General features: G+C 40.6%; 1 protein-coding gene and 1 long non-coding RNA gene across 5 annotated transcripts in view; one reads left to right on the forward strand and one right to left on the reverse strand.

Moving 5' to 3' along the window:
* Positions 1-18,816: 18,816 nt before the first annotated feature.
* On the reverse strand, positions 18,817-25,826 carry LOC129347872 (uncharacterized). The gene is made up of 2 exons (XR_008600183.1): positions 24,939-25,826; positions 18,817-20,652 (listed from the first exon to the last, which is right to left on the reverse strand). It is a non-coding gene; the product is annotated as an uncharacterized LOC129347872 (long non-coding RNA).
* Positions 25,827-54,624: 28,798 nt separating this feature from the next.
* Positions 54,625-72,089, forward strand: part of pparab (peroxisome proliferator-activated receptor alpha b) — a 33,422-nt gene continuing 15,957 nt past the window's right edge. Inside the window, exons 1-2 of one of the 4 annotated variants that reach the window (XM_023284215.3) lie at positions 54,625-54,810; positions 68,699-68,947. In XM_023284215.3, the coding sequence (XP_023139983.1) occupies positions 68,740-68,947 (208 nt within the window). In that variant the 5' untranslated portion in view covers positions 54,625-54,810; positions 68,699-68,739. Of the gene's footprint in view, positions 54,816-64,382; positions 64,521-68,698; positions 68,948-72,089 lie in introns of those variants that run through there. The other 3 variants (XM_023284214.3, XM_035954599.2, XM_055009235.1) reach the window with 3 other exon arrangements.

The following is a 72,089-nucleotide window of genomic DNA, read 5'->3' on the forward strand; positions in this document are numbered from 1 at the left end:
GGTAGCGTATTTAAAATGGAACACATTTAGGATTTTAAGCGATGACTGTTGTTTGTCAGGTCTTTACTTTAAACTCTGTTTTATTCTATGGCTTTGACATTTTAGTTTGTGAGTGTGCTTATTAAGTCATTGAGAGGCATTTGGTTTAAGAGGTGCAATAGCATGAGTATCACTGGCCGTTGTGTATACCTGACTGATCTGAGTGGAAGAATTTGAATAAAACACTCAAAACAGTACTGTTGAGAAGGTTATATGATTGACATATTACAACTAATAATTTGGTGTTTAGATATCAGATGTGTGGTTCTATGCTGCATCTAAAGCATCCAAACAAATATCAGATGAAAAAACATGGTCCATGGTATGTCGTTTTGAGGGTACACACCCTTAAACTGACTGTGAAATACTAAAAGTGTCAATCAAATTAATGAGGTCAGTAGAGAGATTAATCTGGAGGACAACAAACATGAATATTAAAATCACCAAGTATTAAAACTATAATATTTAGTCATAAATTAAAGATAGCAGCTCTGGAAATTCTGAGTTAAAAATTGACTTGAGCCAGAGTGATATTTAATATGTAAACTAAGTCCATCTTTAATAGACTGATGTGGTGTTTATGAGGAAGCCGTGGGAAAGGTAGTGTCAGGTCCACCCGACATATCACCGTGAACTGAACTAATTGAAGATTATGGTGGGGAGTATGCCATGCCTCTGCCAGCAGATAATCCCTCATCAGCTGCTGTCTGGACTCAGAATGAGGAGTGCATTTCATGGAGGGACTCCCCCCATGGAGCTGCAGAAACTGAGAGGCAGCCTGTTTAATTACTAGCCCCACTCGCAGCACTCAGAACTGGTGGAGACCGGGGTGGGACGGCGTGGGTGAGGGAATGCCTAACCCCCCAACTGTGGAAAACATGAACAATGAGATTTTGTTTAGAGTGAAAGCTCTACAGCTTTGCCTCAGTTGCCATTGTCCCCCAGACTTTTTCTGAAACCCTCACAGGTTTCAAATCCAGACGTATATTGAGTCATTCATGAATCTGTCAATGCCAGGGTGAAGCCCACATAGAGAATCCTGCTGTGAATTTAATGAACATGTTTTCCTATGGATGTAGCTCTGAAAGTTAACAGACCAGCACAAGGGAGAATGGGAGGAAAGTTGCTGACAGCCAAGAGTGTGAGATCTGCTGCCAGTTTTGGTTTATAACCTTGTTGGATTTCATGCAGCTTTTAGGGGGAGGTATTGATTGTGAGTTTGGGGGTCCGGGCACCGAAAAACAACTGAGGCATTACCTTCAAGTCAGTGGTCAGTTTAGCAATTTAAGCATGCTTTGTGTGAAAATAGTCCCAACGTCTCTCAATCCAAATCAAACAAAGACCTCTGCTGCAAATATAATGTAGAAATGGGGTCAAAACATCAGTGAGAACGGTCTCTTTGTGCAAAAGTCTTATTCAGAAGCTGGGGAGTGAGCTTCAAGAGCTTCTGCAAAACACTCTGTTTACCAATAAGGAGGGCTTAGTGTGCGAAGAGCCTCCAGACAGGTCAAGGAGCATTCAAGCAAAACATCTCAGCAAAATCACAAGGAGCATCAGCCTTTTAGCCCATAGCTGGAACTCACACACTTATGGATAACTTATGGAAACACCACTGAATTTGAGGAAAAGCAGTGAGACAAGTAAGTCATAATCCTTAATTTAAATGACAAGTGGCTTTACATTTGCAAGTCTGAAGTGTCTGAACTTTTGATTAAGCAATGGAAAGGACTCATTATCAAAAGTAAAGTATAGAAAATGTAAGGATATATGTATATAAAATATAACCAAATGTAAAAATGTGCTATTATTTAAACAAAATATTTCATAAATAACTACACAATGAAATTAAGTGTATCTGTTAAGGAAAAAGTAAACTGTACTGTAAAAACTTACATTAGCTCTTTTTAAAAAAAAAAAAGAAATATTATTCTAAATGATAAATTAGGGAACACACAGTGAGGCACATTTTGCTAATTTATCATGCAGTGACTAAAAATTGGAACAGACCATAATCAAAAAAGGGGGGAAAAAAGGAGAGTGCATTCCTTGAGCACTCAGATGGATCACAACTTGTGCATGAAGTGTATCTCGTGCAAACACAAAACATCTCATTGCAATCACTGTGGTTTTTCTTCTCCTTACACTCCCCGAAGAAATGACCTTGTAAAGCGGCATGAACAAAACATGGAACTACTGTGCTGAGCCAGTGGACAGCCTGTAATGAGGGCGAGCAGAAGTCTCTCCTCAGCAGCTTAACATCAAGCCCACAGTAGTCATTTGATTTGACAAGCAGAATCATAGTTGTGTCTTTGTCCTTGCGTTCGTGTCTGGAACAGCCAGACGGGCTGCTGCTGAAGGCAAAACCTCGGTGTTTCCAGAGACTTTCGCTGCGCAGCCTGCATGCATGTCATCAGTCCAGCAACTAAAGACCAACATATGGCTTGACCAGACCTGATGTGATCGAGATTCAAACTGTTTTGAGAAATCATTCATAATTCCGCAACTGGCAGTTAAACCACAGATGGTCTTCTTCAGGTATTGTTCTGGTTTTTCTCTAGGCAACTGCTCAAAAACAGCAGGCCAGAGGTCAAACCGATATCTTCCTGAATTAAAAAATAAGAGTACATTTCTTGCCCTTTTATTTTGTATTGATACTTCTAAGCACACACTAACAAATATATCCTGCAATATATTAGGAATAATTAAAACCTCCAAAATGCATTGCACATGGCATTTTGAGTTAGTGTTAGACACCGAGAGCAACAAGTTATGTGGCTTTCCAAGAAATGTATAAAGTCCTAGAAATAGAAATTGATAAAGCAAACCTCAAAATAATGCAGTCGCTGCTTAAGATGACGTTTATCGCCCCAGAAAAGGAAAACTACGCAAACAGAAATCTCGAGAGATTAACACATGACCTTGAAGGTGAACCATTTGCCTCAGGGCATTGAATATAACTTACTTGGAATTTCTTTCTGGAAACAGTCAGAAATCCCTGGCGCTTTATGTCATTTCCTTTGGCACAAGCTCGTGGTGCCTGTGTTGCCCTGAGCCCACCGCTCTGTGAACCTGATCACCCCGTCCTGTAATCCTTGCTCTCTTAACTGCTGTGATTTTGTCACATGAACTGCAGAGGCTGAAAAGCTGTGCACGCACAATCAAATGTGGACACGTCACAAACAGTGGTCACACTCATGCACAGCTTATCTCATTACCCTTGTCTCTATGCAGCATGGGGGTCAACAGGGTTGTGTTGCTTGTGCCAGCACAGTGCACCGGGATCAAAATGATCATTAAAGTCACCTCAGTGTGAGAGGTGGGTGCTGGTTCACTGTCCAGAGGCAGAAGTGGCTTCGGAGCAAAACACTGTTGCTGGGCAAAACTTGTTTGTGTGCCCAGGGTGAAAAGTCAGTCCAGGCTGTGTTTACTGTCTGTCAGGTCTGGTATTTTAGAGCAGTTTGTGCAACAGGTGCAACTTAAGATACAGTGAGAGTGAGCTATTCTGAGTGTTAGCTCAAGTCACCATTCAAACACCCCTAAGGCCACTCTGTCTGTCTGAAGGATTGCAGAGTGAGTTACTTGACTGCTCAAGTGCACGCTGCATAGCAGACACTTGGTGCTTGACTGCTGACAAATGAGAAGTGTTTATTCCAACACAACTAAGAAAATATGATGAAAACAAGTAGATGTGTTAGCTGCACAAAACCATTGCCTGTATTATTAAAGTGTGCATGAGATTTGGTGCATCAAAAAACCCTAAAAACGATGTCAGTGGACTTTCTTCTAAATTGGAGAATTTGTACGTAGAGTGATTTAAAGATAATTACTATTCACAGTAATCATTCTTCCATTTCTTTATGCTCTGCATTAAGAGAAGTGCGAATTTTGCATTGCCCACGTGGCTGAATCACATCTGTAACAGCCTGTTATCAAAAGTGCATTAGTTCATCAGTTGGTTTGGCAATACCAGACGTATTTATTTGACAAATGCAGCTTTTCTGATGTTGTAATTCCTGCTACTCTGATCATTTGTCAGCTCAACTCTGTACACGAACACTTTACCAGCCAAGAGGAGTATTTTCCAATAACTTATCAGCTGATGTTTTACAAAAAAATACCCTATAGTTTGAGTAGTTTATGCTTGCTGAGTATGGTAATTATGATTTATTGCATTAATCCTAAATATCATATGACCTTCATGGTCACTTAGGGAGCCAATTCAACGAAGCTGCACCTACAGCTACACTGTAAGACTTTTTCAGGAGAGCGTGTGAGTGTGGCAGCAAATATTAACTCATTCATCCAGCAGCCAGAAGCAAACAATATAACTCTGTGTATCTGCATCATAATATAAACCTGGAACTCATTGCAGTCATCGTGCTCCAGCAGTGCAGGACCTGAAGCATCCGCGAGACACGAAATCAAGCAAAACGGAACCAAGCCAAATAAATATTTTTGCTTCCCACAAACTTTAGCAGTGGAAAAAAAAGCCTTGTCGGCTGTGATAATAACTTGCAGTCTCGCCTTTACGCACAGCGGAGTGAGTCAGATTCGCCGTGCAGCCGAGGGGAGATATTGGGGACAGACTGCGCAGCGGATAAAACAGATGAAAAGCTTTCTGTGGGATGTGTATAATCCTGTCCTCACGACAGCCGTCAGACCACCTCGTAGATTAGAACTCGGCGGATCAGCACGTTCTACGCTATTCGAATTAATTGAAGAGCAACAGGGGCACAGATATTCCTTAAATTTCCCTCTCGCAGTGAATTTCTTGAGCAGTGAAACAGCGGAAGCGGAGTGAATTTGTGCCCCCTTTTTGTCGCCTGTTGCGCACAAGACGCAGCCTTGCAGTTGACAAACACATGGCGCGTTGTTTTGGTGAGTCTCCTGCAACTTTTCCCTTGTCCTGCGACACAAATTCAACATGTTGTGAGTTGTTCTGATAATCTTAGCGAAAATATAATGGACACATGAATAATTTGTTTTTACACAGTGGGAGCTGCAACTGGAAAACTATGTCAGTATTCTTGGGATTTGATTTGGAACATGTAATGTGCTGTTTAAATTGACTTTGTTTTGTAGTCTTGCTCTAGTGTCAGAGTTCAAAATCCTCTGTGTAGCACTGATAAGGAGCTGGATCATCATATCTAATGGAATGTTTTTCGTATAATAATTATTATGTGAGATTTTTATACTAGCTTTACTAGATTTGAAGCTGATTCTATGCCATTAAGTTCACTTCTGAGGTTCTTCTCTATGCAATTCATTTGTATTTGTTCACACAGTTGGTAGGTGTCATGAGGCATCAGGTATAAAAACATAACGCTTCACTCAAACGCTGTCATTCTCCAGATTCAGTGCAAAATGTGCAGCTGGTGAGTGCAAACTCCAGCTCAGAGGAAGGAAATTCATGCAGCACAAGAGTTGTCTGCTTTCTTGTTTGAAATCTTGACGTAGAGGTGAAGTTTAGTACTAAAAAATAATATGATGAGGCATACAGATCTGTCAAAGGAGCAGAAAGTTATTATTTCAGCATTTTAGTTCAACAGTATTGAGGAATGTTCATACAACTTCCTGACGTGAGTCTGACACTGGCTGTAGCTGTAAAAGTTAAGGTCTGTCTTAGAGGGCTGGTTCAAAAGTACAGTTTATTGATTTTAAATGACAGATACAGCTGGACAGGACAATCACGATAAGAACTTCTTTAAATCATAAAAGTAGTAACTGCCACAAAAAAAAACTGTACTAATAAAAGTTACTTCAGAGTTTGTTTAGATGACACTTTAGAATCAGTGAAACATTTCGTGTCCACTCGGTACAATAATATTTGAGGCACATTATGTATATGTACTCGAGTTTGAAACATGGAAATCGCGACTTACTTGTTTTATTTTCTACTCGTGGTTGAATTTTTCTCATTGGATGTGGTGTTTGCAGTTTTTCGTTCCTTGTGACCTCTTTTTGGGATTAAAAAAAGTGATGCACCAACACTGAAATCAATCTGGTGTAACAACCTGCTGCTAACGGCTGTGCAGAACCAGACTGATGGGCTTTTTTCAGTGTCTGCGAAATGCAGAAACACCTGGAATGTAATACTAACTTCTTTTCTAATCTAAATAGGAAGTGCTGCTTTTTCTTTCTTTGCAGTTTTAGAAAGGTAGTATTTGAAACGGCAGTTAGAAAACCCTCCAGCTGAAGTTGTGCTTCCCTTATATTAAACTCTCATTGCCAAAAATAATTTCGGCAGCCACAGTCACCACAATGGTAATAGTTTTGTTAGCATTTGGAATTTTTCACTTATGTGGCCCAAGGGGGATTTGTCCTCACCTTTATGCATTTATCCACAATTAGTGTAAATCAGTGATAATGCAGCCTGTTCATTCTCACTTCTAATCTCTGTGTCATAGTCAGAACACATTCACGTCTCTGTCCAGATGTGTGTGTGTGTGTGTCCTGTAATGTTACCGCGCTGTGTTTTTTTTAGTTCTTTTTAGCATGTGGAGCTCTTCAGTTGGAAATGCTGTGGTGTTCACTGTGGGAACATTGAATCTTTAATTACATTACAGCTGCTTTTAAAGACTTCTTGCCATAAATTGGAGAGAAATGTCACAACAACAACAGTGCAAACATGATGATTTAGTCTGACAGTGACTGCAGCACTTTAGACTGTTGTGAAGGCATGTTTTTGGTTGTCAGTGTGCCTCCTTGATCACCTTCTTAGTTCTTTTATCTAAATCTGCTGTGTATCACTGATGTTCGACAAGACAGTTGCACAAATATCAACTGTCATTATCAGCAGCGTAGTTATGAGTGCATTAAAGCTCCTGGCAATATCATACAAAAGGCTTTTATCTTTTCTGTGTAACCTAATGCTTAATGTTAGCTTAGTGCAAGATCTAATTTGACTGCGGGACTTAATGAGTGGATATTTACAAAGGGAGCTGCACCCCTCCATCATTAGCTTCATATATCATGCTCTGCGGACATATAAAGGAAGGCTGCATTTTAAGAACAATTCCATTTTTGCTTTATTATTTTGTACCATTTATCCAAAAAAAAGGTCATTGTTGGTATTTAAACTACCACTCAACAGTTTGGGATCACGTTTAAATGTCCTTGTTTTTGAAAGAAGAGCAGTTTTTTTTCAAAGAAAACATTAAATGAATCAGAAATACAGTCTAGACATTGTTAATGTGGTAAATGACTATTCTAGCTGGAAACAGCTGATTTTTAATGGAATATCTCCATAGGGGTACAGAGGAACATTTCCAGCAACCATCACTCCTGTGTTCTAATGCTACATTGTGTTAGTTAATCGTGTTGAAAGGCTAATTGATGATTAGAAAACCGTTGTGCAATTATGTTAGCACATGAATAAAAGTGTGAGTTTTCATGGAAAACATAAAATTGTCTGGGCGACCCCAAACTTTTGATCAGTAGTGTATGTCAGCTTAATAATTTATAGCTCCTGTTTTTCAAAGGTAGTCTTTGTCTATGGGGAAAAAAAGACATAATTAGAAATAAGTCTGAGGGTCTGTTTCTTGCTGTGCTGCACTAGACTGTTGACTGCCATCCTGCAGTGGGAAGAAGGAACAGGTGAACACTGTCAGGCAGCTGAGCCAGACAAGCCAATAAACCAGCCTCAGGACACTGCTGACTGATGCAAAACTTGCCTTCAGTCCTCCCTCACTACTGCTGCTGCACTGAAGACTAAGTACACGCAAAAAAATGCTGTTTGTCCGGAGTTACGGTACAAGCTGTAAGTGTACAGTACAGAGTACAGGAGATGTAAAATGGCACTTACCCCTCTCCACGTGTCTTATTCGGGAACGCATGTCCCCAGTGACTTTAAAGATGTTTTTTAAAGTACAGCATGTTTGTATGTGTGTCTGTGTTTGGAGCTTTTATGTGCATTACCTAATTCCACAGTGAGCAAAGGATCCGCAGTGATGGTTGTGTGGTCATGTGTGTGTGTGTGTGTGTGTGTGTGTGTGCGCACACGTGTGTATGTGCGACTGAGTGTGCACACGCCCTCCCCTCCCCCATTGCTTCCTTGTAACGCCGACAGAGAGCACACTAAGTTCATCTAAGGACAGGGAAATGCTTTTCTTTCCAGTGTGAATCATTTTGGAAAAATGAGCCTCTGGACTGAATTGCCCCAGCAATTTGGCATGTTTCTCCATTCTGCTTTATTGTCTATTTTGGCTGAACTTGCAGTTCTTCATTTCACTGCCAAGAAAACTTCAGGTCCTATACAACAGGCGAAGCCAGTTTCTGAGTCAACTGCAGCCTGTAAGCAAATAAAATAAATCTCGTCAAAATACTGCCACAGCTTCCTGTTTAGCTGGGAATTCCGAAGAGAAACGAGTGAGTCCATACTGTAAGTCCTGTGTCCCCAACACCTTGCAGTAGCGTGGACAATACACCTCTGTGGGCTTTACACCTTCAAATAAAATTGCATTGGGGAAATGACACAAGCCCACATTTTACAGAAGCCATGTTTAGATGAAGACCCTCCTCTTTTTAAAAGCTGTTTTCACTGCGTAAAGTATCTGCTCTCATGCAGTTTGGAGAAAAAAAAACTCTGCAGTGCAGTGAAAAGAAAGTGGGGAGTGGGACTGGGGTGGTGGTGGTGGGGGCAATTTTGCAGTCAGCCAGCCAGCCCCCTTATAATTCTGCTGTTCCCCCCATCAGAGGGAGCAGCGATGGGAGAAGGGGAGAGGGAGTGGTCTGTGCTGAGGTTTGGGTGAGCCAGTGGTGGGCTGTGGCAGCCGGCAGCTGGGCTCCCACTACCTCTGTCCTCCAGCTCCAGCCTGAATTATGAAGGCTTGGGAATGGCAGCAAGCCTAATTACAATGACTGATTGCCCGTCTGTTGGCATTTCTCAGATGGTGATTGTCGTGCTTGTAGGATACGAGGGGAAGGAGGAGGGCCATTTCTCATTGGCCTTCCCCTTTCTTTCTTTGCATGAGAACAGCCACAGATTGGGATCTGATTGGTTGGAGGGAAAAGAGATGTTTCATGATTTGGCGAGGCAGAACTGGTGGGAAGCCAGAGACAGGTGATGTTGCACTGTTGGTGCGTTGTTGTAGGCTATTCTGCCATTGGCACAAAATCACCAAAACGCTGCATTTTACATGACAACAGACATGTAAAATATATTGTTGTTGCTGGACAGAAAAGCTGTCTGAAATCCTTTTAAAGTGTTTTTGATGCCGATGAGAATCGTGTCTTAACTGGTCTCTAAAAGTGCCAGATTTTTAACCTGTTGACTTCTTACTGTGTATCTTGAGCATTTTCTTTGTCTATACTCCTGGCATTGTCAAATAAATATAAAAAAAGGAAAAGGAGAGGTCTTGAATTGGCCATTTGTATGTCAGCAGAGCACTCAGAGGTGTGATGTGTGTGTTAAGTGGGAGCTGGTTTGAGTTGGTCTGCCCTGCTTTGTCCAATGCTTTGGCTTTTGTTCCTCCAGTAATGAATTGTGGAAGCCTTGGCTTCAGCTGGAGTGTCTCATAGCAACTGAAGAGAGAGAGGGAGAGCTGAAAAGGCAAGGGGAAATCATGTGTTTCTTTCAAAAGGGCAAGACAGACCAGACCATCATTTGGGCACTTCTGTGAAGAAGAAAAATCAAACTGGACAGTTGGTCCTGTCTGGGCGTGACATTATTTGGTTGCTGTATTTCAAAAATTAAAAAATTTTAGGGCTCGAATTTGCAGAATGTGTTCTCTGAAACATTTCTACTTTTTAGAAAGTGTATTTTATGACTGTCTTGACGGAACATGTGAGGTAATGCAGTAGTGGAGTGAAGTGATAAAACAACATGATTAAAGATTTAAAAGGAAAATGCACCGAGACAGGCAGCCTGGAGTTGTGGCAAAGACCATCCTGTGAATCCGGGCTTTATGATAAGTAGAGTTTCAACTTTTACAACGATATTTACCATTGATTAATTTGCTGCTAATTGTTTATTGACTGAATAAAATCTGTTGCTATAAAATAAAAAGATAGTTTGTAGTTTCTATGGAGTCAGCGGTAATGTCTTCAAATGTTGTGTTTTTTCCTGAACCCAAATGTTACAATCCTAATATCGGACTAGTTGCAGCCATTAAATCAGTTATCAAAACAGTTGCCAAATGATTCTTTAGCAAATTGCAGCTGCAATGATAAGTGTCCTCTTTGTCTAACTTTGATACCAAATGTGCGTTTGCTGTATCCTGACTGTGTGCTTTATTCTTTGTTGCCACACATGAGATACAAAGAGTTCCTTTTTACATGTCTTCGACCAAAGTAATGAAATAAACATAGTTTTTGAATAAATCAACCAAACTTTCGAGGCACTTTACCATTCACCTGGATTTGATTCATGGCGTTTCGTGATGGTTAACCGTCCTGAATATCCAGTGCCACCGTTGATTAACTGAAACCCAGTACCGCTCTGTAGTCCTATCAAGTCTCAGGTCAGCTGGCAACTTTCCCCTGAACCTGTGTGTGTGATGTGCCAAGTGTGTATGTGCTTTTCTGTGTGCATGTACAGTCATATTTGAGTGCACATGGATCAGAATACGGGTGCGTATTCACACCAGGTTAGTTTTTTATTAACCGGCAACCAGTGTTGAAGCCCGGCCATATTTGCCCTGTGACCCAGACACTACCTGTCTGCTGCCATGGTTACAGGGACAGAGCAGGTTTAGTGGCCTGCCTCCAGGGATTACTTTCCCTGGTCTTAACAACCAGGCCTGTGCCCCAGTGACTGTAAAATGGACCAGACTGCACCCTAACAGTTAAGGGAGCTCTGCAGTGTGCCCTGGTGGCCTTTAAAACTGTCTTAAGTGCTGTGCAAGGGATTAGACCTGTACGACGTAATTGTTCTGGTGTCAGTGACTGTCCCTTTGTGATCAGGTTCACTTGTAGTGATTAGCTCTCATAAATGAAAGAGCTCACGGCGCTCACTGGATACAGGGCTTGAGTTAAATACACATGTTGAATCAATTTTCTTTGTCTCGCAGAGATAAAGATTTTGTCAGCAGACACATATTTTAATTTTCCCACACATACTGACATTTTTATCTCTTTCTGTTCACCCAACAGACCAATAAATGGAGGGAAAAACTCAGACCCTGAAACAATCGTGAGTACTTTTTATACACCCGTGGTGAACACAATGACCTGAACATCTGTAAAATATAATGGTCAGATAATACATATTATTATTTTTATGATTTTTGTTCATATCTTTAGTAAGTTAGTGACATGTTGACTGATTTAATGATTGAATTACTCATTGTGCACATGGACAAAAGAACAAAAGCACTGAATTGTTTTTAGCATGCCATTGCAATATAATGCTGTTTAACGCAAAAACACACAAACCATGCACACAAAGATGCATAAATACAAATTGAAGAGTTACATTGCATTTAATTGTGCTCACTGTTTATATATAATCTACATTCCAAGCCTGCTGAGGGTGTGTGTGAACAGTGATTTAGTTGTGCACAGGTCTTCTGGATCGTCCTTTCTGTGTCGCTGACCTTGAAAACAATTGAAAATGTTGACAGGACTTAATTTGCTGCTGCCTCCAAGAACCTGGTCTTGTCTGGTTGACCAGATTGCTGTTGACGTTTTTATTGCTATTCACTGACTGCTCATTGTTATTTATGTTGCCTTTGATTTTGTGATCGAACGCTCAGGTTAAACACCCCACATGGCCGTAGAACCGGCCGGAGCACTGAAGTCAGTGTACTCTGGCCCAGATGTTTTGTAGTGACTTAGCAGAATCACAAAGGCTCCTCTTATTCTCTCCAGTGACTTGCAGTCTTACAGGTGTCCACCAGATGCTGCAGGCAGCCTGCAGTGTCCCTTGCATGTCATCTACTCGAACTATAACATCCACTTTGGAGCAAAGGGTTGGAACTGTTTCCATGGTATTAGAATTAAATGTAATTTAGTTGTGCATCACAGAAAATAGGTCCCATTTTCAGCTATTGAGTAGCTTTGATGATGCATCTGTTGCAGAAAGTATACTGAGGGCAGTGTGATTGAAGATGTGTCTTTAATTCCAGTGGTTTAATTCGCATTTTTTGGAGAGATGATGAAAGTAGACGCTTGATATAAAACACTATAATTTGTCAGTTGTAACCACTGTTTGGGAGTTAGCTGGGCTTTTTTTCAACCACAGCTTGCAAATTACAGTACTTCATCAAAAGTTATGAGAGATTCTTGAACGAATATTTAATATTGATATAATGAAAGACAGTGCAAAATCAAGGGCCGTAAATACAGCATGCAAGTGAAAACTTCATTCTTCTGGCAGCATAAAACGTATCTTATGTAAACCTGCTCGAATGAGAGCGAAGCAGGAAAGTTTCTCATGTTGAGCAGAGCAACTTCACAGTTAACTTTGCGAACAAAGCTAGCCCTGCCACAAGGCATGCTGGGAAATTTGGCTGCTGGTGAAAGTGCCTGCCAGTGTCCAGAGAGCGGCTCTGAAAATCTTTGCAAGGGCTGAAAATGAAGTTTGGAAGTAGACGTAAGAGGAGCAACAACGAAGAGAGCTCTCACAGCTGTAGGCTGAGCCTTCTCTTAAAGAGATATTCCCAAAACATTCCTCAGTCATGGACGTGGAAATGAAGCTCCACAGTCGAGTGAGGTTTAAATGTACTGTACGTGTGAAAAGTATTCTTCGGTGTGTCACTTTTGCAGTATCTATTTAGATTTACTTTTCAAAACAGTACTTGTGGTGGAATGTTCATATTCAGATATCAAAATAACATAATTTAAATTGCTCACCTGTAATTATCAAAATGTATTAAAGCCAATTTACTGTAACAATATTTTTGCACTAGAGAAATGTAATTTGTATTCATGGTCAAAGAATGGAATCAGTGTTTCTTAAATTGTGCTTGACTAAAATAACATTTGTTGCATTAGAATGTTCAGTTTTAATGGAATTTATTCAGAAATGAGTAAGCAGAAAGAAGCTCAAGTGTTTCGCTCAAGGACACATGACAGTTTGCATGGCTGGTGATTAACAATTGCTTTTGCAAGAATCGAGCTTTTTACCTCTTAGCTTTCAGGTCCGCTGTGTAACCACAAGAAAATGTGCAATAAGGAGGCCAGTTTAAAGACCAGCTTTATAATGTGAGGATCATTTACAAAGCAAGTCTTCGCACAGTTTATGCTGAGTAGTTCAGAAACAGTTTTTATTCTTAACTTGTCATAAAGATTGGCTAAGAACACTTTTCAGTGTTTCCCTGTTTGACAGTTAATCTCAAAAATACACACTGCATTTGCAGTTTTTACATTTTCAGAGTGTGCCTTCGCTTATTGCCACGTCCACATTTTTTCACAGTTTTTAATATTCTTGGTATTAGTAATTTATGATTTCAATTTCCATTTTTAATTCCGTTTTGACGTTGAGCACATAACTGCAGCATAGTGCAGCGTGAGCCTGGTGTTGCTGTGATTGTAGCGGTGGTGGTCAGCTTTGTGTTGTGGACGCAGCCTCAGCTCAGCTCAGCTCAGCTCAGCTCAGCGGAGTGGTCGGCAGCCTGGAGGATCCTGAGCCTTCATCGCTCCCTGTTTGGCTCTCACACATTGTGCCATTCAGAGCCCAGACCGTATATTCACCCTGCTCTGGGCACCCCACCATTGTGAGAGTGAGCTCATTTGAAAAGCCTTCAGGAGTTTCTGGTGCAAGCAAGTCAGCGCTATTTGCATTTGTTCCAGTCTCACAGATTTTACAGGTCAATTGAGACAGTCAGGATATCGAACATGCGAGTGAGTTTTAGTCCTCACTGTCAGCTTCATCATCCTCTTGGCTTCAGTTCAGAGTCTCTAATTCACACCTCCTGATTATTTTCTTCATGTCTCTTGATTTACTGAGGTGCTGTATATTAGGTCTATTGATCTGGTTTCTGCAAGAAATGGTCAAATCAAATGGGTCCAGAAGAAGATATCATCATGCATTGATTTCACACTAAATGCATTTAAATGATGAGCTAAAGATTAAATGGAGGAACTTTTAATAAAAATCTCTTAAAGCACTGGTTTGGCTCCAAAGGGTGGATTTTAATATTCACGTCCTAACACTTAGACTATTGTTAGTTCAAGTCCTTTTCCCTTATTTTCTGTTGCAGACAAGCAAGCCTCCATGTCTGTCTCCCCCCCTCCCTGCTGATTAGGGGCAGAAATACCTTTGTTGGCATCTAGGGTAGCAACAGGGGATCAGATAGAGGAGAAAGTGGTAAGTGCCAGCCTTTCATTCCTGGCCTCCTGGCAGGCAGGCTGCAGGCAGGCCAAGTGTGGGTTAGACCCAAGCCAGCAAACCAAGACAGTGCTCAGACAAAACACCTAATCACTTTAATTAGCCTAAGCCTCCCTCGTTGGGCTCATCATCAGGTTTGCTTGCTAGTGTGTTGTGTTTGTGTGTGTGAGTACATAAGAGAGAGAGAGAGAGCCGAGTGGAGACATTAGTGAGTCGTAAAAATCCAATCTCAAGTTTTTGAGTGAGGTCTCTGCTTTGCATGAAGGTTCAGATAACATTACCATTTACAACATGAACTACAGTATAGTCTATTAAGGAATTCATGAACGCAAGTATAGACCAAAATAATGATTTCTCTGGAAAAGAAGTCCGATTATTATAAGACTGTGTTATAGTCTATGGTTGTAGACAAAACACAGGTTTTAAGTTTGAACTAAGCCCTTAAAGCAGCATTAACTGAGTTTGACCCGTAGGGGGCAGACAGCCCTAAAATCAGATTCCTAGCAGTAACAATTAAATTTTCAGTCATGTTATTATGGCCAACATGTTGTGGCTAATACAGTATGTATGTGCAGTTAATTTATATAAAATAAACAAACGTGAATCCTTTTAGAAACTTGTGACCACATGTTGAATTACACTCAAATATTCAGTGGGCTGCGAAAAATAAAACAAAGGCAAAGAAACTTATCTTCTTGGATCGCAAAGCCCGACTCTGTCTTTTCATAACAAGTAATAAACACCACATGATCAGGAGGAACAAATTCTAAAATTTAGCCAGAGGTCAAACAATATCTTTTATTAGATTAGCTAGAAGGCTAACTAAGTTGTTGACTTGTTGATAGCTAATTTGACAATAGCACAGTGGCTGTAAAGCAGGCCCACTGTTTTCAAGATTTAGGACAGACTGAGATTAACAACAAGTTCACAAATGTACATTTGAAATAATTCTGCTTTACAGGGCTTATTAATTGCACATCTGAGCATTAGACAGTTATTTACTTTTGCCACTGCCAGATTTTCAGGTATTATTAAACAATGAGTTGAAAAAGGCTAATGGCAGCGAGAGATATACAATGGATGTATCATTCAAAATGTGATAATTCCAATATTCATATTTCTGAATATACATGCTGCTTAGGAAGTGTTTGTAGGATCAGTTTCCTTTATTATAAGTCTTGTAACTCCAAAAATGGCAATTAACCTGCAGTTCTACTTTCTTCCACAACATCAGTGCATTGCGCAATGTTGCATTTGTCTCAAAAATTCAATTGCATGAGGCATATCATGCTTTTGCGGTGGTTTGTACTCAAGTGTATGGCCAGGCTTGGATTGTGGACAATACTGCATCTCCGCAATCTAGCAGCCACTTTAGCTGTCAATACCAAAGAAGGTAATTTCACGATCCAAGTACATTTGCCTTCTGTTATTTTTCTATTCCTTATACCAAGTATACACAAACATTTGAAGACACGGAAATTGTATAATGGTGCTGATAGAACTGCTTATGCCAGGTCTCCTGCTAACAAGCTTGCTCTAGTGAAATAATGAGCTAACTAACGATCTAACATTAACCCATTAGCTATCGAGCATGTTGCTTAATTCATCCCTAGACAGAGCTCTCCAAAAGCAAACTCTGCACTTCTTCCTCACACTTTTTTTTGAAAACGTTTGAATATTAACAACTTTCAGCTAACTTTCAACTTTCAGTGCATCAGTTCATGTGAAGGGGTTCGTGACTGTCATTATAGGGGGTGCTGTCCATCTGTCCATATGACTTGGTGCTAGCAGGATAGGAATCTGTCTGGCTTAAACATTATGATGTCGTGGTCAGGGGAGGAGGCTGCTTAAGGGATGTGACATCTTCTTAGCAGACGGTATATCAGTGGGAGTCACCTCCCTTCTCAGTGGAAAGGTTGCACCAGGATAGAATGGACACGTTCAGCATTTAACGCTCTTATCCAGAGATTGATAGGTTACAGGCATAACAAACAAGGATTGAGGAAGGAGCAGTGAGATAATGGAGTAGGAGACATCATCAGAGGCCATGGAACAGGACTGAATTTGAAGCTGGACTTAGTGACGGATGTTCACAGTGTTGACTGTTCGTATGATAAGTTGGCTGGTCAAAAGTACAACTGTGGTGACGTGATGCTTCTGTCTGAATGTTTAACCTGTTACGAACATGTGATAATTGGCATTACGAAGTAGGTTAAGCTTTTCTAAGCCTGTAATCCTTAGTTAGTATCAGAGGAGTTTTACATGCTTTCCTGTTCTTGTCTAAACTATCTGGCACTATATTAGACAAACCATGTTTTACCAAACTGGTTGAAACAAACACTGTAGATTATTTGCAGATAGTGTTAGACCCTGATCCAAGTGTTAGCTCGTTTATGGATCTCTTGTGATTACACTATTGGGTTACCGGTCTCTGTATCCTCTCTGCAAGGCTTGTGCCCTCCTCCCTAGTGTATGAACCTGGCAGGACCAGGACTGCTTGGTTCTCCTTTTCCATGCCCCATCCCCCACCAGACACAGTGATGGCACTCAGTGCCAGAGACAGCCCTCCCTCTCCTCCCTTCCCTTCACCAACACTCTTCCCTCCTCTCCGCCCTCCCTTCCCTCTCCGCCGCAGGCAGACCCAGGCATGGGATCTCCATCTGTGCACAAAGGAGCCTCCTCTATCTGCATACGCTGCACATAAAAGGGCCTTTTGTCATGAGCTCTGCACACATGATCGTCCGCCTTTCACCCCGCTAGAAAAAAAGATCACTCTCTCCAGCAATCCAACCCCACCCCCAACACCAGACTCAACCCCGTCCCCCGACTCCCACCCCACCAGATTTTCATCTGCGGAGGGAGAGAGAGTGAGACAGATCTGCTCCGAACTTTGTCGAATAGAGACAACCATCAGATGGAGCAGCTTCCATCACTGCTACAAAATCCCTCGTTCTCTTTCTCATATCCTCCTTTTCGTGTCTGCGTTCTCTTTCTGTCTGTTCTGGGGTCCGTGTGTGCCCTCACTATGAGGCATCAACGCATTATAGCATCTGCCATGCTGAAATATGAATGTGCTCCCATTTTTGCTGCCTCCCTTCCTTTCTGCAGTCTCTGACATTTAAGGGGCATTAGTGGTTGGTTCTGTGCCAGGCTATCACCCCCCCCATTACAGAGGCACAGGCTCAATTGACAGCAGTCCGCGAGCTGAGGCTTTTCTCTCCCTCTCATTTCGGTGCGTCCTGCATTTTAACCCCTCGGCCCCACACTGCTCAGCAGAGCCAGAGGTATTTGTAATGTGTGGAGATAATGACAAAAAATTGTCTGTACACGTGAGAACCATATCAACAAGACAAGGTAGAATTCTCCGCCGTTGGGAAACAAGTGGGCTGCACGCCATTTTGGCTACTAAAGATGACAGATATTGGTGTTGGGGGATATTGAGTCGGGGTGGGGATGGAGCAAAGACACAGAGGCAGGCGAATACACATTGTCAAGTGCACGGGTGCTGCCACAAAAAACGCTTTCCTCAGCGTTTCCTTTGAAACGCACACGGCCCTGATGCCTTGCTCGCAGCCAAACGAGTGTGGATTTTGGAAAGCCCTCTAGCTCATCTTGCTGTCGCTGCACACAGGCCTGTGGCGGAACGGAAGGATAAGATTGACTTCTCCCTCCACCGCCATGTCCTCTACATGACCCTCTGCCTCTCTGAGCTGGTGTGAGAGGTCAGGGGCTGCAGTTTCCCGCATGCTGTCCACACCTTTAGCCTGATGATGATGATGATGGCAATGGGCAGGCCAGAGGATGTTACACACCATCAGTGTCTGCTCACTTTAGCATAAGGAGAGCATACACAGAGGAATCCTGAATCACAGAGTAGCATTGTAATAATTTACCATCAGTCAGCTGAAGTGTTTACCTTTTTAAGTGTGTGTGACCATAATCATGAGAAACATGGCTGCTTCTCCTGCAAAAATATTATAGTAATGACTATAATGGCAACGATAGCAATAATAATAATAAACTTTTTTTCTCCACACATTTACCATGAAATACAACTCAGATGTTATTTATATTAAAAATCACAACTTTTGGCATTTCCAGGAAAAACAGCAGGAGAACATGTGACATAAAATATTTATATAATTTAAAGTACACATTCACTTGCTGTATCCCAGTGCATCCAGGATACACACCAACCAGTTGTCAGCACACAGAATTACATAAAGAACATGTGCGTGCACACAAAGGTTCAGGCTTATGGAAGCATCCCCTGAATACAACGTGCTTGTTCTCAGATGCCCAAGCTCTTTACTGCCTGTGCACGCTCTTCTAATGGCCACAGAGATACCAGAGAGTAATAGAATAAGTCACTGTATCTGTACGAAGTAATTTGTCTACTTAAAGCCAATGCAGGAAACAATGCTTATGTACTGCAACATACAGAAATGTCTTTTCAATAAATTGTCATCACACTCAGTGTCTGCATACTGCAAAATATGGACATGAAGTAAGTACAAAAGAGAAGAAATGTTTTATTTAATAAAAGGTGCAATGTATAGTTCTAGACATATATGATGTTGGCATGAGGTTCGTTTTCTTTGAAAAGTGAAGCATGCCTGAAACACATATTATTTTGATATTATTAAAATAATATTTTGCAGGAATTGAAAGAGCTAATAAATTTGCAGAAATAACCCATGGAGTATAACCTCTGTTTATGCAGCTGTCCAGTGAAGTGCGTCTTTTCTCCCACATAAATAAATATCCATCTGCTAATAACATTACACATATGAATTATAGGGTGTGGAATCTATGTAATCGCTGGTTTCATTTGTGACACTTTCAAAATCGATATCAGGGCTGTGTCCCTTGTGAAGGGTTGCCACATATTTTTAGCTCTGCAAAGAAACAGATAGGAAGTTTATTAAATGGCATTGCTGAATAGGGAATCGGATGAGTATATGGAATATTTCCTTCCTTACTTCTTGTTTTCCAGTGAAGCTATCATACACCTAAGCTAATATCACAGTTGTAATCAGAAGTTAGAAAGTGCTGTGAAGTCACTCGGGGGCTGCAGGCTCAGGGGGAAGGAAGAGAGCATGTTTATGAATTGGATAAAGTGTATTAGGTGCGTGTTTTGCTGTCCTCAGTAGAGCAAGGATGCTAGACGGAGTGTGTGAGATAGCGGAACAGAACGCATGAAGTGTTGGTCGAAGCAGCGAACCGCTGAGTGCGTATGGCTCGGCTGCTGGACTCCTTGCAGCCCTGCGGCGCAGACACAGGTGTTGTGACGTGGCCCCTAAAATGCCAGGGCTGCACACTCTTGGCTTAGTGATGAGGAAGGATAAAAACGAAATGGCCAAAGCTGTTTAAAGTAGGTACTAGCAGCCCCCAGGGGGAAACTGCACTGGGAGAGTTCAAGTATGTAGAAGTCTGATGCAGCTAGTCGAGTGGACAGAGAAGGAGAATGTACTTTATATTATTATCATTACGTGTCATTGACTTTTGAGAATTTGTCCCAGCACCTCAGTTAACTTAGTGCCGTAGATCAGTATTCTCACAGTGCAGTTTCTCTGACACTAGATTACACTCAGTGCTATGACTCTAAAATGATACCCAGTTTTTCTCTTATGATTTCCATAATACTATTAGTATTACAATTAATACACAGTCACTAAAAAGAGTTTTCAATCAGAATATATTCATCATTTGGAAGTTCACATTTCTTATAAATTAATTGAAACCATGTGCTGTGCTTCTGCTGTGATGTAGTTTTGACAACTTCAGACTTATACAATGAAATTAAAGCAGCACAGCAAAAAACCAGGTGGAAACATTCAATAATTAATAGTAATATTTTAAAAAAATAAAGATATGTGCAGGATCCACTGTGTAATCTGAAAATTCTAATTTATTTATTTTCTCTTGTTCATGTCAGCTTAACATGCTTAAGGTTTGATAAGCAACATCTTGAAGGGATCACAGTTTACAGTTCAAGCTATATCTTTTTTTAAAAAAAGTGCTTCAATTTACTTTTAATGCATTGTTATCAAAAGTTTTATTCTTAATATAATTGATGCTGTAGGTGGATTTCCTGCCTGAGCTGCCCTCGTTCGGTGCTGCCATACAAGAGCGGCCCTGATCCAGGACAATATGTCTGGTTGTTGAGGGGTTGCCAGAAGTAGCTGTTAGTTACAGTTAGGGCGCGTCCCTCCTAGGATAGGTTGTCCACTCTGAGGTCTGATATCGAATAGGTCCATAATTTCCAGCTTATTCCCAGGATAAACTCTCCTTTGCTCTTTTTCTCTCTGTGTCTCTCTTCCTCCTTTTCTTCCTTCCGAATCCTGCGAGAAACAGTGGGGTGAGTTAATTCATGCTTTTAAGAGAAGTCTTTATTCCTTTTTTCTTGTTAAGATGAATTGAACTTGTGTGCATGATGTATCCACAAATTTTCTTTCTTTCAAATATGTCTTTTAAATGATCTAAAACGCACCTCAAGAATTCTTCTGATGTATTTGATTTGTTTAACACGAAGGCACCAGATCAAAAGCTAAGTGAGAGGTGTTTGGCACATGTAAAAATCAGTGTTCTGCTTTGCTTTTTAACCTAAGACAACATTTCAAATGAAGTCGATTTAACAATATTTCAATAGACATAAATACAAATAAATTAAATGATAACTGCGTTTATAAGTAATGAAGTGATTCAAAATATACCTTGTTTTAAAATGATCCACCTTACGATAGAGGGGAAAAAATAGATTTTTATAACTACATAAGGTGTATTATTTAAAATCTGAATCGGAAAGCTAAAGTTCTGTTTTCAATTTTATCAGAGGTTTATATTCAAAAATATAACTTGTGTCTATAGTTTGCTGTGATTGAAATCTCTTAACTTTAGAAAGTTCATAATAAACTCTTTTGTTAAGTATAGTTTTCCACAAGTCTTAATAAAAAGAGTAATGTGTGTTTTTTAACAGGCAAAGGATTTTTAACAAAGCTCTATATGTGCTACGGTGTAATTATAATTTTTTGCAGAAGCAAAAATGAATATAATAGAAACATAGTGAAAATTAGGTTTGTTTTATAGCATGAAACCTATATATTTAATACATTATTAAATATTTGTCAGAACTAAATCTGTATCATTGGCATTTTTGTTTTTTAACAATAAGTTACTCTTGCACCTAATAAGTAAGCTAAAGAGGAGGAAAATCGAGCTATGTATTTTACAACAATGAATTAAATTAAAGTTAAATATTCCACATTTTTGCTAAAATAATTGTTTAGAATTTTTTGTTTGTTTCTTTTGTATATTTGTTATTTTATATAATAAATTAGCTCCGTGTTTAATAAGAAAGCAGCCAGAAGCTTTTTAACCCAAAATCAGAATATATTTTACTAAACAGGATAAATCTAATACATGGCTGTCTCGTCTTCAAATGCCAGAATGAATTCTACTACTGTTTTAATTATGTATCATCAAATATGGGCTTAGTTGTAATATCTAGAGGTGTTATATGTGAACATAGCCTGTGGAAAAACTTGAACATGACCTTGATCTTGGAAACACACACCAGTCCTAAAACTCTTCTGTGTTCTGTGTTCACTGAACTGATATTGCATTTCATTTCAGAGAGAGCTGTAAATGATCTAATTACAAGCAGAAATTTAAAAAATTGTGAGTGCGAATGATGTTTCATAATAACTTTTTTCTGACTTGCTCTTCCTGGACACGCAGGGTTAAGTAAGCTCAGCACGGCAGTTTGCTCTCACCTCTCTGCTGAGGCAAACGCAATGTTCGAGTAGCACAGAGTTTGTGAAGAAACCGTTCCTTTCCTCCTCCTTTTATTATCCAGGACATCACTATTATCATCATTTCATATATATAGAACATCACTACTGCGCATGTCTTGTGTCCACCATTTTGTAGTGAGAACTTTATTGCACATGCATCCATTTTATGAACTTGAATCAAACACGTTCTTTTAAGTCGGAGGCCTTCAAAAAAATGCATTTAAATTAATCATGTTTAGTTAGGAAGTTATGCTCACTTCAAATGTACGTACACAGATGATGCCCAGCCTGCTGATGCAAGTCAGACGTCTTTCATTTTTGAACCTGAGTGCATTGCAGCTGCTAATACTGTGCAGTTATAAAACGGAATCATTTATTTATGTTTGTTCAGACAGCAATAATTTTGTTCAAGCTGTGCTGCACCTTGCAGTGATACTCTTCATTCCTCGTCTGTGTGCGCAAGTGTGGATGTGTCAAACAGAGGAGAAAGTGGCGGTCACAGTCGGCTGCCTAAGGTGACTAGCGGGTCAGAGGTCAGGCTGTGTTAATAAGATGTGATGTGCTGCCCTGGGACCTCAGTCCCGTGAGGGATAACCCCCTAATCGGCATTAGTTAATGTGTTAGTAATCTTTACCTTCTTAAAGCAAACAGCAGTGGAACATTCAATGGGCTCGCTTGACCTCCCGTGTAACACTTTTGACCTCGGGGTCATGGCCTTTGTTCCCTGCTCGATGGGGAGTGCCCTCAAAGGTCTCGGGTGTAATAGAGAAGTTGTTTAGACACGTGCAGGGCTTGAGCAAGACCACCTCATAGACTCTGCTCCTGCTCCTGGAGAGTATAAAGTCTTCCCTGATATTGAAGGGATACTTTGTGGTTAGCTTTTATCCCCATGACTAAGTCCATTAGAATATCTATGTGTTTTTATGTGCCACATATCATGTCTCGATGTTGATGTAGCAGTGGTTGCTGACCAAGCACTGAGAAATCCCTCTCTCACTCCCCTCGCAAACTTCCTAATGCCTTCTTGATGTTTGCAAATGCCTAAGTGCAAATATTGTTTGTCTTTGTGGATCCCCTGCCCACTTCAGTCCCATATTACTGCTACTGTTTCCTTCAGTATCGGGAAAGAGAACTCCAGAAAAACTGTCTTTTTTAATATGTCCTCATCCTGTCCACATATCTGAACTCATATCTGATACATAATGTTTCCCCACGACAGACGAATGACTTTTAAAACATCCAAACATGTGTTCAGTGTGTTTTCCTCACTGCAAAAGACCACAGCATGGTCATTATTATAATCAACATGAGACTGACAGTTTATTCAAGGCACTGATATGCAGAAAATTGTTTTGGGACAATAAATCTAATTATTTTTTCATATACATATACATATGCACTGCATTTATATAGATATTTTTTTCAGTTTATATATTTTAACCTTATAAAAAAAAAACATGTTTAATCCTGTGTGTATGATTCTCAATATGCTTTTTGCATTTTTTGAAGATATAAAAGATTAGATTTTTTTAATATTACAGATTTCATTAGTTATCTAATGCTTTTTAACTAAATCCAAAAACTGTTTTGCAGCTTACAATGTTTTTGTTTGTAAAAATCATAGTCAAATGGTCTGGAGCAGAGTCTATAACATGGCGCCATCTGCCATTTTGTTTCACATCGCATTATCAATTGGCCTGATTGACTGATTTTTGTAGCACCCAGATGTAGCAGGCACGTGCTACAGAGGAAGAGCTGTGTAGCTTTCCTTCACCTACTTCTTTTAATTATGTAAATTTAAGAGCAGCTACATTTTTGTGTGGCTGTGAGGATTCATCAAATGTTCGTCTTTTTTGATCATTTAATCAGACGAAAAATATAAGGAGTAGGAAGACAAAGCAAAACCGGTGAAGGTGCTAACGCTGCTTCAACTTAATGTCCTTCAGCTGTTGATTTAGTCACTTTAAAAAAGTCTGTTATTGTTTTTTGTTTTTTTTTAAATCATGATGATTAAAAAAACTGCAAAATTAAGAGACGATAAGCAATTGCTAAACAAAACAGTGGAACAGTGTCGAGGTGCACAGAGGTAAGAGTTACCACCAAACCCAAAAACCAAAACTGTTCCCTCAAATCAACTTTAAGATTAGTCTGCACACTAAGCATACGTTCACAAAGTATGCCTCTCTAAAACATCTAGATTTAATCCTTAGAATCCTCACGTCTTGTTTCATGATCCAAGTTATTCCCAAAATTAGGTTTCTTAATGTATAGACATGGCAGCTTTATACATTGAAACCATAATGAAGTCATGGGTTTCTCAATTGGCTAAAACACATGGTGAGATGTGACGTATAACTGCACTCCTTCTAATAGGATTCTATAGCTCGAGCCAATGTAGACGCCTCGACTGAGCTCATATCTCATTTAGGGCAAGAGAACTACGAGAACAAATAAATCGCAGCCCCGCCGTTTTCTGTACTTTGTTAGTGTAAATAAAACTCGAATTTTCCCCTCACTGTCTGCACGGCGTCTTTGGCCACCTGTGTTTTTTTTTTTTTTTACTGAAACCTGCCGAGCAAAGAGGAGTGCAGAGGGGAGAATAGTTTTTGTGGAGTCCAGTCTGTGTGCTGCTGTAGTGAGGAAGAAAGCCGGAGAGGAACGGGGTGGTGGCCGAGCTGTGAAAGCAGCCCTCACAAACTGTGAAGCAGCCTGAAGCAGTTGTAGCCATGTTAGACAAATCTGAGTGAGCATGAGCCCCACTAATAATGCAGCGCACTCCAAAAAACCAACAGAAAGTTTTCACAGAGTAAAAGTAAGAAAAGTTTAACCCCCACCTTTTTTCTCTCATTGTCTCTGCTTAGGCATGTAGTCCCCTCTTGCCCTCTTTAATTCTCAGCAGTTTATAAAGCAGAAATGAAATCAAAATAGTTCCTCAGTAACAGATACACTTTACATATCCCCTTCCTCCTTTTCTTCCCTCATAGAGCTCCTGTAGTTCAAGGCCGAGGGGGAAAAAGTTAAAGCCACGAGCTCTGCCTTTGCAGTTTTTTAGAACCAGAGCCAAAAGAGGCAGGAAGTTGTTGTACAATAGCGTTACAGTAATCTGCCACAAATGGAAAAAGCCAAATGCTGATCGCCGAGTAGAGAAGGTGGCAGAACAGACAGAAAGAGGGAGGGAGGGACAGAAGGGGAGAGAAAGAGAGCTAGCGTGTGTGAGAATAATCAATACAATCTAAGATGGTGGAAACAGCCCTGCTGTTTAGGTCTCCCCCTCCACTTCCCTCGCTGGCTCACTTCATGTAAATCACTGCCTGGATTTGGTTTGAACAAATCATCTAGATCATCATGTTCTGTCGTTTTCTTCTTCCTCTTCTCTATTTTAAAAAAGGGGCAAATCAGCATCTCTGGGGGGTTTCACTAAATTTTTCTCTGAACTGTTGAATGTCGAATACCGGGCAAGTGGCAACTGTTTTTCCTCGAGGAAAAGCAGCCGAGTCTCACCCAGAAATGCTTATCAGCCTTTTGACTTTGTGCCAAAATAGCTGCAAGGGTTCAGCTTCAGCGTTCGGTTCTGCTTTGTGACAGAGCCGGGGCGAGGAGGAGGGTCCTAGCTCGTCGTTCTTTGCCACATGTTACAGAAATTAACACTCTCCGCACTTTTCTTTTCCCCTATGTGTTACGGTGTGTGTGTGTGTGTGTGTGTGTGTGTGTGTGTGTGTGTGTGTCCGATCTATTCTATGCGTTCATGCTCGTCACCGTGGCATGCCAAAGAGTTAATGCACTCCGAGAGTGTGTGTGCTCCCAAGTCTGCTGGAGTGACAGGAGCTCCACTACAGTAAGAGATAAGCTTAATAATTCAACAGTGCTCTCAGAAGTGTTGCATATTTCAAGGATCCTTCAGCAGTGCAGTCCACTCTGAATGACTGTGTATTTGCCCCTTTTCCCCTGCTTTTCTTTTCACTAGTTGATATAGTTGCTGAGGTACTGTATAGTGTATCCCAGTATGGCGTGAGTGTGAGCACTGCGTCTGCGCACTGTTGGAGGAGTGGATTTCTGTGTCATTCTTCTTCCTCCACCCCTCCCACATTTAGTGCTTTCCTCCCTCCCACTCTCCTTCTCTCTCTCTCTCTCTCTCTCTCTCTCTCTCTCTCTCTCTCTCTTCTGTGTCTCCGTCTCCCACCCATCTTTTGCTCCCTCCCTTCCTCCCTCCTCTTTCCTCGTCCCCAGTGCAAATACAGTTCCTTGCCGTGTTGGACATGTGATGAAAAAGTGAGTGGTTCGCGCGCTCCGCTGCACCTCCTATTTCATCATCAGCGGAGCTTTTCTCTCCTTCACTGTGCGCTCGCTGTCTCCTCCTCTCGTCCTCTCTCTCTCTCTCCCTCTTCTTTTTCTCTCTCTGTTTCGGTTGCTCCCCTCTTTCTGCTCCAGCCACACGCAAGGGGGAGACTTAAGCTCTGCGAGGGGAAAAAAAAAGAATGAAAAAAAAGTCTGCTGCTATTTCTACAGTCAGGGCCTCCCCACAGCCCGCCCTTCCATAGACGGAGCTTTTTTTCACTCACTACTGGCTGGATTTTAACCCTCTGCCTCCAACTAGCTGCACAGCAGCTCTGGAAAACCTGGCAACAAGTTGCTTTTTAGGGGCCTTTTCTTACTTTTGCCGCATTGATTTTTGCACCCCTTTGGATTTTGGCACTGTTTCATCTATTTTCCTGTAATTTATTTTCTAAAAATGTACCGCATCTTCCTATTTTTTTCTCCGCTGGCGGGTTTCTAGTAGTATTTATTTGGTTTCTCTCTTTTTGGATGGAAATTTGTCAAGGTGGCGTTTCTCAGTGTGATGGGCCTTGATCCACCTGGAGTGCCAGGGCGCCATTTCTGACGGGTAACCTGCTTGTGGTGGTCTCGTGGTCTGGATGACCACTGTGGATGACAGTCAGAGATGTGACCAGCGTCTAAGCGTGGTGCACATATGTGTTTTAGAGAAATGTCCGCGATCAGCGCCAGTGACCGGCGTGAAGTACCGCACCTTGTACGTCTTCACTCTCTGTTGCTTCTTCTATTTCCCTTCCATGTCCTCTCTTTCGCTATCACTCTGTGTCTCTCTCTCACCCTTGTTCTCTCTCTTTCACACCGACTCGCTCTCCTAACACGGGAATGAGTGGTGTGCTGAGCCGGAGCTCTTTCTGGGACAGGTGCCAACTGCAAACAAAAGACATTAAAAGGCAATAAGAGGAAAAAAAAAATTGTAAAATGTCAGCAGTAGCCCCGCATGTTGTGTCTCTACATGACCAATTTGTGCTGTTATTGCATGTTGGTATGAAGTGTGAAAGCTGATGTTGTGACCGAAGCTGCTGGTAAGACAGAGGTTTGAATACTTTGCCACACTTATTCTAGTGAAGGCATTTCATTCGGGAAGAGGGAGGGAGTAATGTGGGAGACCAGCATATAGACTGCTGAATTATTCATGTGCTCAGCCAAGGCTGTGACTGGACTGGTTGTGCTATTTGCATGCATCAGACATGCTGTTTGTCTGTTTGCTAACATTCCTCATTCAAAGACTTGTTAACTAGCAGACGGGCTTAGCTGGAGCCTTGCAGACAGCCTCATGGCCTCCTATTGTTTCAGGCCTCACCAGGCCTGGACCCAGCTGGTGGCAGCGAAGCCGTGCAGCCTTGAGCTTAGGGCTGAGACTGTGAGGCTGAAAGAGGGAGTAGAGTCTGGAGGTGAGACTGACCCGGGCGCTCAGGCAGGAGCTGAGGCCGAGGCACGGCGGCTCTGAACGGGACAGTCTGAGGGAAATCACTGGGTCTTGCAAAAAGCACCAAACAGGCGCTTATGGCTTTCTCCTCTTCTTGACAGAGATGTGGATCAAAGCGGGAAGATCTGCCGAAATTCGCATCTCGACCGGACGTTTACCATCTTTCTTCCTCAAAATCGGTGAGTAATATCTGCTCCTCTGTGCGTGTGTGTGTGTGTGCGTGTGTGTGTGTGTGTGTGTGTGTGTGCGCTTGCGTGGTTTCAGAGGAAGTTTATCCGTGTATTTACATTTTAGGCTTCCAGTGTTTAACAGGCACGCTGTACAAATAAACATGTGATGCAGTTGGGGTTCTTGCACAAAGTTTCTTTTCACCTGAGCATGCATTTATACATCTAAATCCAAAACCCTTCGTGCACATGTAGCTCAGAAACACATACAATAGCGCACATCCCAACGTCAGCGACTGCTCCTTTAACTTTAAGAACATTTTTCGCTAACTTTCCTGCAACATTCCTGCAGAAAACCTATTCATAATTTTCGCAATGCAGAAACATAAGCCATAAATAGCACTTTGATTGCTACTGGGATAATCCTGCTTCGTGGTAATCAGTGGATGAGTGGAAGGCCACAGTTGTAGAGGTATTTCATAGGAGTGATGCGGTCCGGGCTTTGTATGCACTACATGAAGAGAAGTACGTGGTGTACTGATCATTTTGATCAGTTTTGCGATCTTTAAAGCGTGAATGTCAGCTGAATTTCCATGAGAATATTCGTTAAAATGTAGCATTTCTTTGAATTTGAGGTTTTGCGGGTAGTATTTGCCAAGCTTCTTTTTCATTTAAGACGAATAGAACAGACATTAAATATAAAACAGCCAAACACTGACCGATATCTTTGCTTATGTATACATAATTGTTCCGTTAATTACATATTTTGTGTCTGTGCGTGTGGATCTACACCTTACATCTGTGAAGACGGGATTTTACAGGTTTTACGCTTTTGCATAGTAACATTTTGTGACTAGTGCCATTAAAGCTTCCCTGAAAATGCTTTTGTAATTATATTGATACACATGAAAACACGCCCTTGTTTTTATTTGAAGGAATAACAAACATGTAAGAGCAATAAATCTGGGTAAACAGTCATAAAACAATTCCGCAAAAACAAAAATGTTTAATAAATGCTTCTCAATTTGACTTTAGGTAAGTTATTTTGAATAATATAGTAATTTCCTTCAGCTTAGATAGTTAATGGTTAATTTGATCAAAATAATGGAAAATCTGAGTTACATAAGTGCATGAGACATTGATGTGGTAAATTACAATCCCCTGTTCTGTTCATAATATTTAGCTTGTAGTATTGTGTTTAAAGGTAACCAAATACTACAGCATTCACTATTTTCAAATATCTTCTTTCATAAATGTGGCAAATTTGCAGTTTTTAGAAGGAAATCTTCCCTCTCTGGGCCATATTGTGGTCTGGTTTTCTGGTGTGTGCTCAGATGTTAGGCAGCTTGTCAGGGTGTGTAGAAACGAGGACTTTTTTTGAAGGGCAAAGCCAACGTGATATTACTCTGAGCTTCCAGGTGATTCAAGATTTAGGATGAGCTTTTCTATGTATTAGCGATTATATACATTCACATGAATATGAGCTCTGCTTAACTAGCTGTGAACACATGGTTTTGGCTGGCAGAGTATCGTGCTACTCCACCCCTAAGGCCTTTTTGGCAGTGGATGGCAAGAGTCCAGGGGAAGGTTGCATGTTGAGAGGCAGATGGCAGGGTGGTGAGGGTGTTCAGTATTTTCTCTTTCTGTAAAAGTATACCTGAGCAGGACAACAGCCTTGTAGACCCCACAGTGAGGCTTGTTGTGCCCTGAAGCAAACTTCAGCTTTAATGCAGCTATATAGCAAAGCCCATAATGGGACACACACACACACACACACACACACACACACACACACACACACACACACACACACACATACAAATACGAGTACAGAATGAAACATCCATATCCATACGCATAAATTTTAATTTTCTTTGAATCACTTGATATATAATAATACATTTTAACAGAAGGAACACATTTTTTTTAAATATTTGTGTCCTTTTTTTGCCCTTTGTGTGTGTGCTTAGGCTTAAAAAGAGATTGATTCAAGGTGTTTGTTCACTTAAATCCGTACAATCGTCCAAGTGGCTTTTAATATATTTTATCAGTTAATATATTTCAATTATTTTCAATCACTGTGTTTTGTAAAATGTGATATAAACAGCATTGTTAGCTGAATACACTGTCAAAGTAGAGCAAAAGCACACTGCAAGCCACAGATAGAACAAGTTCTCAAACTTGAACGTGACTGTGGCCTTGAACTTGAACGAGAAAATCTGAACTTCTAATGAAATTGTATTTTAAATCAGTATTTTTCTTTGACTATATTAGGTAATGCTAAGTTTAACATGTTTTTGTGAAGTTGCTCAAAAAAAATCCATCTGGCAAAACTTCAAAAGTTTCTGAAGGTTTGAACTGAAAAATGCAAAAGAAAAAAAAAAGCACCATGGGAAAAAAAAATCATAGATTGTGTAGGATTATTGCTCTACAGTGTTCACAATATTTGGAAATAATTATTATTATATGTAATCATTGTTCAGGCTGTTTAGAAAATGTTTCAATAATTTTTCGTTCATGAGTCACCTGTAGTCCGTTTTAATTTGTTTTTGAATTCGACACACTCAAATTTCACGTTAACATATTAAGTAGTACACAGATGAAAAAAGACAAAATATTACAAAAATAATGCACTCATTTTTTCTGTGGAGAATGAATTATTTAAAGATTATATCAAGTTCCAAAGAATATATACTTGTAGAGATTTTTTTTTCGATAAGCACACATCTAAGAAAACTATGCCAGAGTGCATAAACTAAATAAGTCAATGATATGACAAATGTATCTTTTTACAGCATTTTATTTTTATTTGGAATAATGTAAAAGTTGCCAAATACGCAGGATCAGCATATTTAGCTGTGAGTGTGTATGAGAGAGAGTGTGTGTGAGTGTGTGTGTGAGAGAGAGAGAGTGTGTGTGTGTGTGTACAGTAAAACAATGCACTGATGCATGTGCAGGTTTGGGCATGTGTCCTCCACTTGTTGCTGGATCGTGTAGTAGATTTTTATAAGTGGTTCTGGATATTTTTGTAATATATAGTTCAGTACAATTTTGGCTTTTTAAACATATTTTATGGCTAAACTACAAATCTAGCATATGTCTCATTATTATTCTTTTAAATGGTTGCAATAGACATTTTTGCTTATTTATTAGTATGACAATTCTCATAATTTAGTTTGACCTTATATTTACCTAGTTTTACCTTTAGACTGGTGGAGCAAAAAAGCACAGGGCAATTACTCCATGAGTTATTTAATTTTGAATCGTAATTGCTCCAAATTTTGTGTTTTCAGTAATATTATGAGCATAAATAGCCTTACAAACTGCCAGCCTGGGGCATTGCCACGTGTCTGATTTAATCGTACTTAATACTAAAGATCGCTTTTCACACAACACTGACAGAGGGAATTAACAGATGGGAACAATACAATTTAGGGGTGTAATATTGCTGTCTGTTGTGTTGTTATTGCCTAAATGGAGACGAAAGATAATTTTGTTCTCCGGATTACTTCAGATGTGTCCTCTGGCCATGTGTCGTGTAGCAACACTATAAAGTCTACTGAGTGCCTCTAGATGTGAGTTTTTCAGCCAGATACATTTGAAGTGTTGAGTGTGTGGTTTAGGTCATGTGCCAGTACTCAGTGTATTCTTACTAGTGCAACACACAGTGAAAATGAGTCATTCACCAGTACAACACAGCAATAAGCCACCAATACACTGCTTCATTTGTTAAATGGATAAATTGGTATTTAAGATTATGTGATTTAGTTTCATTTATGAGCTCGCTGTGATGTTGTGAATTCCATCCAATTTCCTCCTGGCTAATATGAAATCCAGATTGGATTGGTGAATGGGGGCCAAGTCAGCACTCACTGTAAATATATTTTTCCTGCCATTATAATGAAGCCTTTTTTATTTCTACTCCTAAAGTGGCTTCGATGTGCTGTTTTAAGTACAATAAAACTGAGAAACCCAGTGTAATTAAAGTTAAATTGTATGTTTTAGCCCTCAGGAGGACTGTCAGGGTTTGGGATTTGATAGACATAAAGGACGAACCAGGCTGCCTCTACTAAAATGCATGTAGTCCTGTTCATTTAATGTATTCACTAATTGAATATCATTTTATTTACTATGTATTTAATGAATACTAAAAAAATCTAGTAAATCTCTATTGGTAACTATATATGGGTTTATATAGGTTAAAAAGAAAAAAAAAAAAATATATATATATATATATATATATTGTTCACAGGGCAATATAAATGCTATGTAAAATACTACTTTAAACGTGTAGATACTTAATGTGAAACGATCTTGCCGTAACAGAGGCAGCCGTATTTTCTAAAGCTTAATAAAGGGATATTTTGTTGTTTTTTAAAAGATGAAAAAGTAGGATAATTAAATTTTGAAGTCCAGGTTAAAAATATGTTTGCATAGGTTTGGTGACTTTGCAGTTCCATCTTATATTTAGCTCCAGTATTCTCACTGACCGACTACACAAGGTGGTGAAAAGCAACACCATGCCGCGGGTTAATACACACAGGAAAGAAATGGAGCTAACTTGAAATCCACCACTTTGGCAGTCTAGCACATCTAAAGGTCACAGTGCAAAAGCTGTGCTACACTTGTGTTTTTACTGTACTTCTGTCAGTCACACTAGCTTCTGCTTCAGGCTTTAAATCAGCAATTGTTGTTAGTCCGTTATAAAATCAAAGTTCAAATCTCCTCTGGTCCAGCCAGATCGGGTTTCTGCGGTAGAAGCTGACCAGGCTCCCTGTTGCCCTCCCGTACTGTGAATGTGGTGGAGCAGATAAGTAGATCTACAGTGGCCACTACAGGCTGTGGCACACTCATACAGGATCAGCACCACAGTACAGTAGAAAAAGTAGGCCAGGCCTGAAAAGAGAGGAGAAGAGCTGGACAAAGAGGCCGAGACTTCGTTACATAGACTCACGCTTATTGTATACGCACATTTTTGGTGTTGCAGTTGTCTGTGCGTGTGCCGAAATTATTGCACAAAAACGAAATATTAAAGGCTTAATAAAGATTAAAATTACAGAAACAAGCGTTGATGCATTAACATACGTATCACTATGTGCACATGAACACAGAAGTCTGTAAACCTGCTTTTCCTCAACTCTCCCACTATACATGGAAGCCATTAGTGCAGTACACCAGTGACTTTTACGGACTGGCCGTTTTATTCTCCCTGTGTTAATCAGGATGTCAGCTGGGAGTGTCACATGTAATTTATCCAAAAAACCACAGCAACTCCACAGAGATGGTAAGCACAGTCAAAATGACATAATGTGGGACTGGGGAGAGTTTCAGGGGGTGACAGATGATGTAGATTTTCCCCTCCTGTACCTATCCCTCTTTTCCTTCCGATGTTCTGAAACAAGACCTGTGCAACTTTCACACAGTTGCTTGACATCATGGGCCTTTTGCTGAGGTTCAAGTATTTATTTATTTTTTTTAATGTTCAAGGACATTTTTTTCTACTTGCTGCAGTCTCACTGTTGAAAACTGAGCATTTAAACAACCTTCTCAGAGAGACTTTGTCAGACGTTTGACAGATTTCTTTCATCCGTCAACAATTTTATTTTCAATCAATTCAAATGAAACTCATTGTTTCATTGTCATTTGACCATTTAATGAATTCAGTATGTATTTTAGAAACTTCCGTCCGTGGTCTACAGCATCACGTGTGAGTGTCTCTCAGCACGCATTGTCAGGACAGATACTTGTTTTATGTATCTGCCAGGCAAAGCGATATTCCAGATAACGCTGCGCTGCACCCACTCAACTTTTCTTTTCCAGTACTCATATATTTCTTCAGCTTTTGGCCTTTGCTGTCGCCAAGGCAATTTAGTCAGAGGAAAAATGCAGAATCAGCAACATTGTTCCACTTGGAGGTAAAATTGGAAGTGTTGAAAGGCCTCGCCTGCAACTCTCCAACTATGAAAATACTGTAAATCCCTTCCCTCACCTCACCTCCACTTCATCACTTTCATACTGCTCATCAGCGCTGAGCTAAATTATGTTGGCTACATTTTGAAAAATGCACCCGTTTAGGCTTTCTTTTGTTACCCAGTTGGGTTGACTCAGTTTGTACTGATTTCCAAGTTGTAATACAGCACTCCGGTAATGTTTATATACTCAGGTTTCTTTGCTTACGCTGCTGTCATGGCTGAGTGACTGAAAGGTTGTAGGGTTTTGTGTAAAATACAACAGGAATCACCTCACTAACAGGAGCTCTTTAAAACTTCAGCTTTAAAAATATTTTATAACACAGATTGATTTTTAAAACCGTATTGTGTTTTCTTACAATACTTGCAGTCATCCATGTGGTGCATATACTGTAGACTATCCCCTCTGCAAATACTCGCCCAGGCTTCATGAGTCATCAACATGCATGCACACACAAACAACACACCCACACTCACACACAGAGTGCAGTGAGTGCACAGCTTGGACATGAATCTCCCTCCGTGGGCTGGAGGAGTTGGGTTACTCATGAGCCCATAAACATGTGCTGGCAGCACTCCAAGGCACTGCACTGTAATTACAAACGTTAGAAACAATATATAAAAGACCCTTCCCCGGCAAGGCCGTGTCCCGCGCTGCAATTAGCATCCTTGTACAGAATTATCACCCTTCAGCAGCCGCCACCGCACTGAGTGGAGGCCTTTAATTGGCAGTGTCCTCCTTGGTGTGCTAGAGGACAACCCTCACATCTCTCTTTATCTTCCGTCACACTCTATTTTTCTGCAATCTGAGATTTGACTAATGATGACTAACTGCCTCTGTTGTCCTTCGCCCCATTCCACCTCCACATGATTGTAATGGCGTTGCATGCACGCCACAAGACACCAGCGCAGACACGGGCGCATGTTAAAAGCCGTCTCATACATTAACGCCACGCAGCCTGTGCGCGCCCTCATGTGTGATCCGAACATACTGCGCTGCATGTGCAGAAAATGGCTTATTATACTCACAAGTACACGCAGATGCGCCACTTCACCCACGCACATGACACTGTAAGCTTTCAGTAATACGGCATGCCAACGAGCGTGCACGTGTGCAGCGAGTGGGTGCTACTGGGCAAGGCCAAGGCCGCGGCGGAGCTTGTGTGTTGGTGTTGGGTGAGCATGCGGCAGTAAGAGCTGGTCGGCGCACAGGCCAGCAGAGAGGGTGCGGTGTGTTACATGTTCCACTAATGAGTTTCCTTGGCCAGGCAAAACTGTAGGGCGAGCTTATTAGTAAACAGGCTACAGAGAAAAGACCCTACAGCCCTCCACTGCTGCTGCTGCTGCTGCTGCTGCTGCTGCTGGCTCTCTAACTGATCACTCTCTGTTTCTGCTTCTCTCTATTGTTTTCTCTTCCTCTCAGTGTCTGTCGCTGTAAATTGTCTCTCCCCTCGACTCAACAATTCTCACTCTCTGTTTTTCTCTCTCTGTCTCTCTGTTCATGTAGCCACAGGCACCAACAATTTGGCCAACAAGTGAAATCACGGACAGACAGACTGGCGATCACAGCAGCATCGTAAGTACCATAATGTATTGTAAATGTAATATATTGTTGCTTAATAATGTAATTCCATTGTCCTGCCTTGCATTTCATTTAATGAGATAGGGTCTGTAATTAGATGCGGTGAAAGTTTCATTTGTTATAAGCATGTAACTGCTCTGTCTACATCTATTTTCCGAGACTTATTATAATGTGAGCCTGCATTAGATTAAATCATCATGGCTGGATATTGTGTTTTTATCCCATTTGAAAGGCCAAGTGGTCCTATTGGCTTATTAGTGCGGTACATTAAGAAGCAAAAACAAACATATTCTTTAGTGCGCATGCAGAGAAAACACTCAACGCTCTAATCTTAATTGTCCACTAGGCATAGCGCAAGTCTTGACTCTGTCTGTGCCTGGTCCTGGATCTGTTAGAAAATGGCTTCCACTCTGTGCCTTCCAGCTCTCAGCTCCCCACCGCCATTTTGTGTATCGCTGCCAAAGTAGTCAGGTAGCAGGATGAGAGGGACAGAGTGAAGTGGGAGAGAAAAAGTGGGTGCAACTGGATGCTGAGTTAAAATAAACCGAGAGGAGTGGAAGGAACTGGAGGGAAGCAGTGCTCCGATGCACAGTGACACAATACTTAGCATGTCTTTTTCTCATGGAGAGATGTATTAATTGTTTCTGGCTGACTACAGAGAAACAAGCAGCCTCCCCCTTTGGACCCCTTCGCTGCTCCTCTTCTCAAAGAGCTGAATCTGGGTGGACACCAGAAACACTTCTTTGTCGTTGGGGCACATGTTGCTGGCAGAGGCCACAGCTGTATCACCCCCTCCACCCTCCATCAGTCTTCCCTCTCTCCTAACTAAACCTGCCTGCTTCTGCTTCTCCGGAGCCTGTGTGTGCATGGGTTCAGCTTTAACCTCTGCTTTAGTACCTGTCTCCACCCTAACCACTGTGTGCTGTAGCTTCAACCCCAACTGTGCCTGTATCATATGCACTTAGTAACCCCAGGCCCCACCCTACAACCTCCAGCTACAGTAAATAGCTGTCTGCAGCTCTGGAATTCTGTATGTGCCAGGCATTTGATTACATGTGCAGATGTTATTAAAATCCTCCTCTCATCTGACCCTAAGACCACAGATACTATATCAAGTTTTCAGTTGCTGCCTGATGTTGCTGCCCACCTACCCTGACAAAGTCGCTCAAAATCTTAAGGCGTTTTAGCTCACGCTATTGAGAGTGATACTGGAAGATTATTGGGAAAAAAATACCGATACCTTTTTTTGTTATTTGACCCAAAGTTGTGTAAAATCAAATTATTATAACTCAGTTATAACTGATGTAGCAGTATAAACTTTTGGAGCTATTTCAGTTGAACAGCCCAATACTCATCTGTTGCCGCACAAATTTTTTCTATAATTTATGGAATTAACTTCTGAAAGTGTAATATATTCAAAAAGAGGTGCTCATTTTGACACTTTGGATGCAATTTTACATATTGTTGCTCAGCTTTACTTCATCGAAGAACCTCTATCAACCACTTATTTAAAAAGCAGATAACGTTTGTTGTTGTCAGTGGTTTACAACATATAGAAAAGTAGCACAAGTATATACCTGGGTACTATATGTGTTTATGTCTGGCAGTGATGCTGTAAAAACTCCCTCGGTGTATCAGTTTGTCTCTTTGCTGCCATGTAACTGATTTAGACACTAGGTGCAAAATATAGCAGACGTCCCTCCAGCAGTAAAACCTGGCCTATTTAGGCCTGTCACAGACAAGCTCCCATTGAGACAGGCAGTCAGTCAGTGGCTTCACTAACAGTTCAGAATGCCCTCTGTCCCCTTTGGCTACTCACTCCTTAATCTGGCCATGTGTTTGCATATGGGACAGAGTGGCCTCCATATTGTGTTTGTGGAATGAATTATGAATGCTATTGCATAACCGTGGCCTGTTTCTAGGGCATACTGTATCTCTACAGCATCTACCCAGAGACCAAAGCATGAATACATTTACTCAGCCTAGACCTCTTGGAAATGATACTGTGAAGCTGGCCTGCCTGCGTTTGTTTATGGTTATATAGAGCAGATGGCCATGCAACATGGTCACATATCACACACTGGCTGCCTCGCTGGTTCTGCCACACACAGAAATGCTTATAGGCAGAAATGTAGCACTATTTGAAGGGGATTCAAAGCCACAGAAATCCATTCATTATTCCTCTATAACTCACTGGGGAGAAAGTATTAAATCTCTTTATCAGAGAATATTACTGTGTATTCCCCTTCATACTGGCAGCTGTCCTGGAACTATAGGCACTAGCGCTAAAAACTGCTGCCAAATCAAGCTTTTCAATGCTAACTGTGGTTAACTGTACTGTATTTACAGCCTTAGCTTTCAGCTGCAACTGCTAACCACAGTAGTGAGTGTGACTACACCCAGCTGTATCCTGGAAGTAACAAGCTCTTCAAGGTTACAAACTGTACAGATCCCTGTCTGCGTACTCCGGCCTTCTGTCTGTCAGCTGAAGTTCATATCCAGGGAGAAAGGTATTTGTCCCACCCTCTAAATATAGCTGGCGACAGATGCAGCTCAATGGGGCACTGCCCAAGCTGAAAGGGGCCCTGCAGGCAGGCCACAGCAGAACAGGGCATGCAGGCGTGTCAGAACTATAGACTTCCTCTAATAGACAGACCCTATAGGTCACCAGCAGCCACATGGCAGTGCATGTTTCACCAGCTCCCATTAGCATGGCGACACAAAGACTAAGCCTGCAGACTTTTACATGAGTATACAACAGGCAACGTTTAATGTATTCAATGTTTTATGAGATGAATATTGACATAGTGCATTGTTGGAAAATATCAAAGTGCAGTTTGTTGAGAAAAAGAAATTCATCTTCCTCTTTATGGTATTTATAGATATAATGAAATTAGCCCTTTGCTTTGAAACCTTTTTAGCATGGCCACAATTTAAACAGCTCTGGTGTACCTGATTACAAGACTGTTAACCTTGTAACCCTAAAGAGGCAGCACCAGTCATGGGCTGTATGCTGGTACCCCTGTGTAAATTTGCCAATGTTTAAACAGAGGAAGTCATTCAAGCAAATGCGCAGAACTGACATGAGAAAATATTGGATGATCTGAAGGCAAAGACTGCCTTTAAAGTGCAATTATGCACTTTTATACCACTTACCAAAGATGAAACAAAAATCCATTTGGACAAAAAAAATAATAAATTCTTCCTACTAATTTGCTAAGTGTCTTCGAGTTAATCATCAGTTCAGTTCGGTTGAGCTGTTAGAGTGTAATGAAGCATCTGTGTTTTGCTTTTTGTGTGTGTGTGTGTGTGTGTGTGTCTTTCTCGCCCAAAGTAAGATTGGCTACCTAATGTGCACAGTGATTGAAGCATGTTTTATCTGTTCTAATATGCAACAGTAATAGACACCTGCTATAAACAAGTGGCTCTGTGCAGACCCGTGTCACTGAGTGCATCCTGCAGCCTGTGAGCATATGCATGCAAATGGGGTGTATGTTTCTCTGTGTACGTGTGACTGTATACTGTGTGAGAGAGATGAGAAGCAGCTGGCAAGGCTGGGCTGAGTGGTCTGGGCAACCCCTGCTGCGTGCCCTGTCATTACAATGATTGGGGTCATTTTTTACCTCTAAAGATGGGGCTGCGAGACTGCGCTGGGATCAGCTAAGTCTGCCTAATCCAGCCCTTTTCACCTGGCATGTTTATGGCCCTACTGGGGGATGGAGGGGTAAGTCACCGGGGCCAGTTCATCTCACAGCTTGACAGGCAGACACGCATATTATGCACATAGACGTGAGTACATGCACACTCCGTCACACTCGCATACACATGTTGATCTGCACACAGAAACACGGTGCGTGGACGTTCGCATACGGCACACATGCATCAGTGTATGCGGGAGGGCCTTCACTGTACATTCACACGCCTTCACGTACACCCATAAACTCCCCGTTCCTTCTCTCTCCGAGCACACACTCACACGAGGTTTGCGAGCTCAATATCTGCCTCATGCAGAGGTGACGAGGAGGTCAGCCTGTCTGACTTTGAGCAGAATCCCCCTGTGGCTTGCCCCAGCCATTCCCCGTGGCATGTGTAACAGGACCTGCCCATGCAGCCTCTCCTCTTCCCCCTGCTCCTGTCCTCCTCCTCCTCCTCCTCCTCCTCCTGCTGCTGCCTGCCCCTTGGCCCTGGTATAAATAGATGGGTCATGCCTGCTGTGCTACCCTGAGGGGGCGTGTGGGGGAGGAGGAGGGGGGGCACAGTAGCCATGCTTCCCTTTATAAATGCTCCACCGTGTCTATGTGGATTCCTCCTGTCTGCACCCAGACTTCTCTTGTGGCAGGGCCCTCGCGTAGATGTCTACAGACAAGAGAAGGAGCAGGTATTTCTGACCACATCATTCGTATAAGGGAAGCCACAGTGATGAGCACATTGAGGTTGACTGTATTTGCAGAACTCAAACCTAAGCAACCGTTTAATGTTGTGGTGCCAAAAAGCATCCATAAAGAATAGGTTGAGGGGGAAGTGACTGAAAAAGAGCTGTTTCTTGAAAGTCACCAAGATGAGCGTTTAAATAAAGATGAACATGAGCTATAGTCAGCTCAGTGGGTAACTTAGTATCACTTGATTTCTTTTTATTTTAAGACCACTACAAAATCTTTCATCATCTCAACAATATCATGAATTAAATAATCCAGATTTAGAAAAAGTATGTTCAAAAAGAGGAGTTATAATATCGTAAATTTCTGCAAATGAAATTGTGCAATACTCTGTGCTAATATGTATACTGAAAAGGTATTGAGGTTTGATATGAAGTCTTATTTATAGGTCCTGCAATTCCATTTAAGGTCAGAATTTGCTCAGTATAAACTGTGCTGCCATCTTGGTCAGGAGTCTGTCACAATGGAGACCTCGTAATATCTTGGTATATTAAAGATTTTATTAGTGGCAAATGTACAAATGTACAACCTCATGACACACATCCAACACTAAATAAGCGATTTAGTCACATTGTTTTAAATTCTGACAGTATGGATGAGTAGAAATTTTCAGGATTAGTTAAGATTTGAGGTCATGTGTTGTGTAAAAGCTTCTTTTTCTGAATTGTCCACCCACTGGCTGACCACAGACCACCAGAACCCCAAAGATCAGCTTACAAGGTTACAGCGCTCCACCTTACTACCACTGCATTTCAACTCGGCTTCAGTATTGATTGATAGGCGCTGTAGCACTTAGGCTCAAGTGTGATTGAATTAAAGTGACTTTTAAAGCTGTGCGTGCCTTTGCTGTGGACACTGTGTGAAACTCTGATGAGGTAAATGAATATCATGTTTATCAGTATCCAATCTAAAGGGTATTTTTCCAAGTTTGTGTGCGTGAACAAGTGCATGCACTCGGAACTGTGTCCTTGTGCGAGTGTGTGCATTTATTTATGCACTCGTGTGTACATGCCCCACGGTGTGTGTTTGTGTGACATTATGAGACGATGAGGTGTAGAAAGCAGGACTTTGCACCACGGCCTCTAAACAGCTAATGGAGGTGTGAGGCTCAAGCAGCGTATCAGTTACAGACACTGTGCTTTCAAGTGAAGGAATGTTTGCTGAGTTTGCATACTTTTAAGAAGGCTGGATTTCAGGTGGACGGCCTCTCAATAAAGGAGGTGTTTTTAGATTGTGTTGCATAACTGTGTAGAAACCCCTAAACAAGCGTGCACAAGGGTACATGGCTGTGTGTATATGTGCTTGCATTGCATATTGGTCCTCTGCAGTACGTGTGTGTGGGAGCGAGTGTGAATATTTCCCTGTCGCTGGCTGATGGCAACTGGCTTCACTTGAAAGCAATAGCTTTCCTGGACATGTACTCTGTTGGTCGGGACCCCAGGGCCATATACTATATTAGATTGAAGTATGTCCAGTCAGCAGACTGAGAGGACAGCGTGCCTTGACCCTACGTTATGAAGTCGGGGCCTCACGCCTCTGAGCGTTTTGCAGGACTGCACAGTGAGGACTGGCTTGTATGCTGTAGCAAACACTTTCCTTTACTTAGTTACTGTTTAAGCATTTAAAATCATTGCATATTAATGATTTTTCAAAATGCTTGGCTTGAATATGATAAGAATTCCCTAATTTGCATGTTCATTTAAAGTTGTGGTTTCTGCATATCAGTATTCTAATACCTGCTGCCTGTTTTAAGTTCAAAATGTAAAGAGAAAATCCTTTTTTTTTCCATTTTAATGTTTGTTTAGCAGTTGAATAGGATAAACTTTAAATGAAATCAGCCCCTGTGCAATATTCTCTCTGTGTGTGGCTCTGTTTGTTCATCTCATGTGTGTACATACAGTAGGGTTCCATATTTCTACTGTCAGCTTGTGTCTGTCTGCAAAGTGTCTGTGTGCTTCGTGTGTGTGTGTGTTACCTAGTAAGGGTGTGTGCTTGTGCATACTTACAAGCCACAGCGCTATGGTGTAAGTAAGGCACTGTTGAATAATGCAGAGAGCCTCAGACTCACCACTGAGCCGACACAATGGGGCCTCTCAGCTCAAGACATACCGTTCTGTATTGTGCTGTGCTGTACATTTGTGCCTTCACACATGTGATACTATTCCTGAAGAGGTACATGCTGACAAAGATCACCCCAATATGGCTGCGCTTCAGCAGATTGTGTGACAGTCGAACATGCACGTTGATGTGGTTTTATCACACAACACATAAGCTGTACAGAGTTTCATGCAAGCATACTGTAAATAAACTTAACCCCACACACAAATCACGAGCAAACCTCAACAATATGTTTTCACCCAAAAAACCCAAGCCTCTCTTATACAAACCGTCAGCCACTGGGGTGTTTGCAATTGATCTCACAGACGTCAAATCCGAAAGTCATCATGTTGAGGCATTTCTGTATTTCTCTGTTTCCTTTGTTGCAGAAGTAACAGATCTTCCCTCTCCGGGGGTTTTCAGCCGGAGCCTACCTGACATGCTGTTGAAACCGTGATGGAGGGAGGAGGCGATAGGCCAGAGCGCCCCCTCCTCCCCTTCGCTGCATGTTACAGAGCAGGTGAGAAACATTAACAGAGGCAGCGACTGCGGCCTCTGCTCCACACATGTGGGCCAGGATATGAGCTAGCTCGAGCTCGCCTACTCTCAACACTGGTCAGTAGTGTTAACACTCTCTGCTCAGAACTACAGAAAACAGCACAGAGGAACTAAAAACAGCACAGGTTATCGTGCAAATCATTTTCCCTTTGTCACTTACGGTACATTGATATGAACAACACGCTGTAGAGCTTGATAATGTCTTCTACCTTATGTGATAGGTTTAATAAGTACATGGGTTGCAAACAACTGAACCACAAGTAATTTGCCTTGATTGTTTCATATGAATCATTATAGGGGTCAAAAAAGGTAAAATTTGTTGATCTGACATTGATATACCAATTTCTAAAAGATACATAGAAGGTATTTATTGAGCATTACACTACATGTTGATAGTTTAGAGGTTAAAATACTTTAATTTCTCATAAATAATGTACCCTTTTAGTTACTTACATTGCATTTGAATATGGAAATATCTTGGCTATACAATTTGTTTGTCAAATGTGCACCTTGTTGGCTCATTTAAATTCCTTCTCATGAACTCAGAGACCCAGTTGTCACATTGTGTTCTGCACACACAAACTACAGTCAAAGCAAGTGGAGAATGGCCTGCGTATTTGTGTTTCTGTGTATCATAACCGCTGTTTTGCATTCAGTGAGGTCTGTCAAAGCGGACTGCCTGCATGAACGGGGACATGAAAGGACTTTGTTTTTAAGGACTGTCCTTTGGGGTGAGGTAGTAGGTTGTATAGTTTTAGGGTCATACCCTTCCTGTCAGATAACTATACAACTTACTGTCTTTCCTGAAGTGGCTGTAATGTCGTCAGATGCCATTGTTGGAGCTTTTGGATCCAGATCAACACAGGAATGTGCCTGTTTACTCACTGACTGCTGAGGACAGAACTCAGTTGCAGCATTTGATAGCAGTAAGTTCTTTAGGATTGTATCTGCTTGAAGAATTTTTCCATCTCATGATTTTCATGGTTGCACTTTAAGATTTTCTGATTAATAAAAAAAAGTTTTTTTTGATTCTCTTCAAACTACACAAATATTTCTTAATATCTCATGGGACGTTGTGTACTGTCACAAACCTACAAATCTTGTTGTCATTTTGTTTCTTTTGTTCGTATTTAACTGTTTACCTCATGTATGATCATCACAAGATTGTGTTTTAGAAATTCAAACCTGACTTGCAGGGTTAGTCATTGCTGCTTTTGTATGATGCAAAGTGTGTTTATTGTTGAATGAGCATGTATTTATTTTTCTATCAGAAAATGTATCGTGTTTATATGTTCACACCAAAGACTGCCAACCTGTAGGACCTTTCTGATGTTCGTACGGGGTGAGGTAGTAGGTTGTGTGGTTTCAGGGTAGTGATTTTGCCCAATCAGGAGATAACTATACAACCTACTGCCTTCCCTGAAGGGCAGCAATACTACACCAAACAGACATCAGGAGACATCAGAAAGACTCCCAAAATCAAAAGACCAAACCAGGTCAACTGTCTGGCCTCGAGCCACTTTTTACCTGGGAAACAAGCGTCGGCAGTCAACCTTAGCAAAGAGAACCAGCAGGTAAAGTCTTTTCACTGGGATTTTTCTTTGATTTGTATTTTCTACTTCAAACAATTAAAAAAAAAAAAAAAAGATGAGAAATGAGTTTGGTGTTTTGTTCTTTGGTTTGTTTTTTTACATCCCATGTTTCAAACTCTGGGGTTATTTACAGCTAAACAACTGCACAGATGCCAAATGGTTTCCAAAGTCCTGCCAGTTTTGTGGTGAAGTTTACATACAGGATGCATGAAAGTTTGCTCTCTTGTTGTGAAAGACAGAGCCTATTGTCAGTGTGGCACTCATCTGAAACATCACTGGTTCTGATGACTTTATCCAGGCTGCATCGAACATATCCAAACATTGCTGTCTTTATGAGCTGACTTGTTTAGAAAATATTGGAACTATATCTGGAAAAAACAACAACTTGACTGCCTTGATCGAGTCCTGGGATCAGCCAGCAGCCTAGATATATCCTAAAACCCCATAGCAAAGCAGATGGAAAGAAGAGCCATGGCACTTTCTCACCTCCTGGACTACAGCATGATCCATATGGCAACAGATGATGATTACAGCATTCTGTCGAGCTCTGGCCAGCAACACACATGCACACATACACGCGCACACACAGATAACGAGGTGAGTGCCAGCCGGTAATAGGCCGACTTGGGCATCAGACATGCCTCACCGTCTGAGACTGCAGTCCTGTATCTCATATCAAGGTCAGTGAGGGCCCTCGTTCACCCCTGTATCTGCACTGGACAACCACATAACCAGTGCTCAGCTTTGTGCATCAGAGGTAACCGTTCATTAAAATGCATGTACAGACACTAAAATTCAACAGTGCACACTTGTGCTGCCTCACTTTGTATGCCACAGTTTCACATATCAGTCACATAAGTCAGCGTTCAAATGTCAAATGACACAGTGAAAGAGAATATTTGAAAGCACATGACTGGTTTTTCATGGCATGGAGCTGTAACTTGTAACGTGGGAGTAAGTCTGCCTCTGTATTGTATCCTATGCGTCTAGACCAGCGTTGGGTGTATTTGTATGTGGGCTGTCCCCCGCAAGCCACCATATTGAATTGATTTAGCCTTGGCCATGGTGACAGCAAAGGGAGCTGAATACTAAGCCTGATGAGACAATGGCTCTGTGTGCATCCTGTCTCTGGAGTTGCATCTCTAAAGGCCACCCTCCATCCTTCATCTCTTCCTGCCTAGCCACTTCAGCAAAAAAAAAGAAAAAACAAAAAAAACCAACAGCAACAAGCATTGACATCCACCCTGGGATATTTTTTCCCACACAATAAGGAACTAATGAATTGCTTGTTAGAATCAATCTGAAACACGAGCCAGAGTTCAATAATATAGTGTTGTTTTATACAAAGTTGCCAGGAATTTGAAAAGAATAATACTCACAGCCGTGCTTTTCAAAGCTTTTTGTATGATGTCATAGCTGTATAAATGGAATAGTGTTATTGATTGAATGTAAGTGGATAGGATGGATTGAAGGCTCTGTGTGGGCTGCTCCCTCAAACAAACCACCAAGCAATGTGCATTTGAAATGAAGCAAAGCTAAGCAATGGTTTCAAATAGATCGGGCCTCATTAATCACTGACACGGTGATTAAATTTAACATTCAGGTTGAAATGTAGGGCAAGAAAGTGAAATAATTTGGTGTCATAGTGATGATATGCAGTCACTATTAATTTTTAGATTATCTGCAACTAGAAACAAATTATTTAAATATTAGGGCTGGGACATTAACGCGTTAATTTGGATCAATCAATTAATTACAGCTCCAATAACGCGTTAAAAATAATAACGCAATTAACTGCACCCTCCTCAGTTCCCTCATTTCTGGCACACTGATAACGCTGATGAACACTCCAGCCCAGTAGGTGGCGGTAATGAACCTAAAGTCTGTTTTTAGCCATGAAGAAGAAGCACAGGAAGTACTGAGTGAAGTCAGGCACTGGTGAACAGTGAAGGAAGACGAGATTGAGCTTGTTCTTCCTAATGGCAGCTTGGATAAATCCTGGTTGTGTGCAAATTGTACAACAAAGAGTTTTCTGATCACTGCGTCACTTCAAGCCGATGGTATCACCTCAATGTAAAACATGTTGCTGTTAGCACCAGAGCTAACGTTAGCTACGAGTCATGCTAACGGCTAACGGTGTAGCCATCCCATAATAGACCACTTTTCTAGACAGTGCTTGAGTTTACAGAAAGTCTTAAAATGTTGAATAAAATCGCTATAATTGCACTTAAATTTGCAGTAATCTGTGAATGTAGCAGACAGATGAAAAATGCAGATAAATAGAAATGAAACATTTTTGTGGTTTAAGTTTTTACTGTCGAGGCTCTGCCTCCTTGGAGGAGGAATAACCTAAACAACAAAAATACCTCTTTTAATAATTATAAAATTTTTGTTTATAAAAAATTACATAAATAAAAATTAATATTCCTATTAAAAAGAACCATAAAAATTACACCATTTATCAGACCCAGAAAAGATGAAAACAGAATGAATCTCTGGATTTTCAACTTTCTAAAGCTCCTTCAACTACTTATGCTGATTTTATGTGCCATACAGTGGACAAAACAACTAAATTCAGGCTTTAAGTCATCAAAATCACTTTTTCTGTATGTCCCATTTTCCTTTTTTAAAATAAATTTTAAAGTATAAACACGTTTGTCTATTCATTGATTCAAATGCTAACCACAATTTGAATTGAAAAACTTCGCTTATTGTGTCAAATATTGCTATTTGACAGAACTGTAATTAATTGCAATTAATTAATTACAAAGCCTGTAATTAATTTGATTAAATTTTTTAATCGCGTCCCACCACTATTAAATATATAACTTCAACGCTAGCAGTTCTTAGGCCTCACCCTCTCTGTTATAAACGCAACAACACTGCCACCTAGTGGATGTTCATTTAACTTTCTTCATACACAGCATGTTTGCACCATTGTTGCCTGCTGTTGTCAGTCTGTTATACTGTTATTTCCTTCTTCTCTTAGGCCTGCACCTGCTTCGATTATTGAATAATTTCGAGATTATTTCAGTCGGTCAATCATTTTGTCTGAGAACAGTGAAAAACCCCTTGCACTATTACATCCCAACTAAGGCGGTGTCCTCTATTTGTTTTGAAGAATCAGTACAAAATCCAAAGATGATCAATTTATTATTATAGAAGACAAGGGAAAGTAGCACATTTCTAAATTTAAGGAACCTGCCTTTAATTACCTTTCATTTTTGCTCTAAAATGTCTTAAATAGTTGAAAATAGTTGCTAATCAGAAAATCATCCAATTTTTGCAGCTCTACTCTTTGATTTCAAGGAGAACAGAAGAATCCAGTCCACCGTATGCTAACGCAGTGCAATGTCAGCCTACTTCTGAAAGCCTTCTTCCCTGTAGAGCCAATGTATAGATGCACAGCCATGCATGTGCATTGCATGTTCCTGTCCATAATTTACTCTCTGCATACAGGACATTATGTATGTAGGTCTGTCGTGAGACTTGGTATGTTGTATTAATAATAAATGTAATCAGGGCACTTGGGAGAAGCAGACAAAGCAGTTCATTGTCAGCAGAATCTGACAATGAATGGTTACCCACTTATTAGTAACCTGTTTGTGAACTATGAAAACCCTCCTTCCCATTGATTACATGTCTGTCCACATGGAACACTCTATTGTTCTCTTCAGTTTCTTTTTCCTCGTTTGTTTTTCGTGTCTAAGGACAGGGGTGTTGTGTGTAGTACAGATTGCAAAGTTTGGGGCAAATTTGTCATTTTGGCAATTTGAAAAAAAAACTGACTTGACAATGCATAAAAGTATGCAATTAATCAGCTGTTCAGAAATGTATTCATTTAAGCTATTTGTAGTTTATTGTGTCTGGGTGGCTTCTTGGAAAAAATTGAAAACCCTAACAACTGTGCAGGTGCAATTGCCACTATCTGCAGCTTCTCAGCAGCAGGTGGCAGTAGAGGTTTGTTTTCTGTTGAACCTATTGACCCACTTACATACATACTTCAGTAGGTCATGGAGTTAACCCTGTCAAAGGTGCAAGCTAGTTCCAAAATACTTGGCACATATATCATATGAACTCCAACGTCCTATGTCATTGAAGACCTTACATTGAGGATACAGCATCTTGGTCATGTTATTTCAAAGATTTTATTACAACAACGAAAATGTATAAAATACTGAATGTTGCAGTATGTTTCAGGTTTAGCTGTCTCAAAAACAGGGAAATCCACAATGCTCAGTGTGGAGCACTGAGCCTTTTACTGAGCTGTAATTTTGAAGGACTGGTTCCCCTTCATGACCATAAATTACTTCATCATGTCATTGCTTCTTCATAGTTTGTTTTATTACAGCTCGGTTCAGTTCAGGGACAGACATGTTGTAAGCAAACGGGCAGTTGTCATTATATTATCTGGATGTGGAGAACTTTCTAAGTCTCCCCTTAATTGGGAAACCAGCTGCTGTCCAGACAGAAAGTCTTGACCGTAGCCCATTACTGTGGACTCTGGTGCTGTCTGCTCTCTTGAGTTGTGTTGCAACGAGCCGTATCTTCTGAGTCTAATGTTTCTCCATGTCCTCCTCACATGGAGAAATCACCAGTGGCTGTGGATAAACTCAATGCACCGCAGCTGGCATCTGTGTGGTTGTTCATTGGAGTGTCATCTACCACTGCAAGACTTTGAATTGACTAATTTCATATTTATTGTAGAGCTTTCTGACTTGTAACTTGCTCTGTTTTAGTGGTGGAGTGTAACTATACATTTTTTTTTTTTTTGTGTGTGTAACTATACATTTAATGAAATACAGTTACTATGCTGTACATCTGATTATCACAGAAGCAAATATTTTACTTTCTAGGGCATTACATTTATTTGATTGCTGCAGTGATAGTTACAATGGCTATAAAAAGTATTCACCCTCTTGGAAATGTTCTGCTTTTGTTGCTTTTAAACATTGAATCAGGTCAATATAATTTTGCATTTTAGAATTTACAAAAACATTCTTTAATGGTGAGAAGCATCCTCAAATCACGATACTGCCACCACCATGCTTCACAGTGAGAATGGTATGTTTGTGATGATGTGCATTGCTTGCTGTCCGCCAAATACAGCATCTAATCTGAAGACCAAAAATCTCAATTTTAGTCTCATCAGATCAAAGAAATTTCTTCCAGTTGAGATCAGTTTCTCACATGCTTTCTATCGTTCTCTGGTCAAAATTTAAAATGAACTTTTTCCAACAGTGGCTTTCTCTTTACCACTCTCCCATGAAGCTTTTACTGCTGAAGAACCTGGGCAACAGTCATTGTGTGCGCAGTCTGTTCCATGTCAACAGCTGAACTTTGGAACTCTTTTACAGGAGTCGTAGATGTCTTGGTGACCTCACTAGTATCTTTCTTGCACAGTCAGTCGGTTTTTAAGGATGTCCTGCTCAAGGCAGATTTATGCGTCTGCCGTATTCCTCTCATTTCTTAATGACGGGCTTATTGTAGTCCAAGGGATATTCAGTAACTTAGACATTTTCCTGTATACATACCCTGATTTATGTTATTCAATTGCTTTATGATAGAGTTGCTTGGAGTGTTCATTTGACCTCATGGTGTAGTTATAGCCAGGAGTACTGATCCACCAGTGACTGGACCTCACAAATACAGGTGCCTTCATACTACAGTCATTTGAGACACATTCACTGCGCTTAGATGGACTCCAGTTCACTAATTGTGTAATTTCTAGCACCAATTTGCTGCACCTATGTTGAAAAAGGTGAGTCGCTTTCAAACGAGTAAATATTTAAGCAGTCACTTATTTTACATTTTACACAATAGTTTGTATAAATCTGTTTACATTTTGTCATGATTTTTTTTTTTTTTTTGTAAATTCTTATCCAGAAAATCTAAATATTAATAAAAGATGATCCACTGGTACAGATTATGATCCGCTTACCTGTTTTTGTGAGAACACTTGACCATGTAAACTATTCATTCAATTGTCTTGAGTTGGGATTGTTTTGTCCAAAATGACTCTTTCAGGTGCCAGACCTTAAAGACTCACGGCTGAAATCAGCTCATGTCAACAGATTTTGGTCAACTGCTAACAATGAGAAGTGAGTAAAATCCATCCATTGATGAAAATGGTGGGATACAGGTCAAAGCTCCAAAAACAAGCTAGTAAGTGGGCCTTTCGGTGAGAGTGTTTCAGCCGATTGGTATTTACAAGGTTGAACTTGCATGCTTGGCACATGAAGTAGTTAAAACTGTCGCTGTCTTGACTAACTACAGAACTCAAAATGCTGTTTACACATGAAGAATCAATCAGGCTTCATCAATATCAACAACTTATAAGATAACGTAACATAACATTGAATACTTTTACTTTAGATACTTGCAATATGGTTTATACTTAGTTACAGTAGCCTCTGAATAATGTTCACCATTCTGCTGAGATCACTGAGAAGTCATTCAGATTTAATACAGCTAAAGAGAGATGTCTTCACGCAGTAGGTGTGCAAGAAAGAAGAGTTTTACAGAAGCACAGTTGAAAAAAAAATATACCTGATTCCATTTACTTGTGATTGTGAGTTGTTTTTTAAACTAAACTTAGCTAAATTACTGTCAGGATTTTAGATAAGAAACAGATTACAAGCTTATAAAAGAAAAGAAAATAGCCTTGTTATAAATTAAAGCTGCAGAATGATTAAATTAACTAGACTTCAACTTACAACATTAAAGTGCTACTTATATAACAAGGCATCAGATAAGGTTAAGATAAAGTCCAAAGATAATATCATATGTCACACATCTGAGTACTTCTGCCATCAGCATGCATGTGCTGTAAATGCTGAGTGTGCGTGGAGGTCATGAAGCCCACTGTGGTCCGAGGACACGTGCAGAACAGCAAGCATCTGCTTCTAGGCTTCGAGCCAAGCCATGGAGCGACACCCACATTGGAAAGACGTGTGATGGGGAGCTGGAACAGGGAGTAGGGTGAGGAAACAAGAGAGATGCAATTGACAAACAGGGTCGCACATTCAGCATCTGGCATGAGCTGGGAGAACAGAGCCGCTTCATTAATGAGCAGTTTATTGCAACAGTTTGACTCGAAATCCTCATAACTTGGCCTTGTGTCAGTGTGGAACACAGTGTTTTCTCCAGCTGTCACATGAGTCTCCTGAAGAGTACAGAATTTTCTTGTGCACAATTAGCCGGAACATGAACTGGTCAACATCCCATAAATTATACCATGCAGCCAAGGCATCTGGAAATGTAAGGATTTGGTCTTTTAGCTCGGATACGATTGAATTGTATGAAAAATCATGTTATACTTCTGCAGTCCATTTGTTTTCACTCGAGAAGGCTGTTTTCTCATTTATATTTTCTAAAGATTGAAGTTTCTTTATGCTTGATTTAGATATAAATTTAGGGTACCTTTTTTTTAAGGTCACTATTTGAGTAGGTGCCAATTATCATCCAATATGTAACATACAGAAGAGTGACACGGAAACTTGAAGTTTCCAGTGAACGAACACTGCCTGTCCAAAAAAAAAAAAAAGTCACCACTTGGATTTAACTAAGCAAATAGGAAAGAGCCTTCCATTGGATAATTACTGCAGTGATCAATATGTTTCAGTAGTCAACAACTTATTTAACCCTAGATGATGCAGTGAGGAGCTTCTCATTTCTTAAACAACCATGTTGGAAGACATATCCTGTGGTCATGGAAAGGATGTTAATCTGAGAAGGGTCAAATTATTGGCCTGCATCAAACAAACAAACAAACAAAAAAAAAACATCTAAGGAGATTTCTGAAACTTCTAAAGTCATATTATGAACCGTCCAACATATTATTAAAACCTGAAGGATAGCGGTGAACCATCATCTTCGAGGAACAAATGAGATTGGAACACACTCTTAGCTGATCGTAGGAAATCAACAGGTGAAGTCACGCCTATGTTTATTAATGAAACTAAGAGCATTTCCACATGCACAGTGCAAAGGGAACTCAAGTGATTGGGACTTAATAGCTGTGCAGCCCTTAGAAAACCACAGATCAGTGAGGCTAATCAGACAACAAAGGCTTCAATTTGCTAGGTAGCTTAAAGATTGGACTCTGGAGCAATGGAAGAAGGTCATGTGGTCTGATGAGTCCAGATTTACCCTGTTCCAAAGTGATGGGTGCAAGAGAGGCTGATGAAGTGATGCACTCATCATGTCTAGTTCCTACAAGCTTGTGGGGGTTAGGGTTATGATGTGGGGTTGGTCAGGTTCACCAACATTATGCGCCCAGAGAATCAGCTGACTACCTGAATATACTGAATGACCAGGTCTTTCCATCAGTGGAGTTTTTCTTCCCACATTGCAGAAGCTTATTGAAACGATGCCATGGCGAACATGTGTCGTTCTCAGAGCTAAAGGCGATCCAACAAAAGATTAGAGTGTGCAACTTTTTATTTGGACGGGCAGTGTGTATTGAGAATGGACTTTACACTTTTGTATATTTCAATGACAAAGGAGCAGATGTACAGATACTTTAACTATGTAATAGTGCTGTTTGTTTTTATAGATAACATACTCATTCAAAGTATCTTTGGTAAAAATATTCATACAAAAAAAATGGCTCAGGCATTGTTTTGTTTATTATCTTCTTACAGTAAAATAGTAGTCTAAACATATGGAGCTTGTTGTGTCTGTAGTTTCTCCATCAAACACATCTCTACTGATGTGATAAAGAAAAATTGAGGAATTATTTAGGTAACTTAAGAGTAATATATATTCAGTATTAGCTATTCCGGCACTGTCTTAGACAACCCTGTCCACAATAACTTAACACAGTCCTTTTTATTCATTTATTTAAGATCTAGTTACTAGTATTTGCATGCATGGTTATGCATGAAAACTATGCATAACTACATCACAGCAGGTAAAATTAATTCCACCTTAGGCAACAACAACTTTAATGTGTCCATTGCATGTTATTGCATTAAAATTAATGGTATAATAATAAATACGAAGTGACAGATACATAAAGCACTACTTTTTAAAGTTTACATTGTTGTGTTCTGAATGCAGTATTTTACCTTAATGGAGTGTTTTACTGTAAGATACTGCTACTTCTACTATATTAGAATAAATAATCTGAGTGTTACTATACCAACATATTGGTCCATGTGCTTATTTTACTGAAACCTGGAGTCCAATTCCTTCCACGCTAGTTGGGAAATATAATTTCTTCTAATTCTTATAACTGGTTGTCATTAAGATGGATATGGTATAGTTTAAGACTTTCTTAAAACTGTATTTTTTTAACTGTATACTTGTATGCTTGTCCCACAGTACCTCACAGACTTTTTTTTCCTCATCACGAAACCATAATAATACAGATATCAGAAAAGCAACCTGAAAACGTTCTTTTTTTCTATGCATCTGACTGTTGATTGAAATGTTGAGTTGATGAGTTGGTCTACAGTCAATCAGTCTACATTCATGTGTATTTTTCATACATACATATATACAGTCAAGCCCGAAATTATTCATACCCCTAGCAAATTTTGACTTAAAGTTACTTTAATTCAACAAACAAGTTGTTTTTTTTTTTTTTTTTGGAAATGACACACATGTTTCCCAGAAGATAATAAGATGATGTACAAGAGGCATCATTGTGGAAAAAAATTATTTCTCAGCTTTTAATTACATTTAAAAGTAACTTTAAGTCAAAATTTGCTCAGGGTATGAATAACTTTCGGCTTGACTGTGTATCTTCTGATGATGGATGTGAAACGTTCTCTAGAATAAATACATTTGGCTTTGCTGTTTTTTGCAAAAAAAAATATCCATTTCTGTGAATTCTGGTTGTTTCACTGTGTGCCTTTTTAAGAATTATGTTATCATAATGTGGCTGGTTTATGTATATATCTTTTATGCATTCATCTGATATTTAGTTTTTTATGTTTTGTCAGTTTTCTGCCATTTACAGCTTCATTCTGCTGCATGAAACAGCCCTGGACAGCAGGGAGGGAATGAGACTTGGATGACCTGAGGAAGGTCATGTGAGGACAGTGTCATAGCAGATTTTGCCAGACTCTATTCTTCCAGCTCCATGTCATTGTGTTTCATTATCATATGGGACTCTAATCCTTTATGTTTGTAATTAGTGAGTCTGTTTTGTGTACTGTTTGTTTTAGCACCTCACACAGTGCTTTCTGGGCGCGTTTCGGACTCTTCTGAGCTCCTTCTTGCTCCCTCCATGGTTAGGGGGCGTCCTGCACAAGGGGAACTGCTGCGCGTTTTCTATTCGCTGAAACTATAGGTGTGTCGGGGGGTGTGCGCTTTCTCTGGGCCAGCTGTCAGTCATGAGGTCACTTCCTGCGGGTGTGAGCGTTATGGCTCTGCTTTGTATGGACGTGGTGGGGGATTTTTGACAGCGGCAGCGCTGTGGGGAAACAAACAAGGACGCGGCTGGTGTCGGGGACTCTTTCCTCCCTCCTCGCTCCTGCACCGACTCACCCCGCCGATGTTTTCCGAGGATATGGCGGCTACGGATTGCGCTGTCTGCTGTAAGGTAGATGTCTTTATTTTGGCCTCTTTTTTTTTTTTTAAATCCAAGAAGTGCACACTCCTGCAGCAGCAGCTGAGGCTGTCTGTGAGGGAATGGGATGCACAGAAATGGCTGCAGCCTACAAACAGTGCAAGATTTACGATTTGTGCGTTTGTAATTTGCAGATTTATGATTTGCAACCATCTGGGGGGAAACACTGTTAAAATCTTCCAGGATTGTAGGAGCATTGTTATTGTATGGAGGGTGGCTAATCTGTTTTCAGTTTGCACGCCTGCGCAGCTCCAGTGGCTGGTTCATCAATAGGCATCTCCCTGTGATGTAAGCCATTCATAGAGCCATGCACTGAACACAAAGGCTATTTATTGCCACGTTTGTTACTCTAATGATGGCTGTGAACAACTGTGGATTTTTTAATCAGTGCTGTTTCTCATGCAGGCTTGTGGTCACCATGATTGATGCACCGGTGACACTGACAAAATTGTCAAAAGGTCAATACAGTCTGACAAATTAAGCACAGTACACGTCCAAAACGTGTGCCAATGTGATCTGAGTCAGGTCTGAAGCACAGGGGACATTGTGATCTTTTGGCAAGAAACACCTGCACAGCACCTGCATATGACTTCTGTAAATATTGTGACCAAAGTGCATCAAGGAGCTTTATCTTAGACATAGAGTTTGGGATTCTTGCCATCAGACACAGATTTCTAGTTCAAAATGGTTTCTTTAGCATTGCATTGATCAGCTTTATTATGTAGCAAACCAAAAATGTGACAGGTAGTGAAAGAACACAGTACCATGGTGTGACATGCCAAGAGTTAAATTGTGTAGTTATAACATCTTATACACCCAAGTCTGCAAGAAATTATAGATTTTGTTTATTGCATATGACACAAATCCTTTTCTGTGAAGTGTTGAAGGGATAAATGGGAGCAGCAGTGGTTAATGTGTATGTAGCTGCAGGGCTGTGTAGTGAGTCCTAAAGTAACTCTGAAGCATTTCTCTGTCTCTTCATCACTAACGCCTTCTGTCCTTGTGTGTGAAGCAAATTCATAGCTATCAGAAGTGTGTTACTGAAGCGTCGCTACACATTTATTTCTTAGTTAATGCCTGGAATTCTGCAGCTCAACTCAGATTAGAAAACTGGCCTCTTTGCCAGAGTCTTTTCCCAGCAGCACCATTTTTCTGTGAAAGTGAAATTTGACCAAAATCCTGCTTTACCAGTCCCCTTCCCCAAGGCAAAATATGAAGGCAGCTCCTGTGTGTATTTACGTTGTTTCTGTCACTATTCCTTGAGGGATTTAGAGAATCAATGTGTAAAGCTTTTTTTTTTTCCCAGAATGAAGGAGCATCCCAATATCTTCAATCAATTCCTTATCGTAATGGAAACCGCAAAAGCCAAACTCCTACGTTGTGTAAATTGTGTCCCAGTTTTCTTTTGTTGCAATAATTGTGCAATTGCATGAGGCCTGGCTACATACCACAGTGACTGCTGATTGATATGTGATGGTTGAAGGTTTGTTTATGTTGCTCATGGTGCGAAGAGACTAACATTTTTAATCACAGTTGAAAAGATGTACCTGGAGTTCTAGCTCTTGGCATGTTCCTGAAAAGTGAGACTCTGAAAAAGATCTGAAGACAGATACTCTGCTTCTAAACGCACAGAGATGCAGCTCAGTTGTCTGTGTACCAGGCTTTTACATTTGTCGCCATCTGTTTGTTAACTCTTAAAGTCAGTCTCCACATTGGCGTAACATTTACCTTGGGATCAAAGGTCTTTGCTCAGAACCATTTTACACACCTTATCCTTCTGCTGAGTGTGGTTAAAAATCCATTAGCCATTGCGTAATGCATCAAAATGACAGTGTTTTTTTATTCTTTGTTGACAGAGTAAAGCGAATCCAAATGATCACGTTCAGTATTTGTTCTCCCTTCTGACAAAATGTTGAAAAAGATCATACCAAAATCTGCAAATCAAACCCTGATCAAATAGTAAATCTAAATAAGTTAGCTTTTTTATAACATAAAGGTGAATATCAAGGGTGGGGTTAATGCATTCTCATAAAAGAAGTTCCACATCTGTGTTTTTTTTTTCCGTTCAGACTTGACAGACACTAACGTGCAAATTGTTGCCCAGATCTGGTGCTGCTGCTGGTAATTCACCGTCATCATTGCAGTTGAATGGACACAGTGCATTAGCCTGTCATGCACAGAGCATGAAACCGCCTTTGGAAGCAAACTGGCTGAATCCTGCACAGACATACATTCGTGTTCATATTCTTTTATGAGTTCTTGGTGAACTTGTCTTGCCATTGGTTCCTTTTTTTTTTTTTCCATTGTTAGTTTCAGTCCGACTGAGCTGCTGCACTCTGACAGATTTGTCTCCAGGAACCTGAGACCTGTAATCAGCTTCTGCCTGATCACAGTCGCAGCCTGGAGAGTTGAGGACAAGAACAGAGCGAAAGAGCAAGTTTTCTCAACTCAGCTCCTCAAACAGGACTTTCAGGTTCTCTTTCCTGTTCAGCAGTCTCAAGAGTTTATCAATTGTCTCAGTTGTGGGCCCATGAAGAGATGTATTATAAGCATGTTTCGCAGGAACAGCATAGTTCCACTGACCTATTTTTCAAGTCCCTTCATCACAGACGGTTGAAAAGCGGTGGAAGTCACTGGTCTGTCTCAGATCCTAACATCGAGAATTTGTTTTGTTTGCATTACAGTCAGTTTTAGGGCATGCTTAAACTAAGGCAATGGATTTCCACAAGCTTCTTGAATCTATTTTTACCAGCAAGCACAATCCCAAAGAAAAAAAGCTTCTAGGGGAAAGTGTATTATGTTAGGACTGGTGGTTGGAGCATGCTTGAAACTAATTTGGATGATATGCTGACTATGGTTGCACTCATCAGATGCGACCTTCTCTCAGTTTAGAGAGCTTTGGCCAAAAGGTTAAGTCTGCCTCAACTTATTCCACAATACAATGCAAGAGTGTCTGGTAAAGTCTAACAGAGTAAATTGTTTATTTCTACATTTTACCTCAAGAGTGGAGGATCAAATTATTGCCACTGTGATAACTTTCCAAACTTGTGAAATGCCTCCTCATATTATAGACAGCTGACCAATGTTTTTGGCCTAATAGATGTGTTATTTAAACTGAACTTCCTGGGTCAAATTTCATGGTCTCGCTGGTACCTGTAGTAACACACATGCACCAATGCCAGGCTTTTTTACTCAGTGCTATTTTCAGCCTAAACGTGGTCTTAGCATAACACACTCTGGCTGTTTGTGGTCATTGCTGTGGTTTATTTGTTTTGCAAGTTGTGTCCTCTATTGGCCAAGTTTGACCTTCATCTGAGCCAGATCTATTCCTCTTGAGCCTTCCTTATGGTAAAGTCCTTCTGGGTTGAATAGGATTGGGGCCCTCCAGCCAGACTTAGAGTAAGCAGCTCTGGACAGGAGATTGTCTGTGTTAATGATCGTGGAGAGATGCTATATATAAGCGGAATATATAATATATATGCTGGACCATGAGAGGATTTGACAGAAGGATTTGACTGGTTTACAGCATGAATATCTTTCTGTATGTGCAAGCGTCGCTTCTCTTTAACATCCTGTTTATCGAAGACAGGCACAGTGTTGGAAGATTTGCTCTGAGTGGGGAAGTGGGGTCTGATCCTGGTCCACGTGAGGAAAGGCATGTAGAAATCCTCATCAATGACCTGTCCCTGGAGTTATCTACTCTCCCATTCTAATTATATTACTGACCAAGCCTACTTTCTTTAATCTTCACTCATCAGCTAAGACAAAAAAATCTGTTTTACCTCATTTGACTTTGATTTTGTTGTGGAAAAAAAAGAAAGAAAAGAAAAAAGAACCAAGGCTGGCAGCTAGATATAAAATTAACAGATTCATTCCTTGACTGCAAACAATCTGTTTTAGGACTTACTAATAACAGCTCCCTCTCATTTGTCCTATGTAAGAAGTCAAAAGAACATTTCAGTCTTTTGTTGCACTCAATGATCCTACTACAGTAGCAAATTAGTGTCGCTCTTGTCACTAGGCCTGTGTGCTGCATGCTTCCCCACAAACACGTAGGCTGGTTTGGCAGCCAGAAAGGGGTAACTAAGGACTCCAGCGTCATGCTGGAAAATGAAATAAGATACACACAGCTGTCTAAGGAGAGAGAAATGCTCCCAGCTCCATGTTGTTCTCATCTCAGTTTTAGTGATTTCTGCACTCAGGCACTCCCCACTCTATTGTTTTTCAGCTATGCAGAAACTCCTTTAAAGGTATTGTGTGGACTTATGGAACTCTATCAGCAGTATGGAGAAGTTTTTCTGTTAGTGGATTTCTGTTTTGTCTCGTGCACACAAATGAAGATTGACATGCATGGTCAGATGAATGAAGTCACTGATTTACAGGTAGTGGTAATGCACCAAGAAACACAGCAATGTACCAGCAAAGGCAGGGCAGGAGAAGACTGCTTGCTGCTGAAAACAGAAGTAAAGAATGCAGGATTCAAACAGCTTTTTTTTTGTTTTTTTTTTTGAGGGAGGAAGTGCATTCATCACGTTTGTTAAACCTCAACTGTACACAGTGTATCTTTGTGAGTAACACTGTGATGTGAATATAACTTTTGTTTGTTCGTCAGAAAAACCCACAGGCTACCTATTAAAACCAATTTGGAAAGTTCTTGAGCAAAGATGAAGGTAGCATGAGAGAAGGTTTAAGGCTGCCCTTTCTGGTGGCTTATTCTAGTAGAGATACGACTATCAATCAATGTCGAATTCCCATGCAGCATAGTCTCAATACACTATAAAGTGAAAGGGAATACATGGGATAAAACATACAATCAGCACATAAAATAGCACAAATAAAACAGCCACATGAAGATGATGCTCCTGACTAACTTCTGACTTCTAGAGTAGACTGTAATGATGTAACCAAAGGCATTCAGTCTCAGTTCAAAGATTTCAACTGAATGTGTCTCTGTAACACGTTTTAGGAGACAGGTCCAGAAATAACAGCCACGGTAAGCAAATAAAAGAAACCACCAGAGACTAGCACTGAAAGAGCGAAGAGGCCGTGCTTGTGTATATGCTACAATTATCACTATCATGCAGGTAAATAAATATTTGGACAGTCATGCAATTTTAAGAATTGTGCTCTCTACACTACTGCAATGAATTGAATATTAAGCCATCCTGATTTGGCTGAAGTGCAAACTTTGAGCTTTATTTCAAGGGCTTTAGCAAAAGTACAGCATTGCTCATTTAGGATTTACAGCTATGTTGTACACAGTCCTCCCATTTCCACATGCTTTAAAGTAATTGGACAATTGACTGATAAGCAGTTTTAGAACCAGGTGGGGAATATTTCCTTATTATTTTGTGACAAATTAAGGAGATTAAAGGTCAGCAGTCGCTTCAGAGTGTTGAGTTTATATTTGGTGGCTGTTTTATAGTCTGAAGAAGTGTTGATGCAATTGAAAGAGGCCATCATTAGGCTGAGAAAACAAGCAGACCTATCGAATTGGTAGCAGAAGCTATAGGAAGGGCCATCAACAGTTTGCCAAATTCTTGTGGATTGTCACAGATTTTCTTCCTTGGCGATGAAAAATGTCTGAGCTGCTTTTCATTTACTGATGATGAAACTGAAGGCAGAAAGACCCACAAATAAGAAGCAACTGAAGGTGGTTGCTGTAAGGGCAGTTTGGTATTTGGTGATGGTCATGGGTTGCAGACTTCAGGAGTTCAATGACTGGGGACTTACATTAAGGCAAAGGAAGAAGAATTGCAATAATTAAGTCTGGAAGATACCAATGCATTACTGCTTACAGCATTATGCAGTGATAGAATAGGTCCCAAACTGTCTCTTTGTAATAGTGTAATAGTGATATATGAGACTTGAATGTCAGATGAGAATCAAAAAGGTTTCAGCGGATTTTGACAATTAGCTTTCAGAAATAAAATAAGCATCAATTTCACCACTTCAGTTCTTACAGAAATAAGCAGATTTGGCTGGTCTGACAACTTAAATACCCATGTTTTAACAGCAAGTGACTTGTCGTTGTTTATTAATCTGTGGATTTGTCAATAAATTATTTCCCAAAAAAATGCCCCCTGAAAGTTACAAAAGTCAAAAACTAAATCATGTTCACTAAAAGTTCAAGAGAAAGATTTGCTTGTCACATTACTTAAACGGTTAATCAGTAATAACATCAGTTATCTGTACTGTATCCTTCTGCCACTCAGCACAGTCATTGTTACAGAGTTACTTCTTGATACCAGAAAAGTATCGTTAAATGCAGTACGTCAAGCACAACAATAAATCATAAAAACATTAAGATAACTGGTACAGGTTATAGCCTACAGATGACTCAATAAGGCTGGTTGAATACATACATGTCTCGATTGCTGTCTTGTTACCTCAGCCCTACATCTGTCAAGTGGTAAAAGCAGCTGGAAAAGATTAAAGCAGTTTCTCCACTCTGAAATTTATCGTTTGAATTTAGTGTGGGAGGTTTTGCAATGGTGGCCTGCTTGATCCTTGTGACTGATTTGGAAACAAGTAGAGAGTGGCAGCCAGGAACCCAGTGTTTGGCACAGAAATGAGGTGTTGCTTAAGGACAGTGTTACTAGCTATTGGCAATTTTAACTCCAAGTAACAGTGGAGGTCAAGCTTGCCATTAGTTCAGCTGTCAGTCCATTTAGCACACTGGAATACCTGGTTAAGCCATGGATATACTGCAGGTCAAGGTTGTACAGTAACTGTGTATTTCTCCATGTGACTTCACTGTTTATGATGCATAAGACGCCCTCCAAAGCAGCAAAAATAGATTGTAGTATTTTATAAAAACTACTTGCTCCAATCGCCTGCTCTTCCTTCCTTTTGTTGTATTGCTCTGAGGCAAAGATGTCCCATGAAATTAGTTTATTGTGAATCATGTCTTATAACACAGCCGCTCCATGGCTTCATTTCTCAGTGTTTCCAGCATGAGATATTATTGCCTTTCAGTGCTTACAGGTTATGGGATACTAATATTGATCCACTATCATAGTGTTAAACGCTTACTGTATCATAAAATAAATCTAAAAGTACCTCATCCCTTAGGAGAGAAAACACAAATGGGGATAGCAGCTGTGATTCAGTGTCAGACATGAGAAATGTATTAATGTTACAAACGAAACCTCAAATAAAATGCTTGAGATATTAGAAAGCTAAAAGGACAAAATCCGTTCTGCATTCACTCAACACACGACAATCCATGAGTTTGAATTTTAGACACCTTGTGTGTTGTGGCACCTTCTTCAGAATCGACGACCAGGGGTAGTGGTTGCTTCCACATCAAAAAGTCAGTTTTTTTTTCATATGGAGAATGTTACCACGTACTATCATGTGCTTGTTTTCACTCCACAACACAGGGACACTTTCCACCACGTAATGACGTGCTATAAACAGCCAGAGTGAAGGGTCAGGTCATCACAGGCCTTTGAGGTAACACGATACATTGTCACATTGCGCTGTCTGGTCATATTGTATGGGCTCATCTTTTGTGAGCATGTATGAACATTTATTCTTTTTACAGTGAACACGCTGTCAATGCGGAGGTCAGAGTCCACCGGGGTTTATGTAACTTACTGTTTTATTTCTCAACTCAGTACAGCAGTGGATGCTGAATGTGCTGACAGCCGAGGCAACAGCTCATCTTGAGTAACTCTTAAAACAACAAATCACAACTCCTGTCCATTTCCAAAAGAATGACAAAGAATGATGTGGCAGTAAACGCATCTGACAAGCATCTATCAATCTTGCACTATTTAGCCCACTGAGGCCAAATCATCTGTCAGTATATTTAATCAATCAATCAATCAATCAATCAATCAATCAATCAATCAATCAATCAATCAATCAATCAATCAATCAATCAATCAAGATTTATTTATAGAGCACTTTACAACACTCAAAGGTGACCAAAGTGCTTTCCAGTTAAAATCAAACAATAAAATTAGAATAAAAGCAAATTAAAATAAAGGAACAATAGAACACATGTCAACAAATAAAATCAAGATAAAATGAGATAAAATAAAATAAAATGTCCCCACATTACTGAGTATTAAAAGCCAGTCTAAAAAGATGTTTTGAGCCGGGCTTTGAAAAGGCCAAAGTCAGTGATGGTGTGCATGTCAGGAGGCAGTTTGTTCCAAAGTCTTGGTCCAGCGACTGAAAAGGCTCGATCACCCCAGTGTTTGTACCTGGTCCTAGGGACTTCCAGAAACAGCCGTTTAGAGGACCTTAACGCCCTGTCAGGGTTTCGGACAGAAAGAAGTTCCGTTAAATAAATAGGCGCAAAGCCGTTGAGGGCTTTAAAAACGAAAAGCAAAATTTTAAAATCTATCCTAAAAGAAACTAGAAGCCAGTGGAGGGAAAAGAGGACCGGAGTGATGTGCTGATGCCTTGAAGTGTTCGTCAGGAAACGGGCTGCCGCATTTTGCACCAACTGGAGGCGGCTCAGGGCTGACTGGGAAACACCAACATAAAGAGCGTTGCAATAGTCTATTCGTGAGCTGATAAAAGCATGAATAGTCCTTTCAAGGTCGGTGCGATTTAAAAAAGGCTTTACTTTAGATAAAAGATGTAATTGATAAAAACTCGCTCTGACCACGTTGTCGATCTGTTTGACGAATGTAAAACTGCTGTCAAAAGTAACCCCAAGGTTCTTTACAGACGGTTTTAGCTTTGAAAACACAGAGTCCGAACCCACAAGAACATTGTCACCAAATAAAATGAACTCAGTCTTGTCCTCATTTAGACGGAGGAAATTTTTCCCCAGCCATGACTTGATGTCAAACAAAGATGACAAGTTCTTAAAGTGCACTTAAAGAACAAAAATCTGCACTTAAAACTCCATTACCACATTGCAAAAATATACTATAATGTTGCCAAAAATATTGCAGGCTTAATATGTATATTTAGCCTGCATTGCCTCTAATGTACAACTAAGCAAGATTAAAGAATTTGGTGGACCTTTTGGTGGAAAATTGATATTAATGCAACCAAATATTATAAACATGTCATGCCTTTGAAATTAGTCATGAAAAATATCACGTAAACAGCAAGTTATTTGAAATTTATCTGTTTTTCAAAATGTGGATGTTCTAAAAATAGCAGCCAACATTCGATTTATGCAGTACATAAAACAGTCACTGACTTTGAAATCAGGAGGTAAATGACCTAATAAGAGGATGATTTGTTTGCCATCATATGGCTCGTCTGTCACACAGCTAAAGTCCAATGTCAATCACTTCCACGGCCTGTACTTTGGTCAATCTCCATAACGATAACAGGGCGCCGACCAGCATATCAGCCCGGAGTGATAAGGGTTCACTCGAGTGTTTACACTGCCGGCATGGTCGAGACTGAGCTCATAGAATGAACTCTTCAAACAAATGGACACGCTGGTGGGACTGCCCCATCAGCCCACACAGCTTCCCAGTGACCACCATTATGCCCTCTGGAACCCTTCTTCTTACAGGCCTGTCATCACTCAGGCCACAAGACAGATGGATTAAACATTAACCTGTGGTACACGCTCTGTCTCTCAAACATGCATGCACACATACACTCAATGATCATGCAAACTGTCAGGAAGAGCTTGATGTCATGTTGTCAGGGACCAATGTTGCATGGAAGATGTCAAGTTTTTGGATGAGGAAGGTAGGGCGGTAGTGTTCTGTTTACTGAAGTTATTATTAGGCTTTCATCTTTTTCAAACTGTACTTGGTGGCAGTCATTGGAAAACCACATTTTATAGATTGTTGATTTTATTCCAGCACCACTGATAAATATGTGAGGAGTTTATTCGTCTTCAATCTCTTTGTTGTCAAGGTGCTTTTTATTGCACTTGGAAGTAGTGCAGTATTGTTTGTAATGTTTTTTTCCACACCTTGTTGAGACAGGCCCATACACACCTCTAATGTCTAGGTCTGCTACCTACTTTATCTGTGTTTTCTTGTCATCACACCCTGTGATGTTTGCTGTCCTCATTCCTGTTGGGTTTGGAAAGCTTCAAGCTCTATTGGATTCCTCTGAGACAATAGTTAGTCACAGAGGCTGCATGACTTTACCCTCTTAGCAATCAGCTGTGGCCAGATAAGTGTCTGGATGTATACAATATATGTCACGAGATCGGATAACGTTATCCCTGTAAGTGATAGATGTCACCATGGAGGCAGCGCAGGGGATTGTTAGTTCATTTTCTTAAAAGATCTCAGATGACTGAGTAAAGTAACTTCATGCTGTTCGATGTTCTTTCCTGTGGGGAGACTAAGAAGTTGTCTGCATGTCTGGGTCATGTTCAAAGCATGTTTATCTGCTTCAGCCAGAGCTTACTAGCTGTTTCATGGCCTGTCTGGTTAATGCGGGACTTGACTGCATTGGATGAGCAGAATGTGGGGGGCTGGGTGGCCATGCTAAGCAGGAATCCATTGGACTGTATGGATTATTTATGCTCCACTCGCACATACAGCCATGTGATCACTGGTTCAGACTGCTAATACACATTTAACCTATTTTTGAAGCAAATCAAAATGGTATTTATTGATTTGAATGTGAAACAGGAGATTGCAGCCATCTTCACATGCCTCTTGCCCGCCCCCTACTTCTGACTTCAAAGCCTGATTTGTGTGTCGGCATTGTCATGGCATTGTCATGGTGACCTTACTGGTTGGCGGCCTTTTTTTTTTTTGTAGTCCCCCTCATTCCATTTTGGGCGCTAACGCACACACAAACACATATGACCTTGCTCATCTTCCACTCAGCGTGCACAGTGCCCTCAGCAGGCTCGGTTGAGTGAGCACAAGAGAGGTCTTGACCTGTGAGACAAAGGCTTGCTGTTACCGTAGGAACTGCTGTTTTCTTTTCTCTCTGCCTCACTTGCTCGGTCTGTCTCACACATTGCTGGTAAAGACTCTGTAATGTAGCTTAACTGACATTCCTCTCCACCCCCCCATGTCTCTCTCTGTCTTTCTCTATCTCAATCCACTAGACCTCCGCAGTCTGCAGCTAATCGGCTCTGTGTGTTTACATTCTTATGGATAGTATGTTGGTGGCAACATGAGGTTAGCTTGGTCCATCACTTCATAGCTGCTGGTTGGGAGGTCATGAGTTCAGTGAAGGACTTGTGCTTTGTATGTTATTTAAATAGAAAGTCATGCGTGCTCTGGGAGTGTTGATACAAAACGTTGTCCTCAAGTCCACTTTAGATTGATTTATATCTGAACTGTGCAAGACTTTTACAACCGCAAATTCGTCTCATCTTACCACTAGATTATATGTGCAGGTTAATGGAGTTTTGTGTGAATAGATAGTATAGATGTTTGCTAAGCTGTAACCAAGAAGCTTCTGTATTTTTCTCCTTGAAGCAATAATATAATGAGACAGTGCTGAGTGAAACGAGTGTATGAAACAGGATGTCCTCAAAAGGAAGACCTGAGGGTCAGGAGCTAGAGGCTGAATGCTAAAGAGGTTTACTTTGTGCGAGCAGAGCTAACACTGCCTCCATTCAGAATTACAAGTATATTGTAGAGTGAGTAGCTCAGTAAAGCCGCCTGCTGACATGCCAGGCCTCTTTTCATGTAGACGAGTGTTTTTAACGAGTGGGAATCTCAAGGTTATTCACTATCAGACACCATTTCGTTCCTCTGGGCTTTAAATCTTGATGATAAACTCATTGCATTTTGATTTCTGTTAACCTAAAAACACTGCCACAACCCTTTTTATCATTAGCTGTTCAGTTATCAGTCTTCAAAATATATTAGCATGTCTTTCCTATGCCAGTATAGACAGTGTTTCCAAAACTCCTGTTCTTAACATGCCAAAGCATGTGTATACCTTGTTACTATCAAGCTTCCTCTAATGTATTTACAAAAGCTTAGTGTGCTGATGAACTGGTTTCCTGTGCACAAGTGCCTAGATTTATTGCATTATTTTCCCAGCTCCCTTATGTGCAGTTAAGGCATCGCTAAACTAATCAGCAAACAAGATTGAAGCAGTATGAATCCTTACTTTGCTCTACAACAATTTCGATTTCTTTTCTTTTACTTGTTTTGTGGTTTTAAAACACAGCTCAGAGCTGGTCTGTTTCACATCCGCCCTAAACATCTCACGTGGCTGGACTTTGAATAAAGCTGCTATTTGAAGTGCATCAGAGTCAAAGTAGGGCATTTTGAAATTAATTTATTATCTCAGTAATTGGTTGACAATTCATTGGAATTTTTCATTGGTATTTTTCATTGATACCAATGAAAAATACTGAATGTTGGATCCAATTATCTGCCAGGTCTATAGTCAATCAATCCTTTCGCTGAATGCAAAACTATATGCAAATGACCTATAGGTAGCTGCTTCAATGTTATACCATTCTTTTCTGTCATTAGATCTTTTAAATAGATGCACAGGGAGTACTGAGGACAGAAAATTTTTGATCATGCATTCTCTCTCTCTTCTTAAATACCCGACAGTACATTTCACAGTTAGGGCAAGTTAAGGTGAAACTAAAGGCGGTCATGTGTTAAGGTATGGAATGGCTCAGAACAACCAGCAGCTGCTGTCTTATAGTCCTATAGCCCCCCACCCACATCTCAGTGTCACCCTCCACCTCCACTTGTTTGATGTTCTTAGCAGGACCTGATGGGAAGGGCTTAGGAAAGATTGACCCAGTTTACGAGTATGTATGAAGTTAGAATATGCGATGTTAAGTCCATTCCGTCTGCCACACTTAAGCTTAGCCAGAGAGGCAAACCCAATTCCTAATGTACTTTCCTGTGTACCTCATAGCTCCCCCAGTTCCCACTGTGCAATTCAGCAAAATTTCATGTACATGCCAGCATGTTTCTTGCAGCCCACCCCAGACCCAGCCTTCATTCACATCACAGTTTTAGCCAGCCCAGTGACCTACATTCATACCTCCACATGTCTGTGCCTTACTCTGTCCCTGTGTCCCCGGTCCTTTTCTTTCTGCAGCTCTATGAAGTTTGTGTGGCCACGGTTACTGTACTTGGAGTGAGTAGCTCATAGGAGTGGAGGATCCTGTGTTATGTCATAAGATACTCCACATCCTTCACGGCCTACTGAACAACGTGCATCGCCTGGTGATGTACGCAGGTCAGAAGGTCATAGAAGAATTGTGTGCAGTGAAGGATAATGGAGTACTTTGTGTCGTGTTGATATTCACTGAAACATCTCAACAGCTTTTGGATGACTTGTGCTACAATTTAGTGCAGACATTCATCGTGCCCAGAGGATGAATCCTCAGAAGCTGGATGATCTTCTGACTAGTCTTCTTGTGCCACTAGCAGGTCAAAATGTTCATTTATGTAATGAGGTATCACAACATCCTCCAGATTGATGGGTAAAAAACAGACAATCATGATTGATAGAAGATATATCCTGAGATCCTCTGGTGCCACGATGAGATTCACGTTCGTGACTGTGAGTTACCACAAACAACTTTTGGGTGGATTGCCATGAGTTTCATACAGATATTCATCTCCTACCTTTAACTTTGCTTTTAGCGTGATCATCAGGTCAAACTTTTAAAATGTTTGAAGCAAACGCAGCGTGAGTATGTTAAACTAAGAGGATGCACATGGTAAACACATGGAGTAAAGTGCAGCATGTTAGCATTGTTAATGTGAGCATGTTGGCAAGCTGACAATAGTATTTGATACAAAGCACTGCTGTATGTAAGTTCAACCTTATGTTAGACTTGTAGTCTCTTGAATTTATGAGGTAAAAATAGAAATCATGTCGTCTTCCTCTGCCTGTCGATGCTTTCATGTCACCTCTTTGACCTCTGTTTTTCTCTGTACCCTCCCCCTATGCCTGGTCTCCAGTCTGATGAGTGAGAGTGCTGCCAGCCTGCTCCTCCACCACAATGGTCGACATGGAGAGCCACTACCATCCCCCTTCTCCCCTGGAGGACTCAGTGCTGGACAGCCCTCTGTGCGCTGATGATGATTTCCTGGGTGGCATGGAGGAGCTCCAGGATATCTCCCAATCCATCAATGACGATGCCCTAAGCTCCTTTGATGTCCCCGAATACCAGTCCTCCAGCAATGGCTCAGAAGGTTCAACTGTCCTAGGTATATATAGTTAAGTGACAATTCAGGGTTTGCTCCCACACACTCATTTCACTGTTTGTGAGTGCTCACAGCAACTCAATGTAAAGTCCTTACCATCCCTGTTGTTGCCAGAGTGGGGGTCCCTCAGTTTAGCCCCTTAATCCTTAATGTGCTCCAGCTGTATGTTCAGAGAGGACATACACTTTGGCTATTTTTCCCACTTGCCTTACCCTGCAGCAAGGTTGTGCTGCAGCCCTTTCTTTCCTCAGATTGTTGATTGACCTAATTTTTTAGGTCTTTGGGCAATGGGTCCTTTGATTGATTGATGTATCATTTTCTGTCTCTGACTAGCTGAGTTCCATGATGCATTTCCTTTCCAATTTCCTGCCCATTTCTTTCAGTTTTTCCTCCTTCTCTCACACCTTATTTTCCTCTTGTCTTCTGCACTCCCCAGTTATAACTCTCTTACTTCCTCCAACCCTTCTCCTCGCCCCATGTCCAAAGAGGAATTCGCACATTCCTCAGCCACCACGCACAACCTCTCAGGAAACATCCACTTTGCTGCTGAGTTTCCTCCTGAATAGACACTGATGTCTGGTAAATTTATGCACCAGTAAAATTATGCAACCAGCGAAGAAGTCGTGAAAGATAAACATTTAATGGGAGAATGGATGGTGTGAGTGTTGGAGGAAGAAGGAAAGGCGAAAAGAGTGTGAGGAAGGCACCGCAGAAGCATTTAATGATGTAATGGAAAAGTCAGTGAGAGTGGGTTTAGGATTTATGGGTGTTTAGAAGTGCAGAGATAGTGAGAGACAGAAGCAACACTGACATGCTTTTCATGTCCACACTCAGTTGAAACATGTGCACTTGCACCAGGCAGGAACATAACTCACTGCCAAATGCTGCTTATCCCTGTTCTGGCGTCGCTCACCTGAACTCATGTGGCTTGACTTAGTGCCACTGTTTTGTACCGTTTTCGCTAAGCTATTTGTGTTTCAAGCAAGTTCTACCAACCATGTTCCCTCATAAGTTGGAAATAGAAAACTGCTGGCAACCCACGGCACATCCTGTGACCTGCCATCCACGAGGAACCTTAGTTATGCTACTACATAATGCTGTTACACATTCGATAGGCAACACACCACAGACGTCATGTTAATATCTCTGAATAAATAGTTGCTGTGATGGAACAGACTGTCTTTGTTGGAGGCAAAGAGGTCAAACTGTACTTGAATTTCACTACTTCTTTGCCAGAGGAAGATGAAACAGTAGAGGTTCCTTCATTAAAGCAGATTTAGATTTTTATTTTTACTTCAAATCTCTCGAGATGATGAGTCAATTGGTTGTCTGATTGTGGTAACAAGACCACCTTGTATCCCACACGTGGACAAAATTGTTGGTACCCCTCGGTTAATGAAAGAAAAACCCACAATGGTCACAGAAATAATTTGAATCTGACAAAAGTAATAATAAATAAAAATTCTATGAAAATTAACCAATGAAAATCAGACATTGCTTTTGAACCGTGTTTCAACAGAATTATTTTAAAAAATAAACTCATGAAGCAGGCCTGGACAAAAATGATGGTACCCCTAGAAAAGACTGAAAATAATGTGACCATAGGGACATGTTCAATCAAGGTGTGTCCTCTAATTAGCATCACAGGTGTCTACAAACTTGTAATCAGTAAGTCGGCCTATTTATAGGATTACAAGTAGTCACTGTGCTGTTTGGTGACATGGTGTGTACCACACTAAACATGGACCAGAGGAAGCCAAGGAGAGAGTTGTCTCAGGAGATTAGAAAGAAAATTATAGACAAGCATGTTAAAGGTAAAGGCTATAAGACCATCTCCAAGCAGCTTGATGTTCCTGTGACTACAGTTGCACATATTAATCAGAAATTTAAGATCCATGGGATTGTAGCCAACCTCCCTGGACGTGGCCGCAGGAGGAAAATTGATGACAAATGGATGCAATGGATAATAGAAATGGTAACAAAAGAGCCCAGAACAACCTCTAAAGACATTAAAGGTAAACTCCAAGGTCAAGGTACATCAGTGTCAGATCACACCATCCGTTGTCGTTTGAGCCAAAGTGGATTTGATAGGAGACGACCAAGGAGGACACCATTGTTGAAAACAAATCATAAAAAAGCCAGGAATTTGCCAAACTGCATGTTGACAAGCCACAAAGCTTCTGGGAGAATGTCCTATGGACAGACAAGACAAAACTGGAACTTTTTGGCAAGGCACATCAGCTCTATGTTCAAAGACGTAAAAATGAAGCATATCAAGAAAAGAACACTGTCCCTACTGTGAAACATGGAGGAGGATCTGTTATGTTCTGGGGCTGCTTTGCTGCATCTGGCACAGGGTGTCTGAATCTGTGCAGGATACAATGAAATCTCATGACTATCAAGGTATTCTAGAGAGAAATGTGCTGCCCAGTGTCAGAAAGCTTGGTCTCAGTTGCAGGTCATGGGTCTTGCAACAGGATAATTGAACGAAAACACAAAGCTAAAAACAGCTAAGAATGGCTAAGAGGAAGACATTGGACTATTCTGAAGTGGCCTTCTATGAGCCCTGATCTAAATCCTATTGAACATCTGTGGAAGGAGCTGAAACATGCTGTCTGGAGAAGGAACCCTTCAAACCTGAGACAACTGGAGCAGTCTGCCCATGAGGAGTGGACCAGAATACCTGCTGAGAGGTGCAGAAGTCTCACTGACAGTTACAGAAATGGTTTGATTGCAGTGATAGCCTCAAAAAGTTGTGCAACAAAATATTAAGTTAAGGGTAACATCATTTTTGTCCAGGCCTGTTTCATGAGTTTATTTTTTAAAATAATTCTGTTGAACCACTGTTCAAAAGCAATTTCTGATTTTCATTGGTTAATTTTCATAGAATTTTTATTTACTGTTACTTTTGTCAGATTCAAATTATTTCTGTGATCATTGTGGGTTTTTCTTTCATTAACCGAGGGGTACCAACAATTTTGTCCATGTGTGTATATGATGTGGGCCAAAACAACATGGGAATAACTGGTATGCTTGTCTAAATTTATTAAGTTGTGTGCACCTTGTATGAAATACGGAAGTGAACTCAGCACACATTTTCTGAGCTTCACCAAAAATGAGGATGATGGCAGGTGTTTGATTGGAA

This window comes from Amphiprion ocellaris, chromosome 3 (assembly GCF_022539595.1).
Source record: "Amphiprion ocellaris isolate individual 3 ecotype Okinawa chromosome 3, ASM2253959v1, whole genome shotgun sequence".
Classification (NCBI taxonomy): domain Eukaryota; kingdom Metazoa; phylum Chordata; class Actinopteri; family Pomacentridae; genus Amphiprion; species Amphiprion ocellaris.